We start from the raw sequence: 72,089 nt of genomic DNA on the forward strand, positions 1-72,089 counted from the left end.
GGGAAAGGAGATGTGAGGTGAGATGGATGGACAGCATTGCTAAAACCCCAAGTGTTGGAGCTCCTGAAACGGTCTGCAGAATGTTTGGTAGGTGGAGATGATGCAACTGGATTCTGACATCCTTGGGGCAAGTGTTAAATACACCGCCAAACGTCAGGGATGCAATTGGGTTTGGAGAGAATGGAGAGAAGAGAATCTGTGCTCCGTGGAACATTTAAGTGCAGAAAAGCTTCAGAAACGGGCAAGAAACTGGCAAGTTAAAAGGCTGGCATTTATGGGGCAGATGGTAATAGGGCCATTTTCTGAAACAAAGGTAATGAAAGGAAGTGTGAATTCAGAAGTAGCTCCAAATCTCACTGGTATAAGAAAGGACATTGGATAAGGAAGGAAACTAACCAGATAATTTTATATTTTAAGAGGTTTCCTCTAGCCTAAAAGAGACGAGGCTCACTGTGAATGATTTAGACAAAAGAAAGTTTAAGCAGAAGTAGTAGTTCATGTCATCAAAGATGGCAGTGGGAAGCATAGAGCCATTTTAGGATTGGAAATCTCTATGTTTAAAAAACCTTCCACATTAAACTGGGGATGAATGGAAAAGGGAAATGTCTGAGAAGTTTCAAGGGGAGAGAGGTTGGAAAAAGCCCAAAGGCAAAAATGATTGCCCCGTGTAGGGAGCTCTCATGTTCAGAGGATTTTCTGCAGAAGCAGGCATGGGTTTAAACTCGGTGCTCTTCCAGGTTGAATCCCTGCAGTTTCCTTAGATGGTGACAAGTTCCATAATTGTTCTAGCTTTATTGTTTTTCCTCCACAAACCTATTTGTGAAAGTACCATAAAATGCTCTTACCCAACACTCTCGGTTTCAGGAAATATGATATACAGCAGATCAGGAGAAAAATTTTTTTTTCCCTATTTCACAGCATCTTGGCCCATGTTCAGCACCAAAATGGTTAAAATATCAGCACATTTCACTAGTCTTAGGTTACTCATAAACATTCAGCAAAGCAATTTCACTCAATCGCACATATTAACTGCTTAAGTTCTTCTCTCTGAGGATGTGGACTGTTATTTTATGCCAAAAGTCCTGTAATTAAGTTTGACATAAGCGCATGGATTAAATATGTGGTTGGGGGTGGGAGGGGGTGGGACTCAGATGGAAGGGTTTCTCCCCTCGCCTTCCTGCCATATGGAGCCTGTAACCAAATAGTGTGCAAAAATTTTTAAGAGAATTTCCAATCTTATTACTCAGTGTTGTTTATCAGGTAAGTCACAAGGCCAGTACAGTTACAAAACCAGATTTTTTTCCTCCAATTTAGCAATAAGAACAACAAAACCTTCCCTTACAACAGCCCCGGACCCTCATAGTATAGTCTTTAGAAGGCAGAGAACAGACCTGCTAAAGAAATTCCCTCCAACCTGCAAGCAGCTGTGGCTACAGTTCAGAGCTAATTTATTAAACTGATCTAATTCAGGGACATATTTTAAATGCAGAAGCCATGGTGAGGGTGTGTGTGTTGTTGATTGTATTAAGATATGCTGCATTCTGATGCACTTGGTTCTAAGGGGATTTTTGTCAAGTCCAGATTTTCCCTGTCTGAAGGGTCCTCGGGTAACTGAAAAGACCTGAATCACTTAAACTGCCTAATAGCAAATTTACCCTCAATTTCTGGCCACATTCATGAAGGTTTCTTGTGGTTTGAGAGAGGAATGCTCTTGTTCCTCCCTTCCTAAAAAGAACTGAAAATAGCTTTTTCAAATGTTTGAAAGAGAAAATATCCTCCTTGAGTGTCCCCCAAATCAGAGGAAGCACACAGGAGATTAACCTAAAACTGGGAGTTGGCTGGTGGGTCACCTCGCTCCATCCCTCCTAGTGAACTCGGTCCAGTGCTCTTGCCCAATTCCAGACCTTTCTCTCCATCAGTTTAACTGAGTCGACAGCCATCTTGGCGGCTCTGTCACACTGTAACTTCTTTAAAGCACCAAGAAACGTTACCCAAATCGCCGCCATGCTTAACTTCTTTATACTTCACCATCACTCCGAAAAATCTCACAGCAGCCATTCCCAGCTATCTTCTGATTTGTCTCCATTTCTCTGAACTCAACGCTTAATTTTTCCCTATGGAGGGTCACACTCTAGGCTGCTCATAATGTTGGAAGCCTGATAAATCTCCATGTGTGCCGACTTCTGGGGTGGGCTTCTGACTGCTTTAGCTTGTCCATTTTGATTTTATGATAGGTGTCTCAGACTGAGCACAGGGTTGAGGTAAAGCCTTAATATTGGCTACCCAGGAGTGAGAATAATTTACTTAGGCTCAATACATCCCTCTGTATTCCCCATCATTTGGGATGTATCTGCCACATCATTCAAAAGCCCATTCCAAGCCCTTCAGGAATATTCTTGTTCCTGAATTTATCATCCTCATTTTATAACTTATATTTCTGCTCATTAAATTACATAAGCCTATTTCTAGGCCCACAACCTTAATGTATTCTAGGAATTCTGAAGTGTACTGTACCCTCCTGTATTATACCCCAATCTGGTGCAAAATATAACCACCTTCAACTCTACTATCCGTGTCATACTTGGGATTTGTCTGGTTCTCTTAAATGGCTTTCAGTTTTTCTTGGATATCCTAGGTAGTTAATTCTATGCCCAAACCTTACTCCAATCAGGAAAATTGGAACCACAAAATACTCTGCATAAGCTGCAGGGAAAAGGACTCTTTAACAAGGCTAACAGTCCGATGTAGAAAGCTGTGTGCACAGACCACACGAGTTCGTAACGGGTTCTTAGGGCCAGTCCATAAGATTTGACCCACAGAGGTAATGAGACAAATACCCTTGCCCCAGAGCTGGGCACTAACTTTGGTCATGAGGACTGGGGAGAAAAGCCTCTGGTGAGACTGCCAGTCCCTGAGTCTAGTCCAGGGACTTGAAATTAGTGGGACTGACCCAGGACACTCTGAGAGAGGTTGCACATTCTGCTTTCTGACTGTGTCTAGCTGCATTTTCCATGGCCTACGGTTGCCCTTTTATTCTGTCCATGTCCAATTCCTCTATAACAGCTCCAGAAAGAAATGAAGGCCAGGCCAGGACACACCCCACCAAGGATAGGCACCAGGTGGAGCATGGCTGGGGTGCGTGTAGCTGATTGAAGTGGGGCAGAGTGTGGTATGTTAAGAATCCTGGGGCCCCGGCATCGCTGGGCAGCCTTTCTTGGAGGTCTACTGAAACCTTTCTGCACTTGAGCCTTTATCACTTTGGTCCCCAAATAAGAAGTGATCTCCACTTTTCCTCTCAAGCTGGGGTAACTCCAGCAAGGATCATGCATTCTTCCCATGTTTGCCGTCTTCCCTCTGCCATACCTGCAGGCTTGAGAACCTGTTATGAACTCGTGTGGTCTGCGCACACAGCGTTCTAAATCTGACCGTTAGCCTTGTTGAAGAGTCCTTTTCCCTGCAGCTTATGCAGAGCATTTTGTGGTTCCAATCTTCCTGAGCATGATTCAAAATTACTCACTGCCGTGCTTGTCAAGGAGTGGTGGGTATGAAATAGTGCAGTAAGAATGCAAGTTCTGAGGCTGGACCACCTGGGTTCAAACCCCAGCTCTGACCTTTATTAGCTATCTGACCCCAAGCGTGTTGACTTAACCCTCATGACTCATTTGCCTCATCTGTATAATAGCGAATTATAGTACCTCCCTCTTGGGGTCATTGTGAGGTTTAAACACATAAAGGGTTAATGAGAGTGCTTGGCCCATGGCACATCTTCAGTAAGTGTTGACCGTATTCCAAATTTTCTAAGGAACATAAGCTACATTGTTTTTGGTTGGAGAGGAACTGGTCCTTCAAAGACCTAAGACGCTCAAGCCCTCGAGGGGATGAATGATGAGCGCATCCATGTCTTTAAGTTGCCCTTGACACCATTTAAACACACCTTACATCAAAACTAGCAGTCAGTTCATGACTCAACCTCTCACAGCCTAGTATTATTTAAGGACGTGGAGATTCAGGAAGTGGAAACGTTGGTGCAGAAATTAATAAAAGGATTTCATTTCACAATTCTTATTGTTTCCTCTGCTGCTCATATATACAAATGGCAGAGTTCTCATGTGGGCTCCCTGTAAAAGCCAGAACATTGCTAGTGTTTCGGGGTGAGCTAGCAGCTTTGCAACCTCCAGCAAGACTTTTAGCCAACCTCTTCACCCTCAGCTGCCAAACGGGCATGATTCACTGCCATGCCTACCTCATAAGACTGTTGCAAGCAAGAGAGGAAAAATGTTTGGAAACAGAATCATTGTCATTCTGAAATAGTTAGCTTCTATTAAATAATCTGTCTTGAAATCAATAATAACACCTTATAAACTTTATTTATTCACATTTATACAGAATATTGCTAAATACCTATGGAGTACTCCCATTCTTCCCTCGCACTGTCCAAGTTCTACCCTCTGTTAATGGCCATATGAAGCCTCACTTCCTCTTAAAAGCCACAGCTACACATATACAAACATAACATTGAACTTTCACTCTTTTGAACTATTAGCCTGACTACTACTGTCCTTTCTACTTGCTTTAGTATTTAATCATCTATTCCAGGAGTTTGCAGATATTTTCTCTAAAGATCCAAACAGTAAATATTTTAGGCTTTGCAGGCCATACTTTTCTCAGTCACAACTACTGAACCCTATTGTAACACAACCGCACTGTGGATAATGTGTAAATGAATGGGCATGACTGTGTCCCAGTAAAACTTTTATTTCCAAAACAGTGAGGCCCACAGACCATAGTTCGCAGCTCCTAATCAATAACCTGGCTTTGCTGTTGAGCACCTTTATTTGCGCCCTTTTGGTCTACCCAATTAGATCATCAGACTCTCAAGGACAAAAGTCTTTAGGGTTTGTCATGCCCTTTTCTCCACTTTTCCTGAGCCCAGCACCTGGTTCAGTACATACTTGCTGGATTAAACTACCTTATGGGAAGATTGTATATTTATTGTGAATAGATAAACTTAGGCAACCAAGCCATGCCAAATGAAGAGTGAAACCAAGAAAAAGAGATGTGTTAGCCTTACAGAATGAGAGACAGCCATCTGCCCGTCAAATACGTGAATGTAGGAGGAAGACTGCCCACTGATCACCGTCAAATCCTGAGGGGTAAAGCTGTGGAAAACACCTGAAGGCCACATGTTTCTGGAATTTGAGCTCTGTGCATGAATAATGCCACAGAAGACCAGGAACTTGGGTAGCCTGACTCTTTCCCAAGGACGTAGTTATAACCCTGAATTCACAGACAACCACTATTCTTGAGAGGGAACTCTTTTATCATTATCCTTGAACTTAGAATAATTGCACTATTGTTTCCCATTTAGATTCATCTGAAAATAAATATTTTTATTTGTGGAAATATGATACTCCAGGGGTAGGTGAAATAGTGGGTAAGAGCAGCAGGGCCTGGGTTGATCACACCTAACTCAAACCTGTGAGCCTTGGAGTAAGTCGCTTGACCTCTCTAAGCATGACAAACCCTAAAGACTTTTGTCCTTGAGAGTCTGATGATCTACTTGGGTAGACCAAAAGGGCGCAAATAAAGGTGCTCAACAGCAAAGCCAGGCTATTGATTAGGAGCTGCGAACTATGGTCTGTGGGCCTCACTGTTTTGGAATAAAGTTTTACTGGGACACAGCCATGCCCATTCATTTACACATTATCCACGGTGCGGTTGTGTTACAATAGGGTTCAGGAGTTGTGACTGAGAAAAGTATGGCCTGCAAAGCCTAAAATATTTACTGTTTGGATCTTTAGAGAAAATATCTGCAGACTCCTGGAATAGATGATTAAATACTAAAGCAAGTAGAAAGGACAGTAGTAGTCGGGTTAATAATTCAAAAGAGTGAAAGCTTGATGTTGTGTTTGTGTATGTGTAGCGCTGGCTTTTAAGAGGAAGTGAGGTTTCACGTGGCCATTAACAGAGGGTAAAACTTGGACAGTGTGAGGGAAGAATGGGAGTACTCCACAGGTATTTAGCAATATTCTGTATAAATGTGAATAAGTAAATTAAGTTTATAAGGTGTTATTATGGATTTCAAGACAGATTATTTAATAGAAGCTAAAACCTCTGTGAAATGGGTATTTTGTGAGGGTTAAATGAGATCATGTATACTTGGTATAGGGATCAGGGCTGAGTAAATATTCAGTAACTAACACCCAGTAAGAGCAGTGGAAGTAGCAATCAAGGTCACAGAAGTAAAAGATATTTCTTTAAGCATATCACTACCATGTAGCAAAGCAATTCCACTCCTAAGCACACACGCAAGAGAAATGCACCTATGTCCACACAGAAGCTTGCACACCATTGTTCACAGCAGCATTATTCACAATAGCCAGAGAGTGGAAACAACCCAGATGCCCATCAGCTGTTGAAAGGATAAACAAAATGGGGTCTATCCATACAAAGGCATATTATTCAGTCATAAAAATCAATGACTTTCTGACAAATGCTACAACAGGGATGAACCTTGAAAACGTTATGGTAAGTGAAAGAAGCTGGGCACAAAAACCACATACTGTATGAGTCCTTTTATACGGAGTGTCTGCAACAGGCAAATACAGAGACACAGAAAGACCGGTGGTTGACAGGGGCTGGTGGGGAGGGGCGCAGGGTAGGAGAGAATGCAGAGTGGCTGTTAGCAGGAATGGCGTTTCTTTGGGGGCTGATGAAAATGTTCTAAAAATCTATAATAGTTACCATTGCACAACTCTGTGAAACACCATTTCTTTAAAGGGTAAATTTTATGATATGTAAATTATATCTCAATAAAGCTATATTTTTTTAAAGTATTTCCTTTAAAAAAATTAATTAACTTAGTTATCCTCATCAAAAATTATTATGTAGTAGATACCTTTTTTCCCCTTGATATGAGCTAGAAATTTACAGTTTAGAATTCCACATGCCCAAAAAATGTTTTATGTACAGCTATATTTTAAAAGAAGATTAGTTATTAGTTAAGTTCATTCATCCATGGTATTTAAATGTACTTACCAAGGGTGTGTGTACATCACCTTCATTTGTAAGCTGTAAGAATTACTCAAGAGTTATGAGCTATGTGTTGAGGGCCTACTGTGTGCGGCGGGTATATTCCTTGGACACAGGGACATAGGAGAGAATAAAATCCTAGGGTCAGGAATCTTATGGTCCAGCAAAGTCTTTTCATATCACAACAAGATAATTTGGTCATGCTCCACTTTTCTGTACTTTATATTATAAGAACAACAGAGTTTTCCCCAAATATAAGTCATATTATAATCTTAAATCTGCCTTTAATACCCTTCTTCCCAGAGGCACATCACCCCCATTCCCAGCTGAAAATTACAGTTCTGAATTCTAGAAGTTTCAATAAGTTCAGGATCCCTGTTTTACATAATAAAGTATGGGGTCCACTGTAACCCTTTTTGGAATGAAATCAGGCATAAATAATGGAGCAATAGCATGATAAAGGTAGAATTCAGAATGGCTTGGAACAAGAAGAAGACTACAGATAAGAGAACCATGTGGAAGGCCTAGGATTAGTCCCCCACAACAGCCTTCCTCCCAAAAGAATAAGCATGCCATGAAAGAAGGCCTATTTTACTTAAAAGAGAAAAGCAGTACTAACATCCTTTCTTCCTTACACTCATGTTAAGAGAGATGCCAGCTTGAGAGGGGCAATTAGGGAGAGAGATTATGACAACAGTAATAAGTGACTTGAAGAGAGAGAGAAAAGGATTTAACTGACCTTAGAGACTAGAAAGAAATGACTGTGGGGTGAGGAAGAGATGGGGAAAGACCACCCCAATGGCCAAGCCTCGCTCGGCATTCTCATTCTCGGGGTCTTGCTCCTGACACCTAGATTAAGAAACATTGCTTCCCAGGAAATTGGTCCACCCATTACAAGCAGCCTTTACCAATGACTACTCAGGAAAACCTGATTAGACTCTTAACCAGAAAGGGGAGCTATCATTGTATAATACTTAATACTCATGCTTGTCCAAACGGTGCTTTATATTTTAGGAAAGATGTCCCACATAGTAGAACTTAAAGGAGAAAAATAACCAGTTGGGTTATTGCTTGTCACATGGTTTCTGCCATGTACCAAGCCACCCCAAAACTTCGTAACTGTAAACAATACATCATTTCTCATAATTCTGTGGGTAAGCTGGAAAATGCACCTAGTCTGAGTTGGCTGGATGGAAATGGCTAAGCTAGAATGGCTGCCAGTAGGCTCTGTGTCAGTTGATGTGGCTCTTTCATCCATCATGCGCTGGCCTGGGCTTCTTCACATGGTGGCCTCAGGATCTCAAAGAGCAGTGAGAGAACCAGCCTCAACGCATAAACACATTTCACGCCTCTGCTTGTGTCTCATGCGCTATCGTCCTGCTGGCCAAAGAAAGTCACAGGGCCAGACCAGTCCGTTATCTGCTTAATTCTGCTTAAAAGATCTGGATGGATAAAAGTCAATGTTGGGCTTAGCTGTTTTTGTCTGAATGTGAATATTTAAACCATCATGAAAGAAATTCATAAATACATTACTGATTTAAAAGTTTTAAAAAGGAGGAAAGTGAGAGAGAGAAGCAAAGAAGGAAAGAAGAAGGAAGGGATGAAGGAGAAAAGGGGAGAGAGAACGATGCCTGCTGTGGCCCATCCAGTTTCATTACCTTGCATGGGCAGGACACCAGTGACCCTGGAAGACCCTGACCTACGTGGTTGTCATTGCTCTTCATGTAAAGTGGCCTGGACTACTCCTGGACGCCGGTGTGGCTCCGACTTCCACCTCTACAGAGGTGCCTGGCACTGGATATCCAGGCCCTTTCAGAGGACGGGAGCCTGAGCGTCCATGCCACAAAGTGGTACCCACTGGGATTGCTGGGCCGGCCACGGGGAGGCTGCAGATTCAGACCAGCCACGCCCCAGTCTTAGGACATAATTAATGCGCTGTTAATTTTTTTTTTCATCAACAAAAGATTACCAAAATACCGCATGATTTCCTTCAAAAATGTGACCCTCCCTTTCCTGTCTCATTTTTTCTTTTCCTGGTTCAGAGTGTGGTTTCCATTGGCCTCATGAACAGTTATTTCTGTTGATTTTCCTCAACTTGTCTCAGTTCCTTGATCTCAAGAAGTCCAGAAACGCTAACACAAACTGTGAGCGGCAATTTAAAGGGCTGCTTCTCTCACTCAGAGCTCTTCCCTAAAACACTTCTCCTCCTTGTGAGGCCAGTGGCTTCCTCTGCATCCCACAGAAAACCTCATGGTGTTATAAAAAGCCAACTAACTAAATAATGCCATAGGAATCTTAATGACTAGGGCCATTGGGCCAACAACATTACCCAGTTTTTTCCTCTCAGAATTCAAGCATTTGAAATTACAAATACCCCATCCAATTCAAATTTAATTACCACTGTCCAAACTTGAAAAACTTTCTCGTTTTCAATTAGGTAAAATTGGAAATAATGAGCTACCTCTAAAAAGTGGTCAATTGACTCCATTTTTAGGAGGAGCAGGGAAGTGACATCATTGTTACCTCTTCCTGATTAAATTTCTATTTTTGATCAGCTATTTCTTTACCAAACTTCCTTAAATCACCCAGGTCAATTTCTCCACATTTATCATCAACCAAGAACAAAAGGAACCTGTGATGCGCCCCCGGGTGCCTGATTTGGCCTCAGAGACTGTAGTTTACAGGTCAGAGAGCCGAGCTGACACAGGCTTTGACAGTGGCCTAGTAAGACTGCCTAGAAAGCTCAGGACAGTCCCAAGCAACCCAAACAAACTGGGAGCCAGTCTACTCCATCTGTGGGCTGAGGAGAGGGGATGGGGAGGGCGGAGTCCACGGGGCAGCACCTTTGGGGCGGCTTCCAGATGATCCCACTCATGACTTGGCCTCCCTCCTGCGAAAGGCTAGACTTTGGAATCAGGCACACCTTCCAAATGTGGCTGCTGAGAAGGCCAGGCTAGGGGCAAAGAGTCCCCTCAAGAGAGCCACAGCTGTTGGAGAACTGTCCCCTTGAGATGGTGATGGATTCATGGTAGCGGTTCTCTGAAAATCCATTTCCATATGGGTTGCAGTCTAGTCCATTGTCTCTAATGATCATCTTTTACAAAGAAAAAAGAAATATTCTTTCAGTCCCCAAAATCACTTATTTAAGTGGGAACTACCGCCTACCTATCAGGTAGTTCTTATAATGAACCTAACTTTCACATTATCAGAAAAGAGAGCATGTGTGTGTATATACACACTTTATGTACTGACATGTATCTAAAATACATGTGCATCATTATATCGGTAACATCCATTTGAAAGGGGCCGCATTGTCACCCCCGGCAGTTTTGTTTACATGGAAGATTGAGGGATGGGGCAAAGGCTTTATTTCTACTCAGCTTCCTCTTTGGAAACAAGAGTCCTTGTGTCTGGGAGATGTTCCCAGTTTCATGTAGGAACAGCATTCTTTCTATTGACCACTAAAACCTAAAGTCCTCAGGACTGTTTACCCTTACATGTGTGCTGTTTTGGCTTTGGAGCAAGTGGAACTGGTTTTAAAGGTTTCTGTGCCAAATGAAAAAAAATAAATCTTTTATCTTTACACTGGGATTCTGTTCATGCTTCTTCATTCTACAAGCTGACCTTTCAGTTTGCATGTCTTTTTTTTAACAACTGACCTCTTCTATTCTTTACCCATCTTTAGTATTATGAGGTTTTCTGAAGCTTGATCATTCACTACCTGACATACACTTTTTCCTCCAGAACATATTTCTATTTACCAAAATCTCAAATGACCAGGATAACTATCAAGAATCCTTAATATGCTAAGTTGCTTTTCTATACTCAACCTATGGCAGAGTCACCACACATGGTCACAGAGATCATGTAAGAATTACACCCAGGGCTGAGGGAAGAGCTGCCCAGCCCCCCAACCCCCCTGTCATTAATTTCTCTCCATGTTCGCACTACATCCTGGGGGGAGGTTGAATGGCAAGCGTAGGGGGATAATGAAATCATCAGTACAGACTCTTCTTGTTATTTCACGGACAGAGTGACTGTCCAGGGGCTGCGGGTGCTCACTCGGTGGTGCTGGGGAGAGAAGAGGAAGTATTGAAAAACGGAACAGGAAACAGATGGGAGATGTGATCTCTCAAACTCCCCAAATTCTGAAAAACCTCAGACCAGCCTGGTTGCTTGAAGATTAGGACCAAAGTGAGATCTCGCGTTTACCCGAGAGAGGCCCGCCGAAGCCGCCTGGACGCTGGGTCTGGCTGGCCGCAGCCCGGCGGGGAAGGGAGGAAGGCGGGCCGCCGCTGGGTTCGTCTGGGCCCGGAGGCAGGGAGGCCTCGCAGTGACAGCCTCCACTCCAGTGTCACGTCGACCACCGCAATCTCTGCCATCACACGGTTTGGGGTTAAGAGTCCCGCTCTTCTTACTAAGAGTGAAGAGGTGTTTACTAAGAACTAAGGCCGTAGTGGTGGCCCGAGGATAAGGACTCAGTCTTCCACATCTGCAGCCTTTTGGCCCCTAGATGGGCGGGAGCGGAATCTGGGATCAACGAGTTGGGTCATTTGCAGTGACCCCCATGCAGAAACATCACAGAATCTAAATGGCTTGCTTAAACTTGGTCCCAACGTGCAAGTGTCGGTCTGAAAGTGATTCCGATGCCCGAGTTCAGAGTTCTGGGAGAACCTGCGGTGGTGACTTAGCCCTGGCTGAAACCAACACCCGGCCTGAATTTTCCTTTTCTTCCCTGGCAGGTGGGGTGTGGGGGAGGGGGAGTGATAGCCCCTGACCACCCGAAAGCTGAACCTGCTTCCTGAGGAGATGCTCCAATCCCCTCCTAACAAAGCCCGAGAGCCGAGCCACCCAGAGACCCAGCCGCCCCTCCCCCCTCCCCAGGCGACTGCATTTCACTTGGGACCTTGCACAGCCTGTGGCCAGGGAAGAGCCTTTGAACGCGTCTGCAGAGCTGGAGCGATTAGAAGGTCTTGATTACTCCGCTCGGCTGCTCCTCCCTTCCCTGTATTTCCCTTCTCCCCTCCTCCAGCCCCCTTCGCCTCACCCAGCAGCCCAGGCAGATTTTTTTTCCTCTCTCTCTTTTCATTTTCCTAGAGCATCCTAAACCTCAAGATGTGGGTAACGTTAATCCTGATTTATTTCGGGTTTATCTGCATTATTAATTCCAATCATGAAAAAAAAAGGGCTACGGGCCCTAGTTGTGTACAAAGTTTGGGTATTTGTGGAAATGGCCGGCAATCCCTGGGAAACATAATTTTCTTCGATATCTTTTACAAGCCACACAACTTTCTTTTCTAGTCTGAAAATATTCCTTGGGATGGGTCCCATCCTTAACAATTTCATTTAGTATTTTTATTCCCCCTGTCGATATCCTTTGAAGCTGCTTCCTGCCTTAATCTGGACTTAATATGGATTTAAACATTCACAATGGAACATAATTTGGGTTAAAAAATAATCCCCCTTGATAAAGCTAGAAAACTCCCACAACTGTCACCATCTCTGACGGCCAGGAATGGAATGAGATTCTTAAATATGCATGTGGAAGAAAAGGAAGAGCAAGACTATCAGGGTATATGTTATATTTTGTATTTGTTAGCTGTTACGACTGGGCTGGAGTTGAGTGATACCCAGGATCTTGACTTGTTGTTTGAATGAATTCATCATCACTCAGAACATAGGAACAGTTATTTGGTGCCCAGAATGTACTAAAAATACCTTCCACCAGAGTGAGAGAAGGCTGTCTCTCAGAGGTAGCAGCCCCCTGCATCCATCATGCATAGAAGGGCTGCCCACTCACTAACAGGTTCCAATACCCTCCCCACCCGTTCTTTCCATTTTTGCATTTTCCAGTCTATTTACTGGTGTAACACTAGAAATAGAAAGTCCACGTTTCTTTGGGTAGGCCCCCAGCAAGCCAGTGTTATCAAGGGAATTCTTCCTGGATGTGACTCAACGAGCTCATGGGAATTGAAATCTTTTCATGGGAATTTAAGGAAATTCAAATTAGACCCCCCAGTCCACTTTGTCAGACCTCAACACTTAAGGCAGACCTAAAAGTGTTTTGGTTTTTTGGAGACTTGCCGAATGAAACTAGGCTGAACCCAGGAAGCACCCCTTTTCCAGGGATGGAAAAGAATGTGGCATTAGGTGCCATTACTCCCCAATTCCTATGCCCGTGACAGACATCACTAATCAGAGAAATTAATTTTGGTTCAATTCAACAGATATGTATTGAGTGTTGAAATGTGCAAGATTCTTTGCTAGAAAATGCTGGGGCTACAAAGAAGAATGAACTCTGCCTCTGTCATTCAGGGTTTTATAATCTGTTTAAATCAAATCATGAGACAAATTGTGTCTCTGAGTCACTCAGATACCTTTAGCTCTTACCTAATATTTTAATTTACATTATTTGGATATAGATATGTCAGTGTTTTTCCATTTTATGTCATGTGCTTTTATATTTATACCATTGCTATTCTTAAGCACAAAGAGGAACTATGGGTTCTATTTATTTCCTATTGTAATAATATTGATAATAATTACAGCAACTACCTTTACATGTATTTATTTTATTTGATCTGTAAAATAATCCTTTGAGGTAGCTATTGTTACTGTCATTTGCTGATGGGGAAACCAAGGCTCAGAGTGATAAAGCAACTTACTCAACTTACCCACTGACCTGGGGAGGGTGGTCCCTGGACCACACTAGCCTCCGGCTGCAAGAGGACATCCTTAGCAGCCAGTAGTGATACTGTCCACCTGCCACTCTGGCAGGCAGCTCTGCATCTTGGCCTGGGTAGCCTGAACTAGTCTCTAGTCAAAGGATAAAGTCAAAGAGTCTCAAATCTTAATCCTGTGGCATTTTGGATTGTGTCCATTCCATTATCCTCTCAGCAATGACAGAAAACATGACTTCCCAAAGAGCTCCTTCTGCTTGGTACAAGAAACCATCGAATGCCATCTTTGGCATTTGCTAATTTGAAGTCAGACTTTCAAAGATGCACATATGGATAATACATTAAGAACATCTCAACACCCCCCCAAGGCGCCACTTGCTAGAGCAGCGGCCCAAAAAGCAGGACTGGAAGACTCAGGCCTCCCCTTGGGCGCTTCTAGAACCGTCAGACGGCCTTCCTCAGGTGTGCTTGACTGTGCTGAGCTGTCATCTTCAACATGAAGGCAGGTTACATCCAGGAATCTGCATATCACAGTGAAGACACTCAATAAATATTAAATAATAATTATTGTTTCCTTCACATTTTCTGACAGGATAAAATCCCAGTAAAGAGCCTTTAAGGTCTAATTACTTCATAGGCACTGAAACCAAACTGCTAGTTGAAAAATTAATTACGGAGCCGTGGGAGATGGAGGAGTAGGAAGTTGTTTTGAGCAGTGTGTCACTCTGAAACTCCACGTAAGGTGTGGAGCAGTAAACACCACCGTGAACTGCCGAAAATGAGTGAGCAAAGGGAAGCTAGCTTTGCAGGGAGCATGGCACGGACTTCAGGGCATTTACAGATTACTTAGGCACACAAAATGCGTGTGAGTGACCACCGGAATTCATTAATAAGCAGAAAATGTATTAGGGATATTTAGAACCATATGCAGATGATCTCCATCATACAAATGAAGGCCCCAGATATTAATAACAACAATTACAGTAGTAATTAGCATTTACTAAGCCTTAAGTGTGAGCCAGGCCCTATTTCAAGTGCTTTAAATATATTATCTCACTTAAATTGAGAAAGCGGAAGCCCAGAGAAGTTAAATAACTTGCCCAACATCACACAGTTAGTAGTTAAAAGAAATTTTAAAAGCCCAGGATTTGCCAGGCAAAGGCATATTCACTATGCCATTCTCTAATTTCCTAAGAGATTGCTGAGTTTCCAAGTCCTTAAAGACATATCCAGAGATTACCCCACCTGTAGTTTTCTAACTACTGCATGCAACCATGGAAGTTGCTTCAGAAGTCCTACCAACAATAAAGTATTGGTGCCAAACAGGAGTGAGTTCAGCTCCCTGGGGGGAGATGTGTGCTGCTTGAGGCTGCATATTGGATTTCCACATAACATTTTGGTTTTAAACAAAAAAGAGAAAGAGTGCTCCATGGTTATAGTTCAAGGGTCAGCAAACGTTGTCTGAAAAGGGCCAAATGGTAAAATTTTAGGTTTTTCAGGCCACAACAACTTAACTCTGCTGTTGTCATGCAAAAGCAGCTATATATAAATGAATGAATGGGGCTGAGTCCCAATAACACTTCCTTTATAAAAGTAGGTGATGGGCCATAGTTTGCTGACTTCTGGTCTAGGCCTTCCCACTATGATCAGTAGAGTTTGCCTAAACTTTCTAAATAGGGGTTGTCTTGCTTACCCACAAAGAGAAGGTATATTGTCCAAGACCCCCATATTTATTAATGCCCATCATCAGGAAGCCCATGGCATAGGTTAAAGCAAAGGAAACTAATGTATATTGAATGTGAACTTTGCGTCAATCACTCTACTAATGGTTCTATGTCTGAACTAATCCTCACTGTAACTGTGATCAGGGTCTACTTCAGGGGAGGGCTTCTAGCGAGCAAGAAGGCCCATCAGGACCAAGTAAGGCGAATGGCATGATCCCCTTTAACAAAGAAGGAAACTGAGGCTTAAAGAAGTGAAAAATAAATCGTAAGTGGAGTTGAGCCGAAGTCTCACTCTGTGCCATCACACCATATTGATGTGTCTAAAGCCACATGACTTGTTCTGTCCTATAATAGAAGGTCATTGGTAAGTCACCCTCAGTTGATTCTTCTCTGGGAAAATACATTCAAGTTCACTTCATAAGCTCACTTTGCTCCCCCCAGGTGCTTCACCATCTCTATTAAGTTAGAGACTTAAAGATTTGTGCTACCATTGCTATTTGAGTTTTTCCAAGACGTAACATGGGAGCAGAATAACCTTGCAATTTCAATAAACTGTTCTCCAATTTATTCTTTCTAGTCCTTCATTGTCTATCTTAGCAGGCTGCTCTGGGGGGTGGGGGGTTGTATTGTCTGGTGAGCCTCCTGATCCATATGTCTTTATAAAGACCTTTTTCTTTTGTTTGTTTATCTCTATCCGTTTTTCTCTACCTCCTGTACTTGTCTCTCTTGAATTCATACTACGCTGGAAAATTCTGGAATTCTAAGTCTTCAGTAACCTCCTTTTCTTCAAATATTTCTTGACACACTACTAGCTCAGTTATATGCTACCAGTAGAGAAAGAAATCTAGTTTCTTCTTCCTGCATGGGAAAGGTTGAAAATGTGAGGCTGAGATACTGATGAGTAGAATACTAAATCTCTTCCAGAGCATATATTCATTGCCTTCTCTCATGTTCACCCAAATACCTTGGAATTGAAGGACCTCATCATCTATTTTCAATTAATTCTGAATTGCTTTCCTTTCAAGAACAAATCAGCCCCATCCATCTGACAGTAGGAGGTTGGTGCCATCCCAGGAGTCCGTGACATCATCGCCTCTAGTGTTTCTCAGTTCCAGAAAAATCCATGTCCACGAGCCACTGCAGCCCACCTCCATAACTGAACAGTGACCCAGCTGCATGTGAAATGAAAGAGAAATCCACCACATGTGGAAAACTTGGCCATCAGCGAGCAGCTCTGCAGGCTTTCATTCGGGGACAGACCACAGAATTGACTCTCCATCAACAATCAAACGGTCCTTAGCTATTATCAGCCACTTCCATCACCTCTGAGACTGACAGGTTTCCAATAAAGCCAATGGCCCCCTCCCCCAGGGTAAGGTCATCAGCAGGAGGCAGACGTTGTCAATTTAGCCCAGCAATTTGACAACAGTGTTAGCTTACACTCTATTAGCCAGCAGCTACACCCTGACCCCTAACCCTGACATTGACCTCAGATGGCCCTCTCCTGAAGTAGACCCTGATCATTTGCAGGGACCCGCCCTGCTGGTTAGCGAGCAAGAAGGCCCATCAGGACCAAGCAGGCCTCCCTGGTCACCCCTGCTCCCAACAGGAGGCATAAGGCTGGAAGTACAGAAACAAGCTAGAGTTGAACCCAGGATGGCAAAGGTGAAAGTTCAGAAGCATATCCATCAGCAGCCTGTCACCAAAGGACAATGTTAGAGCTATGGAAGCTTTCAGCACAGGATAGCCGTTGTCTCCAGACAGTTCTGCTCCTTAATGGAAAAGACATATCAAAATATGGCTTACAAAATACAAAATAATGGACTGAGATGTACATTATATGAGGGTGTTAGATTGCAGTGTACTTTACAGTGGGGGAATTAGATTGAAGTGTTATGCCAGGGTAGTTAGGTTGAAATATGGATTACCCTAGGAATGTTAGCTTGAGATGTGCTTTATAACACAGTTGTTAAATTAAGATGTGCTCTTCAGTGCAGGCATTAGCCTGAGATGTGCATTATAGCAAAATTGTTAGGGGGAGATGTGGATTCCACTTTGGGAGGGGGATAAGAGCAAGGAAAACACCTTGTGTTGAATATTATTCAAGGTTACAGAATGTCTTCTGCATTACATGCGTTTCGGGGGTTTGAATGCAGGGGGAATAAGAGCACAAAGCATATAATGTTCCTTCGCCTCTCCTTTCTCCCAGCCAAACAGTCTGCCACTTTCCCCACTTTTCCTGTTAGGGACTTAAAGGCCTCCCCCATCAATAAAAACATTAGCTCACTAAACAGCCTGATGGCTTTTCCTTCCCTGGCTTAACCCTTCGGGAGCTGGGGTTTCCTTTGGATTTGTAAAGATATTGATCCCAGATAATGTTTGCCTTTCTAACTCTCTCTTCCCTAGACTTGATGGATAGGTTCAGGGCTCCATCTCGGCAGCCAGCTCACCACAGCTACCCAGGGAAAGGGGATGGAAAGCAGGACAAGTGTTCAGTAGTTAACACCACCGGCATGCTTTCCTGGGATAGACAGGCAGACACGCAGCGGCTGGGGAGACCTGCAGGGGCTGCAGTCACTTTCGATCAACACACGATTTCACTTTCGATTCTCCTCATTCTTGTCCTGCTCCTTCTACCAGTATATTTCTTCAGTTGAACTGAAGAGTGTTGCATAATTTCTAATTAATATCAGATGCCATCTTGAGGTTGGCTGCCCCGAGTTGCATTTTTAAAGACCGCTTTCCCCATTAAAGGGAGCGCTTTTCTACACCATTATCAACATAGATGGATACAGGTAGCTGTGTCATTTGCTTGTGATGTTGGCCTAGATGGGAATGACTAATAAATCCTAACCCTAGAATGCAAATCTTACCCAAGAAAAGTAAGTGAAGAGGAATGGGAACAGCATTTCGCTCATCAGCTGCTTGGCCCACCAAAGTTCACCAATTGTCTTCCTAACAGTGTTCTTATTCTTTCTTCTCTTGCTTAGCTCGGAAGATATAGTTTACGGCCTCTAGAAGCCTAGCCGTGCACAAGTGGAGAGCATCCAGCTTTGCCGGAATCAGAGAGGTGAGTCCCAGCCTTCTCGTTTCTCAATGAAAGAAATGTGACGCCAGGTGAGTTACCGCTGTCAAAAAGACTAACCTGCCAGACAAGGGCACCAAACAAAACCCAGTAGTTCAAGGGAAATTGCAGTGTTACTGGACACCTCTGCATTGTGCCTTGAGGTTCCAGGAAAGAGGCAGGCGGGCACTTATGGGTAGGTTTTGTCAGGCCCTGTTTCTTTAGATAGAAAAGAAGGTTTGCTATAGGACAACAGCACTTACCCTTCCCTGGCTGAGCTCGTTATGGGCAAGACAAGGAATGTGACAGAAACATGCTTGGCAGGTGACAAAGCAGTCCACCCACCCCGTGATGTCTTTGCCAAACTCAGTCTCTTCGGTAGTATCCCAGCTCCGTCGCTGCGCATTTCCTGGGTAAGCACTTTAGAAATGTGCCTGATCCTCCAGACTGGGGTATTCTTTTCTCTTCCTGGTGTCCATGCCAGCCTCATTTTCTGACATCACGTTTTCCTTAAAAATAGGCTATGAGAGCTATTTCTATCCCCTGTCAAGGAATCTATCCAGCCAGACTCCCACGGGATATACGAATGAGTTTAAAACCTATCCTGAAGACTAAAGAAAAAGAAGGGTTGGCTTAGTCCCAGCCTCTGTTTTTAAACAAATCTTCTGTTGGGTCAAGTGAAATATTTAGGGCCCCTCCCTGGAAGAGGAATTATAATATAGTTCTTTTGGAATACCACCTGAAATTCCACCCCAGAGAAGAGACCAAATCGTATCACGACAGGATCATGGCAGCCTGGTGGCTAGAGGCAGCTTTGGAATCAGTCCCACTGAATTGCTTTGTGAATTTGGGCAAATCAGTGGACTTTTCTGAACCTCAATTTTTCCATCCATAAAATGGGTTTGATGGTAGTATCAACCTCACAGGGGTATTAAGAGGATCAAACAGGCTAACGCACATAAAATGTTGAGTCTTATGCCTGCTGCACACTAATCACTCAGCTAATGGTGTCAACTTTGTCATTTTATTACCATGCCAAGACCTAGTGGGAGCAGTGTGCCAATTTGCCACAGATCCTTCGGCCATTGCCTTAACACATACCACACTGACCCTCATGCGCTCATCAACACATCTGGTTTTAGAAAAATGCGGTATCTCTTAGCCTCACTCCTTTACTGTTTATGGGGTTTTTCTCTGCCCAGGGAGAAGGGCAGCCCTGCCACTGAAGGGAGAGACAGATTAGAAGGGCCTCACGGATGGAATATAATCCCCCCTCTGTACTCGCTGGTAACTAGCCATGATTGTATTTCAAAGGTAACAGTTCGTCTCCACCACGGGGATTGGCGCGCGCTCCACAAATAGGGCCTAATGCGATCTGACAAGCCTGATTTCTCTAGATATATATTAAAACAACATGCCCAGTGCTGATGGCTCCAAGGTCCCGACCTTTAACAAGGACGTATGACGTAAAGCAACCTGCCCAGGAGAGCAAGCAGGGCAGAAGGCCAGAGGGACAAGGTCATCGGCTAATGAAGTGGTCAGCATCGAGTTTCTGTCACTCAGCTGGTTAAGAGGAAACTGAGAGGGAAGGAAAAGAAAATGGGAACATTGAAGAAGCAAAGAGAAGGACCACGTTTGAGCCAACGAACGCTCCGATGTTGTCAGAAGGCAGGGTGGGGAAACACACTCCGTCTGGGCCTTCGTAGTGGCCTGGCTCAACTTCTCCTGCTGAACACAGGCTAGTTGAAAGAGCGTTCGGAAGCAGCTAATCCCAGGTTAGAGCGAAAATGAGCAAGTATTCAACCAGCCTGGAATTTGGTTCAGATCAGCTCCGGACACACAGTAAGGAAAAGCTGTCAGGAGCATGGGCGGGGAAATGGGCTCCAGACCTTTTCTCTCTGCATTCTGGGCACACTACCCACTGAGCTTCAGCGTCATCTGGGAAACTGAAAAGGTACCTACCTCAAAGGGAGGTTGGGTAGAATTAGATGAGAAAATTCAAGTAAAGGGCATAGTGTCGTGCTTGGCCCAAAATAATGGCTCAAATGCCAGGAGTGATTAATTATTGTTATTCCATGGGCTCTAACAACCTTAGAAAGGGGTGGAGGAGGACATGTAAAAATGGGTGATAAGTTGTGTGCTGTGTAGCAAGGGGACAGCTCCACCAGTTTCACAGCAATCATTTCCAACACTTCCCATTGGGAGAGCACATCAAGCTTTTGAACCACTCACCCAGTCAGTGAACATTTCCTGAAAAGTACTCAATGCTGAGCCCTCTGCTAGGTCCTGGGATGGTGCTGTATTGCATCAGTCATTCTTGACATCATTCTTCACAGCCTTGCTGGGGAGGCAGAAACCTCGACACTGACAGCATAGGTGATAGTATACTTCCAGATAAGGCATGGGGTGGGGACAACCAGCTCTTTTCATGAGAAGGTCAGAGAGAGGTCAAATCTGTTATATCACGGGATCCTTCAAATGCTGCCTCAGGGCAGGTAAGGTTGCCATCACTCTCCCCATGCATTTTATGTCTAAAAGGTTGAGACCCTGTCAAGTTACCCTCCTTACCTTTGTTTGCAGCAGTCCCTAGTAGGACTGCGACCATTATCCCAGTCGCCAGCTGCCAGGAGGGAGCCTCCTCGGCAGCATCAGCATGAATCGTGCCCACTGATGGCCGTCGAGGTCCAAAAACATTTCTCGTAATTGGCGCTATGATCTTAGCCAGGTTATAATCCAACTCCTGAAATATCCCAACACACAAAGATGCAGAAGGTTTCAGTTCCATTGCCTGAGTTATTAAACAGGTCTTTTCAAGCCTTTTCCCTTTCATTTCTAAAAGTGAGGCACTTGGGGCTGGCAGAAGAAGCCCTGAATGGAGAGATGAGGAGCAGCACACCGGTCTAGGCAGCGCACCCTTACCCTCGTGTCCCAAAGAAACAAGCATCCCTCAGGTCCCCAGACTGGGAAACCTCATGTTCCCTGCTCACCTCCGCCTTATGAAAATGATAGGAGGATGAACTGAAGGCATTGACCTGGGAAAGCATTTTGAGGTTATATGGGAGCATAAAGTTCCACTGGAAATAATTATCAAATTAGGTTGTAGCAGCCTGGGAAGGGAGCCTTGAAGCATCCCCAGGGCAACCACCCCAGTTCCCATCAGGACCCAGACAGAACTTCTTTCTCAGGATTCAGTTCCTTGGGAATTTTCTGGGCTTGGAGACCCCAGTGAAGCAGCACAAATACTCATATACCGTTAACCAAGACTGCTCTCTTTTTTTCTTTCAAAATGCGGACCTAGCTTTAAGCCTTTTTTTTTTTCTCTGATTATAGAGATAATATATAATCTCTTTTTAAAAACGCAAGCTGTTTGTCAAAGCATTACGAATATTTTAAGTACCGAAAGTCCACCACAGAGCAGCAAATACTGTTAACCTGCACTACATCCTACCACATGTGTCTCCTGCGTGGATATGTACATGTCTTGTGTCAGTGGTATTGTATTATACAGGCCGTCCAAAACAATACAACGTGTCAGTGAATCATAGGTTCACATGGTCCTTTTCAATGACTGCGCTGCCTTCCGGCGTTGGATGTGCCATCACTCATTCCACCAACCCCCTGGGGATGGGCAGCAGCGTTAGAAACGATACCCATATGAACACCCTTGTGCTTGGTGAACCTATCCGATTGTCTCCTTAGGAAAACTTACCACAAAGTGTAGTTGCTGGGGAAGCTGTCCTGTAGAAATGGGGGCTATAGTGAAATAAGGGTGACGGAAGGTGAATGTTCATACGCCCGAGATGAAGCATCATTCCAGGTGGTTCTAGAACCACATGCTTGGGAGTTTTTGCTGGGGTCCTTGGCGTGTTGGTTTACTTCCTTACCTCCTGTGCTCCTTGCCGTCGCCTCTGGGTCTGTCCCACGTCACACAGCACTCCACCTCCCCTGACCACTCTGACCCTCAGCCAGCGAATTCCATCTTCCCTTCCCTGGGCTTTCTTCCTGGTTGCCTTTCTCCCTACGGGGCCCAAAGGTTGATTAAGCCCTTTGGGTAACAGTCGGCACTGAGGCCAGTCAAGCAGGGAGTTGAGTTGGGTGATTACACTGCCATGTTTTAATTTGCCTTTGGACAAATTCTCATAAGCTTTTCCGAGAAAATCTCCCATTAGACGTAGTCATTTCATTTAAGAAGGTTCAGGAGAGGAAGATGACAGACGGAAGAATACAGATGTGTATCTGCTGAAAGGGACTTGAAAGCACTCCGAGGATTTGGTATTCAGTGAAGCTCAGTGTCTGCTTCTACTGCTTGTATCCGTGGACTTGAGAAGTTTCCAAGAAATCATTCAAATACAGGGGTTTTTCTCAGATGATGAGCAGGTTTCATTATTTTCTTTTGCCTGTAAAATCATAACATGATCAACTAGAGAACTGGCTACCTCACGTACACACCAAGTCCAGCAAAGATAAAAAAAATAATAATTTGAGTAGCCTTGTAGGAAAGCAAAACAAAGAAAAATAATAATAAGACTGCTGTCAGAGAGGTGTTTCCTTTCATCACATTGCAGCAAAATATCTTTTTAAATTCCATACTTAACTCTGGTTCCCTTCAGATTTTGTGGACATCCTAATTTGGTGTTTGTAAAATTCAACATTTATTATTGTTTCAGGACCACAGTTTTAAATTTAATTATAATTTAAAGCTGCCTAATATATCCAGAGGTCACTAGTTATCTAAAAGAAATAAATAAAAACAACTTGCCATTTTAAAAGCAGCATGTTTATTTGGAAGTCCCACAAACCACTCAACTGAGACATCATAAAGCCTTCAAAATAAACTAAAATGGAAACAAAATAAAACGTCTGGCCTTAATCTCCTTAGAAGGCAAGCAGGACATGGTTGCAGCTAGCTGAAGGCTGCCATGAGAACTCTCAGAATAACTGTTACTGAGTCTGGGAACCCTAATGTATGTTTTGACACCCACACTCCATATTGCAGTCCACGTAGTCCTCCTCCCAGGTTTATAATCCTTGACCCTTGGTGTGAAGTTTTAGTCAGTGAGAGGTCAGGCTAACAATGAATTTGGTACAGAAAAAGAAAACAGCACGCTAGAGGCTTGGAAATACCTGCCCACTACTTCATCCAGTTGGCTTTGGATGGCTTTCTCCAGTGTAGGTGTCAATAAGGCAAATTCAGCTCTCATTAACTTCGCTATTTTAAACATAGAATTGCTGAAATATCAAGATCTAGTGATTTTACATTTGGAAGGCTAAAGAAATTTCAAAACAGTTCCATAATATTCCTACATGTGAGTTTCCATAATAGAAAACAGTAAAATCTTTTTCAAACCATTTACTGCTAGCATTTTCCATGTAATCAGATATGTTATGGTTTGTTAAGCAGCAGAATTATCTAGTGGACAGGAGGTTTATGCTGCTCCAAGACCTTCTAGCTACACAAGTATGCAAATCGGTGAACATTACAGGATCCATTGAACAAGCATAGTGACAACTTTCAGAGGGAAGCATCTATTGCCTCCACCCACCAAATGGTCTTAGATAGTTTAGAATAACTCTTTTTGGGAGGCAAAGAGCTGGACTGTCAAATTTGGGCCACTCAGTTCTGAGAACAAATCAGAGAGTGGTATCCTCAGAGTGGCAAATAACAGGCTTCCAGAAATCTCCTTCCTTATTGTGAAAGAAACAAGAATGAGAAGAGGAAAAAAAAAAGAAGAGGAGAGGAAAGGAGAAGAAGTAAAGGGAGGAAGTTGATCACCTGGATGGCACACTCAAATGGCTACAATGACTGAGGAAAAAAATATGAGTAAGTCAAGTAGGCCTAGTATAAGGCAATAAGGAGAGGTGAGGACTGTGGAATACATACCCAGCCTAAAGGTCATCTGCTGTTCAAATCCAGCTGATGGTTTCCAGGCCCATTGTAACCAGAGCTTCTAATTTTTTAAGAGAAGCTGGAAACAGAGATTTTTTTTAAAATTATAGTTAACATACAATATTGTGTTAGTCTCAGGTGTACAACAAAGTGATCTGACAACTATATACATTACTAAATGCTCAGCACAGTAAGTATAGTTACCATCTGTCACCATACAAAGTTATTACAATATTATTGACTATATTCCCTCCCTATGCTGTACTGTTCATCCCCATGACTTACTTTAAAATTGGAAGTTTATCCCCTTCACCTGTTTTGCTCATTCCCTTGCACACACTTCCCTATGGCAACCACCAGTTTGTTTTCTGTATTTATGAGTCCATTTCTGGTTGGTTGGTTGGTTTGTTCATTTTACTTTTTTTTTAGATTTCACATGTAAGTGAGTTTTCTTTCTGTCTCACTTATTTCACTTAGCATAATATCCTGTAGGTCCATCCATATTGTCATGAATGGTGAGATTTTATTCTTTTTTACAGCTGCATAATGTTCTGTTGTGTGTGTATATATACACACAGAACATCGTCTTTATCCATTCATCTGTTGATAGGCACTTGGGTTGCTTCCATATCTTGGCGACTGTAAATAATGCTGCAATAAACATAGGGGTACATATACCTTCTCAAATTAGTAGGTTTTTTTTAATTTGGGTTCATATCCAGATGGAAATAGAGATTTTTTTTACTAGAAATGCCTCAAATTTTGAATACTGGCAATAAATTTTATTCAAACACCCCCATACATTTTGAACCAAATAAAATACTCCTACATACCACATTCACCTCATGGGCCATAAGTTTGTAAATTGTATGAGACAGAAGTAAGCAGATGGAGAAGATGGAGACCAAAAATAGCAACAGGTTTTGAGGCATGGAAGAGATAATTTATATTAAAGAGTTCTTTCATTCTCTGTCTCAGATAAGGGAGAGTCTTATCAAGTCTTGTTACTAATTCCCATCAAGAAAAGAAAATATATACTTTTTCTTCTCCCATGCCATTCAATGCTCTCAAACCTAAAATAACCTTTAATCTGCTACATCCTTTCTTTCTAATTCTCTCTGTAAGTATTGGGCTAGTAAATGATCCTTGGATATACTGCATTAGGCAAATGCTTATGATCACTTGGCTTTTTTCAATGGAGGTAGATTGATACATAGAAAATATTTGTAGAAGGTAGAAAGCTGTTCTGAACCTATCTGTAAGATTTCTTAGATAAATTATAATATAGTTTGTTGGTTATTTAAGGATATTATCCTTACAGAATTCCTGGCATTTCACCTTTATTCAGGGTCAGTTTTTGTGTGACGCTGCAGTATTAGCAGCTTACGATCAAGATGTATTTTCGCACATAGATAGGCTGTATCTCTTCCCCATTTTAACTTTATTCTGAGCCCGGGGCTGAAGGAGCACCTCCTCCCTGGCTTGAAAACAATTCTGTGCTAGAAAGGAGAAGAGAAACTGCATGATGGCTTTTAAAACCTTGGCTCAGAGGAATACACATCCCTTCCCCTCATATTTTTTCGGTGGCCAAAGCAAATCACATGGCCAAGCCTGACGTTGAAGTGGCAGGACAATTATTACCCTCTGACGGGGAAGGACAATATTTAGGAACAATAAAACAATATCCCACAGAGGGCACTGCCTTGGGGGCTTTGAAAGGGAAAAAGCATGGGGAAGCCCCCCAACAGCTCCTTTTGGAGAATCAAAGCTAGCCCTCAGGTTCCTTTCTGACCTTGCTGGGACCGCTGAGGTCATTTGATGGGTGAGTGGTTAAAACATGGTATCTGGAGTCAGACTTCCTGGGTTCAAATCCTGGTGTTCACGTTTCCTGGCTGTAAGACCTTGGATACGTTACTGACCCCTTTGTGTCTCCATTTCCTCATGTAAACATACCTACCTCCTAAGGCTGTTGAGAGGATTCAAGGAATGAAATATATGCAGAGATTGGGTGAGAGGGAGACAGGAAAGAGAGAGAAAGAATACTTAGAACAATAAGTACTGACTCTTACTACAGTGATGATGACTGGAAGGCGATCGGCTCAAATGCCTGGCAGGCACCTTCTCAGTAAGGGCTGACACCTCTGTTACAGGTAGATCACTCCAGGTCATTTTGACTTCAAGAATCCCATATTAAAATGCAAGTATTTCTAGAAGGGCTAACCCCTTAAGTCTCCATCACCTAATACCTTGTTGGGGAAAACTTTGAGAGCAGGTGCCAGCAGGGTGGGATATAGGAGAGGGTCCAGGAGACAGTGAAACAGAGAAAGCAAAAGTTGGGGAACAAGGACCCCCAAAATAAATGTTCTACACCTGATGGTTTTACCAAGAGCTATTCGGACCAGACCAGTAACTCTCATCCTTGGCCACACATTAGACTCCCAGGAGGTGCCCAGACCACACCCTAGACTAGCGGCCTCAGAAGCTCTGTGGGTGGGCTGCAGAACTCTGAGCATCTTAAAGCCCCCCAAGTTCTTCCTATGTAAAACCAAGATTGGTCAACACTGGAACGGTCTACTCTCCGCTCAGAGCACCTGATTGGTCCAAATCTTGCTCCGCCATGGACCTGCAGTAACCCCACTTTTCCAGCACGGTCAAGATGAACTGAGCAGGAGAGGAGCCCGTGCTGACAAACAAGAGGAAGAGATACAGCCAACATCGAGCATTTGTCTTTCCTCTCTTCCTGATTGATCACTTTATACAATAATAAAACTTTTAAAAGGTTGAACCTGAACTGAGGCTGTGACTGTGACACAATTAATCAAACTCTTGAAGAATCATGTTACATTATGTGCTTTAAGCATTGATCCACTTCACTAAAACTTGGCCTGAAATACAACCTAGACACAAGATACTGGTTCTGTAAGAAATGGCCAGGATGCTGTCCATTGCTTTGCATCTCGATGTGATATGTAGACCTGCAGCTGACCAGGCTGTTAAGCAAAACAAATCTAGCACATTAGAGGGGATGTCACCAGTCCCCACCTTGCCCCAACTTGCTGAGAGTGGAAGTTCAGAGAAGAGAGGGCTGATTCTGCTGTGTACGTCAAACCTGCTATCATTGTTCCTAGGTCACGATAATGGTGCTCAGCCACAAGGCTCCCAGTCTCCCCACCTCTTCTTGAATTGATCACAGCCAATACCAGCATCCCTGGCACTATAAACTCTCCCCCATGGAGGCACATTTTTGGGGTCCTCTCTAAATCTAAGCATTATAGGACCAAATCTATGCTCCTTTTTAACTCCCAGGTAGGCGTCAAGTCTATAACCGCATCTAGCATCTCTGTGCAGTGTTTTCCAGACAGCCAAACACTTGGAAGTCCCCAGCCTCATGAGAGCCTCACACCAGCCCACTGAAGAAGGGAAGTGAGCCAGGATTCATGATCCCCATTCGATGGAAGAGAAAACCTGCAGAGGAAGCGATGTCAGTTTGCCAAGGCCATGGAACTCATGGTAGAACTTCGGGCAACTTCCAGGCAGCACAGGTCACCACAAAGGAAATCAGATCTCGAGCTGGCCCCAGGCAAAACCACATTATAGGCCAAGCTCCTGGGATGCCTCTCTCCATCCCTCCCCCAGCCTTCCCCTTCCCCTGGCCCTTGTCCCCCTGTGCGCCAGCCTACACCTCCACTAGCTTCTTCAGGTCCAGAAGTCTCTAGCTGTGCTCCCCCCTTGAAACCACCCTGGTCTCAGCTGGCCCAGTGGGAAGACAGATGTGTCCTCAAAGCCCACTTTGCCCTTGAGACCTCGCTGGGTAAACTTGGGCATGTACATTATGCTTTTGAGTTTCCTCCTCTATAGATTGAATTATGAGTAGTACCTACTTCTTACGGCTTTTGGAAGATTGTGTGAGTCATCCACATAAAGTACTCTGGATCATGTCTGGCATGTATTAGGCACTCAGAAAGAATAGCTGTTTCAAGAGTCATTTACATTTACTTATTAATTATATGCAATAGGTTAGCACTTTCCAAGGCCTACTATGTAGCCCCATGTATTGCACTGTTCTCAGTACTTTTCATGTATTTATTCTTTGACTTCTCAAGACAGCCTGGAAGCAGATATTATTATTACCCCACCTTACAGAGGAAGAAACTGAGACACAGAGAGTTTAAACAGAGCCATCAGGGATAGAAACTGGACTTTACTAACCACTGCAGAGCCACCGCTCCTCTTCAGCACGAGTCTGGGGAGCAGGGGAGGAGTAACGGATACTTAACATTGCTTCTTGCCATTTGCATTTTTAAATATGAGTATCTGAATAAAATAAATAGCTTAAGCATATGGTATTTACATAGAAAGGGATCAATCTATGATAGTGACAGCCAATATAGCAAGGAGGACAGATGGTAAGTAGGCAAGAGAGCTTTCTAGGTGCTGCTAAAATTATAGCATGAGTATATTTTGTACATTGAAGGATGGATCAGGAGAAAATGTTAACAGTGGTCGTTTTGGCAGAACAGCACCAACCTCAGGTGAGGACAGCAGGGTTTTCATTTTCAAGTGTAACCCTTCTTTGTATTTTGAATTTTCAAACCCGGCTCCACAAATTGGTGGTGTCTTATACCAGCAGGATTTATCAGAACAACACAACTATTGCTTCATTTTGTTATGCATTGTGTTATCTTCTTCCCTATACATGTCACATTAAAATATTAACAAATGCAGTGTTTAAAAAGTATCCCATAAAACCAACCACTTGCCGCACTCCATGTCACAGCCTGGAGGTGCTTAGCCCCTGGGCCCAGAGAAGAGCCGGAGGAGACGGAAGGGTCCAGAGCCCAGCAAGACGGGGTATAATTAAGTGCCCGGGAACGCAGAGCCATCTCTTGAGACCTTAAGAGTACAGCTCTCTTCCCAAACATGGCATTTTCCCTGATGTTTTTTTTTCTCTACCAGAAATTTTCCACTTTAATTATGTGGGTTAGGTTAGAGGAGTTCACCTTCGGAACTTTAAATGCGCAAACAGCTAATCCCTTCCATAAGACCCATTTCTGGGGAAGCCGAAAGATAAATGTTTACAGCCTGTGCTGGAAGCACAGAACCCAGTGAAATTCGGAATGATTTAAGTGTTATGTGCCCATGCCCGAAGAAACTATTTAGAGAGGGCAGAAGCCTCTGTGGCCTGGAACCCTGGCCTCTGTTCTCACAGAATCGCTGGCAATGGTCATAGGTTAGATTTTTCCCCCCTTTTCCTGGTTTTGCCATCAACAGGAGGAGGATGGTAATTAAAACCATACTTAAAACATTCAGTCTCCTACCTAAAGGGATGAAGTTTATTAAAGTTGCTAAGTGTCCAGTACAAAACCCAAAATAGCATGAGCGTGCTTCCCTCAGTGTATACCCAAAATATTGGTTGAGAGGAGACCACGTGGAAATGCACACACACACACACACACACTCATCAATACATTGATACATCAATAAATGGAATGCATTTGTCAAGTAGCTAGATGCCAACAAGCAGAGACAAGGATGACCCCTAGTTAAGGGACTTAGAGGGACCGCTACTCAGCAAATTATGAAACGGTTTCATAAGGGCACAGAGAAAACCAGGACCAGCCCCAGACACCATTTCACCACCTCTCTGATGCCCAGTTTCCTCATCAGCCAAATGGGAACAGTCATACCCGCTTCGGAAGGCTGTGGGGAAGGCATAAGGAGATACCTGGCATGATACCCCGAACACAGGTAAGATCCCCGATGAGGAATGAGCTCTCCCTCTGCCCCAGGGGCTGGGTGGAACCTACAGGTCAGCCCAGGTGAATTCTAGCCACGGTCAAAGATGGGTCAGTCACCATCCTCTCCCTCACACCCAAGGGCAGGAGGAAAGGGCAGCGTGGGGTAGTGGCTGAAAGCTCTGTGCTGGGTTCCAGTACCAGCTTTGGACATGGGACAACACATGTCAGCATCCTGCAGGCTGTTATGAAGAATGAATGGGAACCTGAATGACCGGTGCTCGGTGCACAGCACGTTCTCAACTGCTCTGGGCTGCTCCAGCCTCCAGGGGCTCCTCTCACACCTGCACAGTTGCCCAGATGCCCCACTGGCTGGACCTGAGGTTGAAGGCGCTTTTCAGGAGGACATAGGTCCACCGAGAAAGCCCAGCACCACGATAGTGCTGCTGCAGCTCCACCCATCCTGCCCACTGGTTGGCCTGGCATCTCCTCTGTCCAGTGCTCCCTAAGGACTCGCTCGGCCCTGTAGGCAGCCCAGGAATATCCTGAAAAGCAGCATGGACAATCTGTGATTTCTTTATGTGTTTGTTTTCAAAGTGCCAGGAGGAATTCCTTCCTGAATTCTTGGAGCAGAGCACACTCTCTGGTGCATAATAGCTGTTCAGTAAATTCTCATGAATGAGTCATAGTTAGTGTAACAAATTTCTGAGCTGCTGTTCTGTGCAAGCCATGGTACTCCAAGAAAATCTTTACTGCATTATTTCATGTTAACTCCACATGAAGGAGGGAGGCACTAGAGCTTAATAGAAAAGAGAGCAGGCTTTGGACTTATAATTTCAACAAGACTCACATCCTTCATTCTAGCTGAGTGACCTCTGCAAAAGTATCTAAATTCTCTGAGCCTCAAATTCCTCCTCTACAAATGGATGTAATATATTTATCTACCTCCCAGGATTGCTGTGAAAATTAAACAAGAGACGATAGAGAGATCTTTTATATGTGTATACACACACACACACACACACACACACACATAAATCACATAGTATGGGGTCAAGAACCTAGAACCTAGCATATGATATTTTTAAAAAGTGAAAAATTGTATATTGTAGAACCCAGTGCGATGTGTGTTATTATCCCCATTTTACAGATGAGAAACTCCTCAGAACAGTATTCTCTCAGAAATCCATTTGGCCTCTTCCCTTGGTAAGGAGTTCCCTTGATTGTACCACAAGTAGGTAGGATATTGATCTGAAGCCTTAGAAATACCCAAGATTGGGTGAACAAGAGGAGAAGGATATTCCAGACAGGCTCAAACTCTACAGAAGCTTGCAGGGGGTGCTGGGGAGCAGTGAGTAGTAAATGATCAAAAGAAATACTAGCCTCATTTTCCTCTCCCCCCATGTAGAATGCTGGGGTACAGGTCAACTGGCGACTTTGCTCCCAAGCCTGTACTAAGAGACCTGTTATTTATTAAGCACCTAAGCTGAGAACCAGGATAGGAAAATGGTAAAGAAAGAACGCTCTGCAGTGATCCGCCTGGGTTTGAATTCCTGCCTGTCGTTTATAAGCTGTGTGAGCATAGGAAAGTCTTGTAACCTCTCTGAGCTTTGAACACCACATTTGTAAAATAAGGATAATAGATCCTTTGCAGGGCTGCTTTGAAAACTATACAAGTTAATATATGCAGAGCCTGTGCCATGCCTATACCTTGTAAGCATTCGATACATCATACTTTTTGTTTTTGTTTTTGTTGCTGTTTGTATATGTTTTACATATGGAATCCAAGATTTGGGTGGATTTGGGCCAAATCACCCAACTGCTAACAACTGATAGACAGTTGCTAAATTGTAAAACCCAATCCCCCTATATCAGTCAGGAAAGATTCACTTATGCTTGGTGACAAACGAGCTCAAAAGTCCAGGGGTATGACACAATTGAAATCTGTTCCCCACTCACACAAAATTCAGTGCAGTTCTGGATAACCATCCACGTGTTAGCTTAACATTCCAGATGGTGTTGCTCTTATCCAGGTCAACATGAGCCCCTGTGAGCACTGTGGCAGGCAAAAAGTCAGAAAAGTTGTACACTAGCAAAAAAATGCTTCTACCCAAAAGGGACTTGTGTCTCTTCTACTCCCATTTCATTGACCCAAACAAGTTACATAGTCACACCTAAATCAAGAAAGAGAAGTGCAGGGAAAACCATTTCTCAGTGAACACTGTGTAGCCCAAAGCCAGTCCCTTAACTACTCTGTATGGCACTCTTCTGCCCCTCTCAGGGACAGGACCAGCCATTGTCAGCTTCCCTTACTGCAGCTGTTAGTTTCAACACCCTTTGCTTAAGTTAAGCAAAAAGCATAAGGGTTTTAAATGAACTTTCTAATCAGCGGCTGTTTCACAAATTCCAACCTGACTCTTGTCCCATTGCTGCCGGTCAGCGGCACCCGTGGTCAGTGGCTGTCCCCCAGTGCACCCAGTCAGCTCAGCCAAGAGCAGGGCCACCCACCCCTCCATCTGGAGGCCTTTACTCTCCCCCCATCCATCACCAGGGCCCTGCAGACTTGCCTGTCAATGCCCAGCTCTCACTTGATGTCTCAGTTCCGGAACAGAGATGCTTCAGCTGCTACCTGGGAAAGCTCTGGCCCCAAAAATATTTAGTTAGCAGCCATTCAGTTAAGTGGAATTGACTTTTTATCGGCTTTCCTCTGTACAGCTGCCACCAGCGAAGTCTGTTTCCTGCTTCCCTCTTCTGTGCCTGTCAGTTCACTCCACATTCCTATCGGCAGCCGTTAGCTCTGATCAATATTAACCGCTGTGTAACAGCCCACGCACGGCTGCTCCGGTTCGCATCGATCAGACCCTTCTTCCAACAGGTAGTCAGCTATTTGAGGCAATGACTTGAGATAAACACCTACTTTTACTTCAGGCTAATTCATTTCAGGTGGATTTCAAGGAGGCTCTGCACCCTGTCTCTGTTAGACAAGCTGAAATCATAGAGTCAAGATCAACTCCTCACGTGCTCAAGATCCTAGGAGGCCTTTCTTCCTCTCCCCTTTTTTCCCCTTCCCTTGTATGTTGTAAGTGCCACTTATAAGCAAGATACCAAAACTTGGGACATTGAAAATGCCACTTCAGAAATGTGTCACCCGGCTGTCCCTCTTTCCTTTTAATGAGATGCACCCGGGACTGCAGGCAAGCACTGCCGTGGAGGCAGCATTGTCACTGGACAGCCGAGCATCCTTCCAGTTTCCCCAGAACTAATCTCACAAAATCCTGCAACCCTGGTTTGCCTACAACCTCAGGGGACCGTCCTTGAATCCACCCCCATCCTCTCCAGGCTCACAAGTGACTTTGTCAGGAGCTGATATTACAAAACCAGTTGTTACTTTGCAATTGATTTGGGGGTTGGTACAACTTCATGGCATTTGTGTGATAACCAGAAAACACTCAAGACTAGATGATATATACTTTTTTCCCAATATGTACATTAAGTGCAGCTGAACGGGACATCCAATACCATCAATGCTCTGTCATCTGGGTCCCAAACCTCCTGCCTTGTTTCTCTTTCTCTAGCCTCCCCTGACACACCCAGCTCATCAGACCTCAGGTCCTGTTGAGCCTTCCTTTGCAGTGTGATTCTGATGTCCCCATCCTCCATCCCGGTTGCTATCATCCTAGTCAAGCCCTCATCTGCTGGTGCTTGGACCATTGCAGTATCTTCTACCTGGTTGTCTGGTTTCCTATTGCTCCCTGCTTTGTTAATTTCCCCTTGCACACAGATCAATCTTCCTGGCACTCTGCTGTGATTGCCTCTCTCTTCTTGGAAATCCTCAGTGGCTCCCAGAATGGAAACCAAATTCCTCAGCCTATCACCCTGGCCTTCAGAGATCTGATCCTTACCTCTCTCTCCAGACTGTCTCTTCTGCCTTCCAGCAGAAACCCCACACTCTGCTCCATCTGGAGGGCTCCCTAGTTCTTCTGCAAGAGTTTTCTAGGTCTGTGCCTAAAGAGTGAATGTCAAGCCCCCCAACACCTTTGAAACTGGTTCAAATCCTGGCTCCACCACTTACAAGTTGTGTGACCTCAGTTGAGTTATCTCACTTACCCCCCCTCAATTTCTCATCTGTAAAATAGGGATGATAAATAGTTCCTACCCCATAAGATGGTTATGAGGACTAAATAAATTAGTGTACATAAGGTCTTCAGAAAGTTACGTGCACATATTAAATTCCAAGTAAACATTTCCTTTTATCACTATTGTTATTATTTTCCCCACTTCTCCAAACAACAACCCAAGACATACCTTCTCCATGTTACTCTAGCAAAAAATACTCATTTCCTTTCCTGACACCCACATCCCTTGGTTTATACTAATAATTTTACAGTGATTACTGGCTGTTAAGTACATACTTAGTGCTTTTATATGCACTATTGCTTTTAAATTCTTGGGCCAGATATCTTCCATTTGCCCCACATCCACTCTCCCTCCTTGCTTACCCTGCTTCTGCCACAGGAGGCAGGTTGATCTGTATGTCCAGGGGCTTCTAGCTGGATTTGGCCAAAAAGAGCATGAAATGAGCTGGAGGAAGAAGTGGAGGCTGGAGCTGGGAGCTCCTTCCCAGCTGTGTCACCGCAGAAAGCTTCATCCCTCAACCCAGGGTCATGAGTCCTGCCAGGTGGCCCTCTGTCCCCAGCTCCCAGTCACCATGCCCCCTCCTTGCCCTTCACACCCAGAGTGGTAGCGTGGCCTCAGGGCACTGCATTCTCCCTTGGGGATCCCTGAACCCTGACCACACCATTGTAAAGACATTTGTCCCTACATGAATGTCCCCCAAATTATCCTAATTCCCATATGCCGCTCTGACTGACACCGATCTCATGACAACTGTACAATGTAGACACTGTCATTGTTATGAGGGATGCCCGAGATCACACCAAGCAAGTGATGGAAACACATCTGCCTGGCTCCAGAGCCCACTGAGTCACTCTGAATCATGCTCTGAATCAGTCAGTTACAGTATGGGTTAAGGTGGCTATTTCTCTATGGATTGCCACACCTCTTAGTCAGAATATATTAATTTTCTTTTGCCACAAAAAAAAAACCACCCCCAAAAGTTAGAGGCTTCAAATCACAGTCCCTCACTAGCCTCGCCATACTGGGGGTCGGCCATTTGGACTGGGCTCAGCTGGGCAGCTCTTCTGCTGGATTCACCAAGATTTGCTCAAATGGCTGCACTCCACTGGAGGATTTTCTGAGGGCTGGTGGTCCCTGATGGTGTCTCGCTCATGTCTGGCAGCTAGTCAGGAGCTACAGAGGGTGACCAGGCCCCATGTCTCCAGTATCTAGCTAGCTTGCCTAGACTTCACACAGTGGCTGGGTTCCAGAAAGAGCAAAAGAAAGCAAGCCCCAGTGTTCAAGCACTTTTCAAGCCTCTGCTTGCATCAGGTCGTCTAACGTCCCATGAACATAACCCAGATTCAAGAGCTGCAAAAATGCACTTCACCTCTTTGGTGGGAAGAGCTGTGAAATACTTTGGCAATTTTTTTTCCAGTCTACCACACAGGACACTCCTTTCTGGAAAGATCTGTGCCTTGACAATTTCATATCCTGTATCCTCATAACCAAAGTCAGAAAAACAAAATGGGTAGGTCCTGTGTTTTAGGGGGTGGAGAGTATCCGCTTTATAGCTCGGTGAACATCTGACACTCTTCCTGCCTGTTACCACCAGACTGAAAATAATGCTGAAAGGGAAGTCTCTTAAAACTTAGCATGAGGGAGTGGAATTTTTTTTAATTAGGCTCCAGCAGAATTTTTAAAAGAATCTTTCTTTTCTTCAGTTGCCTCTCCCTTGTTATAAATTTTTACTCCGCCCAGTGGCATACCACAGCCAGCCCAGCTTCTCCTCCCCAGTCTTCACACCACACTTTGCTTTGCAGCAACGCGCAGCTCACATCGCCACAAAAAGCAGAGGGAGATGTCTTGTTTCCTGCTCTCCACACTTCCTCTTTCCTTTCCTCCAGTCCTCCCAGAGCTCATCCTGGTCTGCTTACTCCTCCTCTACACCCATCTGGTGCCCTCCCAAGAGCAGCGTTCTAGGAAGAGCCGGAAGGTTTGCCTATAGGGCTGCCCAGGACAGCCCCCCAGGTTGGGCACTGCACACAGTGGCCAAGAGACTTAGGCTGGAAGACTGAGCCTCTGGGAAACCCTAATACAGAATATTAATCTAAAAAGTACTTTTACATGAAATTACACTTAAAAATATCTGTGAGATTATGAACCTGGTGGTTAGCCATTCATTAATTTATTTCACAAGTGTTCATTGAGTACCTACTCTGTGCCAGGCACTGTGCAGGCCCTGGAAATATAAAACATGGTCCCTGCCCTTGACAAACTTGTGGTCTTGGGGCAGGTGGGAGGGAGACAGATACAGAAAGAGAGCATATCAGTTAATGAGATAAGTGCTATGCCAGAGGGTGTCATGAGAAGACAAGAGGTGACTGAACCTAGCCTGGGTGACTGGGAAGGCTTCCTCCAGATGGTATCTGATACGGTCCAGTCCAGCACTGTCCAGTGGAAATACACTGCAAGCTATGTATGTAATTGTAATTGTCCCAGTCGCCATGTAAAAAAAAAAACAGGGGAAAATAATCCTAATAGCATATTTCAATCAGCCCAGTATATCCAAGATACTGCCATTTCACTACCCAATCAGTACACAAATTATTAATGAGATGGTTCACATTCTTCTTATTGTACTAAGTCTTTGAATCCTGTGTGTATTTTATATGCACAGCACATCTCGATTTGAGCACCAACTTCTCAATACTTAAAAAATAAAAAATGCACTTCCACTAGCCACATTTTAAGAGCTCCATAACTGTGTGTGACTAGTGGCTGCCATATTGGAGAACACAGGTCTGAAAGGATAAATAGATGGGAAGCAGAGAAAGTAGAGAAGAGAGGGCATTCTTGGCAGGAAAAACGGAAAAACAGTGCAAGCAAAGGCACATAAAATAGTATGGGATTTGGAACTCTGCAGTTAAATATTACTGTGACATGATGGACAAGCCTAGTGATGGGCAGTGAGCCACAGGTGGAGGGCTGGGCAAGAGACAGTCAGGATGAGCCTTGCGCACTCCCGAAGAATTGAGAGTTGTATATTTCATAAGTACATACTTACCATGGGGAAAATTGAGCTCAGAGAGGTGTCTCAGGTGTAGGCCTTGGCTGGGGCCACCAAACAGTAATGTGAGGGCATCCACCCTCCTGGTAGCCTAGGACAGAGCCCACATGTGAGATGACTCAGCTTGGCAAACAAAGTATAAAACGGAAGAAGTATGTATTTTCTATAACTAACAGAAATCGACTCAAACAGTTTTCAATAAAGGGGCTCACTGGCTCACAGGGGACAGTTCAGAGGTAAAGCAGGCCATGTGGCTGGTTGGTTCAAGTGCTCAAGAGCATAATAAAGGTCCCAGAGGCCTTCTTCCTTGCCACTCTGTCGTCTGCAACGTTGACCTCATCCTAAGGCCTGCTCATCTTGCAATCATAGGATGACAGTCAGCTGAGTTCAGAGCCCCATGTTTCCTCACTCATGCTCAGTGGTACCATCATTCCAAGTAAGATTCCTTGGGATGTACTGATGGGACCATTCCAGGAAACAGTGCCAACTCTTGGGTGATAACTGTAATCAGGGAAATAAACAGTACTGACTGGTTCAAATCATTCAGAGCTCACAGCTGGAATAGCTCACAGCTAGGCTGCACAGGGGTGTAGTTACCTGAAAGGAAATCTGGATGCTGTTAAGGTGAGAAAGTAGAATATGGGTGCTGGGTAGCAGCCCATGAATGTGACTATAGTCCAGCCCTTTGGCCACTTAATGTCCATTCATGCCCATCTTCCACCGAAGCACTTTCCCAAGTGTCCACAGAAGTTCATGCAACTCAAATGGGAAGATCTCAAAGGCTCATATAACTACATCATGTGAAATCCCTCTCCTTGAAATCCGGAGGTAACCCCATGTGGTTTAGCAACCTGTGGCTAAATGACAGGTTTTCTACCCCCATTACACCCAATACAGTGGATAAAGAACAGGATGTGTACAATAAAACTCTGGGAAAATTGGGAGAAGAACATATCATATTCTGTGGAACAGAAATAATTAAGACTTCTAGCAGTAGAAAGGATCCGTGGTATCCAGTATAGACCAAGGAAGATGACCTTTGCCCGCTGGTCCTCCATGAGCCGTTTGAAAGAGGCCCTGGGAGGATGCGCCTCCTGAGGCCCAGGCTGCCTCGGCAGGTAGTTCACGGCCGTTTGGCGCAAGTTCAGGAGCCAGGGGCTGTCATGACGTTTGCCCTAAGATCTGAGCGCTCACAGACCATGATCACCCTTTCACGGAGCTTCTGTGGCAAAACACATCCCGCGGGAAGTTGGTAGGCTTTTCGTCTTCTGCTTTTTGTCCGCTCCACGGAGTAACAACCAATAGCCAGGCATTTTGTGTGGTCATGCATTTCAAACCTGGACATTTCTATTTTCTAGCCAAAAACCTCTATGCTTTATCTGCCCAGACTACTAGCTTTCAAACATGTTGGCCATGACTCATGATAATAAATGAATTTTATTCACCAGCCAGTATACAATTATGCATGTGTGTGTGTTAATATGTATTTATGTATTACTGAATGACAAGTTCCGTGCAACAGTATTTTTCCTCACTGCATGGGGTGTAGGCTGGTATTTTATATTCTTTTCCACTTATGGAAGAAAGAAAGAAAGAGAGAGAGAGAGAGAGAGAGAGGGAAGGGGAGGGAGGGGAGAGGAGGGGAGAGGAGGGGAGGGGAAAGAAGGAAAGTAAAGCTGGTCACAATCCACCAAAATGATTTTACAACCCACTAATGGGTCACACCCAGAGTTTGAAGGCTTAGTTGAATGGTCTGCTTCTCCATTTTAGCCTCTGCTTTGAAGGAAATAAAAACAATAGCCTCACAGAGAGAGATTCTTATAATTTCTTCTAGCCTTTAGACTGTTCCCAGATACATCACCAAGCCTGGGAGTCTCTCCTTTCTTAGAGGATATTTAACAAGATGTGCTGGGAAAGTCTGGGATGGGGTGAGTCAAGATTTTTGCAGGTCCCAGTCTCATCTTCTGGGCACCCTCTGGCCTCCCTGCGTCTGTGTGAGCTAACCTTGGTTTAAGATAGAAAACATGGCTTTGCCAGCCCTGCAGGCCCCAGGTGAGGACTTTGAGCCATCTTGAATTATAGGCCAGAGGCAGAAAGGACTTCTCAGAGCAGAGCCATATCCCTTCACTTTGTGCTGGAACACAGACCACCTTCAGCATGTCTCTTACAATATTTTATTGAATGCTGCGGGAAGCAGCCAACCCATTGTAACATCCTGGATTTTTTCTACTAAATTAAGCTCTGATAGGTACTCGTTATGCATCACTAGGTACAAAAAGTGACAATTTCACCCACTGTGTAATGAAGACCTCCTACTTCCCATCCCAGGGCTCAGAACCCTCATGGGCCACTCCTGGACTCCTCCACTTGAGTTCCATCATTTAGGGGGTATTTCTTGCAATACTTTCTGATCCAAACGCCCATTATGCCTTTTGAAAATTAGCCTCACTTCTCCAAGCCCTCCTTGTCCTGAAGTAAAGGCCTTAGCGACTTTCAGCACACCCATTATTGTGTTAGAATTTTCAAAGGAGCCTTCCACCGTGTGAAATCCAGTGCCTGGATTTCAGTGGAGAGGCTCTTGAAGGTAGAAACAGTCTTCAACATCCCAAGAGTTACACCTGCCAGTGGAATTTCAGGCATAGGAGTGAAGGCAGGGTGATGGAGTGGAGAGGACCAGCCTTTTGAAGCCAGGAGGCCCTGGATTTGACCACTGGCTTTATCACAAACTGTGTAGATTTGAACCAGTTACCTCTCTAAGCCTCAGTTTCTTCATCTTTGAAATTGTGAATAACAGTACCTCCTATAATTGAAGGCTAAATGGAAGATATAAAACACCTAGCGCTGTATCGGCCATAGAGTAGGTGCCAAAAAAATATGTTGGCATCACACTCCAGAAGCAGATACAGTGGGAGATGCTGAAGGGCCCTAAGATCATACTCAATGGTCCCCCGAAAGGTACCAACTCAACAGTGTCCACTGAGACTTGGGGATGATCAGAGCTTGCTTTGGCAGTTGGTCCTGACTGTCTGGGTGTTAATGCCAACAAGGTTAAACCTGCTCAGAGTTGATGGCTTACAAAGAGGCCAGGAGAGAGAAGCTGAAGACAGCTATTTTTGTGACCAGACTCTTCTGGAATAGAGAAGGGCCTGGTATCCCAGGACAGGAACAGAGGCCGCCCTTTGCCTGTGAGCTGCCCCTGTGATCAAGGACTAGCTAACCATCCACCTCATGAGGGGGCAAAGCTTAGATTCTTGCAGAAAGTTGCCAATGAGTCTGCTCACTTTTTGATAACTTCAAAGAGGATTACTGAAGAATATTAAAAACGCAACTTCAGTTAGTAAAATTCCAGCAGGTCACTGAAAGCGTCAGAAAACGAGTAGCATATGCAAAATCTACCCCCCTTAAAGTTTCTAAAAAGAGTCCTGGTCATGGGGACAACCCCTTGATTTAAAACTTCTTCCCTGGAAATACAGAAAATGACACCATTCTACCCCATCTGTAGGAATCAAGAACTCACATCCCTGTCTGATTCCACTACTGTCTCTTCTAGAACATTCCTTCCTGCGCATTTGCGGCTTGCCTCCTTGCCTCGCCCTAGTAGTTCACGCAGTGGGTGTATGTGGAAGCCTGTGGGGGTTCTTGCCTAATTATAATTACTGACATTAAAGCAGCGCCTTGGATGATGCCTCATTCTCCAGGCTGTGACGCAGACATGGGCGTGGATAGACGTGGGCCGAGTGCCTCATGGCCTGGGATTTTTAATTTCTGGGAGGCAGCGTTATGGAAGCTGGCGGAAGCTTTCGTACTTCCTCAGGGCTTTTGCTCACCCTCAGCGGGAACCTGCACTGCTTTTCCCAGCCAGGCTTATTGACCTGCAGGTCTTACATTCCTCTTCCCTTTTGAATGTGTCCTACCAAGTATTTGCACAATGCCTTCCTTCCTCCCTTCCCTTTCCAACCCTTCTCTCCTTCCTCTCCTTGTTTCTCACCATCTCTTTCCTGGCATCCCTCCTCTTCCCTCCGGTTGGCCCTTCTCTTTGCCTCGCTCTCCTCTCTCCCTTTTGTATTTCTCTCTCCTCATCTCTCTCTCCTTGCCCTTCCCTTTCTCCCGGGACTATTTTAGCAGGTTTTGCTGCTGCACTGGTGTCTGTTCTCTCATTTTGAATGTGTGCCCAGAGGCACTGACCATCCCTAAGCCCGTGCTGTCCAAGCTCAGGGCTGCTGTGGTGCCTGGGCCTGCAGCATAAGGAGTATTTCCAGGGGCATGGAGGAGAGAGGACATGCCCAAAGCCAGTGGGGCTTCAGACCTGCCTGCCTGATCAGCTGGGCCCCTGGGCAGTGGTGGGGACCCTCCACCAGCTCCCCCCAATGCAGAAGGCAAATGGGTGGTGTTTGGGGTGTTTCCTTCGTCTCCACCCTTCACTAACCTCCCCCTTCCCACTCTACTAGGACAGGCACATTTTTTTAATCCTTCCTGTGTGGTTTTGTTGTCATATTTTCAATTTCTGAGACACAGACTCCCACAGTTCCTTGCATCCCAGGTCCCTCCCTCCCTCCCTGTGGCCCATTTCCTCTGTCCTCCCATTTCCTCGGGCCCTCTGTGGTCTCCCCTCTCCTTCTCTCACCATCTGAACTTCTCTTCTCCACTGAGGCTCTTCCTTATTTCTCCCTTTCTCTCCTGAGATGGGGAGCAGAAAACAATGGGGCCCTCTGGAGAGAAGTTTGTCAAACATTCCCCGAAGAAGTTTGTCAGGCCCTTACCCAAAGTTTTCTCTAGAGCATCCTTAAAAATGGAGGAAAAGGACAATGAGACTCCCAGATCCTCGAGCCTAAGATTCCACAATGGCTCTTAGGAGTAAATACACATGATTTCTCCAACTGACTCTTAAATGGCTCAAAATATATGCACTTGTATCACTCAGAACTTTCCATGATGATGGAAATGTTCTCTCTTTGCTCTGATAATATGGGGGCCAAGGTCTGCACATGACCCCCAAGCACTCAAAATGTGGCTAATGCGACTGAGGAACTGAATTACTAATTTTATTCCTTTTAAATAGCCACATGCAGCTAACTAGTGGCTACCATACTGGGCAGCACACAGATATAAACATAGAGGGGAAAAATAATAGAACAAATGGGACAAAATGTGAAAAATTGGTGAATTTGCATAAAGGGTAAGTGAAATTCTTTGGATTATTCTTGTAATTTTCTTTAGGTTTGAATTGCATATTTTTCAATTACATAATAAACGTAATGTCATGTCACGGAAATTCAAATTAGAATATCTCTGAGATATTATTTATAACAATTAAATGGTCACAAATAAATAGAACTATACTGTCCAGGGGACACGGAAAGGATGTTCTCAGACATTACTGTTGTGTGGGCAAATAGGCAAACTTTTTTGAATGTGTCCTACCAAGTATTTGCACAAGTACATGAGAAAATGTATACTGATGTTCACTGCAGCTTTATTTGTAATACCAAGAAATTGGACACAGTTGAAATGTTCAACAAGAGAATGGTTAAATGTATTTGGCTTTGTACTTCTTCCGAATTACTATAAAGCCCTTCACCAGATGGAGGTAAATCTTTATGCACTGACATGGAAAGGTGTCCAAGATAGATGGCTGGGTCAAAAAAAAAAAAAAAGAAAGAAAAAGCAATTTGCCAAACAAAATGCTTAGTATGATTGCATTTTTGTAATAAAAACACTAAAACTATACACACACACATGCATTCACACGCACATACACACACACACATGCATGCATTCACATGCGCACACACACGTGCACGCACAGTCTCGCTCACATTTATATACATAGGAAAAAGTTTGGAGAAATACACATGAAACAATTACCAGATCGTTCTCCAGAAATTCCTCAGGTCCTGTGGCAAGACCACCCAACTGCATCGCTCAGCCTCAGGCTGGCTGTGGAGGGTCCTCTCTGGGGCGCCTGCGCCGTAACAACAGAGGTGCCTCCAGCCAGCCCAAAATCTCAAGCTGGTGCCCACCAGCTTGTTAGCTGCCCCTCTGAGCCTGTGCCACCAGATCCCTGGCCTGCCATTTCCAGGCCCATGCAGCACGCCTCCCCACAGCCCCCAGGCCTGGGGCGCAGTCATTACTGAGTTCCAGCACAGGAGTGTTTATTATTGTTGTCGGTTTGATGCCGATCCCAAAAGGACCTCATCAACAGGTAATAAGACCTCACGGGAGCGATTAGAAACCTCAACTTTAACCCTGTTGTAACCGCTGCAGAGAGAATCAGAGTCCCGCTGCTCTGTGCCCCTCACTCCTCAACAGGGAGGCGGAGACGGAGGGGTCCCAGAGAGGGACTGGCAGGGGTAAGCTGAGAAGGAAGGCTGAGAGGAAGGCACGTCCAAAATAGGGTCTTCCCAGTAAGGTACATGAGCATCATCATCTTCATGCTCTTTGAAGAGCTGGGTACATAAGGCACAAAAATGAACAAGCCGTGGCCCTGCCCCCAAGATGATCCCGGGCGTGGTAATGGACTTGTAGTACAGCAGGAATAACATACAGGTTAGGCTTGTTCAGGACGCAGGGGTGGCGCGGAGGAGAGACTTCTCAGTCTTTGGGGGAGTCAGAGCAGGAGGGTGACTTGCAGCGGGTAGACGTGACAGCATCTGCTGTTTGGACATAAAGGGCTTGACGTTTAGACGTCCCCTTCCAACATGGAGCTCCTTTTGTCTCTGAAGCTGCCTTCAATCCTTCCCCTTTCTTAACAACATTGAAGATACCTAAATAAAACTAAACAGTTATTCATTTTAAAAATACATGAACACTTGCTTTTTGGTGTTATAAGTGACTCACCAGCCAATCAGCTGGGTGGAGAAAGTTAGTCCCATCCATTAGCAAAACTTAATAATGCCTGATAAGATAACAGTGCGGTGACCCATTGCTCCTTCCCCACAGAGCGATCAAGTGTGTTGTTACATAATTATCACATGGGCACACGGCTGGAACAGGACCAGCTAACCGCACACAGGCACATCGTCGCTGTGGTCGATGGATAGTTGATAAATGTTGTGATTACTTAAAGTTTCCAAAGCAAGGCCTCTGTGATGAAGGGTGGAAACAAGGAGACAGAGTCATATCTGCAAAAGTCGAAAGGACCCCCAGTCTTTTTCCAAGTTGCACAGAATTGTGACAGCTCCTCTTGTCGTTGGTACTCAAGGTTTTGCATTTTGCATAAAACTAGCTGCATGTGTCATGTCAGCTTGATGGATGATTTGACCAGGCCCGGGACTACAATAAAGACAGCGGGATCGGACAGCAAGACAGCAGCCCTAGCACCACTCAATCCTGGCCCTTGAGGAGCACCCCCCTTACAGGAGGAGGGTTTATACATTCGCAGCTTACTTAATCCTGGCTTCTCATTCTGCCAGATGAAAAGTCCTGGAGACCAAAACTTGACACCGTATGAAAACCAATATATGTTTAAAGTCTTCTCGAGCTGTAAAAACACACTTCAACTTCATCAAATAAAAAAGGAATGTAACGTTGCACAGATTCTCATTTCATAAACATGCATCCAACCACCTGGTCCCTGGCACTGGGTGTGGAGAGAGATGACAAGATGGGATCCTTGCCCTTAGAGAGCTTACACTCTAATTGAAGGAAACAGAATTAATCAGAACATGATAAGAAAGGTCAGGCAGTCACAGAAACTCAAGGAACTAAGCGGAGAAACCCCTTGGGCTTCAGCTTGCAGGGAGGGGCCTGGGGAGGCTTCAAAGGGACATTTGAACCAGATTTTAGATGACGGAAAGGGCTCCCCTGGTTCTGGGGCTCATGTTCCAGGTAGAGGGGACTGTGTATGCAGAAGCACAGAGGTGGGAGACAGTAGGTCAGCATGCGGACAGGCGAGTGGGAGGGATGAGGGAGAAGGAAGTCCCAATCATAAAAGGCTTTAAGGCTGTGAGAAAAGTACTGGACCTAGAAGACCAGGCAAGTGTTCATTGTTTTTTTTAACCTGTAGAAATTGACTGTTAGGAAGAAAGTGACCAAGGATATATTTATGTAAGAGTTCTTGTCGTCGGGCATGGTGAGTAGAGGCTGGGTATAATGACCTGATAGCCTGTGGTCCTGCTTCCTCTGCAGAACACTGGCATCATCTCTTGTGCTCCCAGAATGGCCCACTGACAGATGTATCCAACAGCCGCCTGCCTGCAGGGAGCTCATGGTCAAATGAGGGACAGACCTGTATTTAACCACTCGACAGTGTGAAGATTGAAGCAGACATAAAACGCTGTGGGGGACAGAGGGCAGGGCTGAAGGGTGACCAAGGAAGGCTTCCTGAAGCAAGTGACACTTGAGCTCCAAAAGCTGATGAGGGGTTAGTCGGGTGAAAAGGATTCACGGTCAGGTCTACATCTGAAGTCAACTGTGGTCCAGAAGGGGTTGTTCTCTAGAGACCCTGTTTGTTCTCATTATATCTATATAACTTAGCCCATGACCTATGAGCCAGCCTTTCTTCAGTGATGAGCAGTATTCCAGGGTCTTGTCAAAAAGAAAACATCCTCACCCCTTCGCTGAGAGATTTCCCCAAATGGTCATATTGGAATCCATAGGATTGTGGCAGTGTTTGCAAAGGGTCATCTGCAGACCTCCTAAAGCTCCAGGTGGAGACAGGTGCATGACCTAACCTATCAATTTATTCTGTCCCCAGGGATTTGGCCAGTTCTTTCTCCAAGCCATTGTCACCAAATGTTATGAGTAGCCATTAGCCATGAAATAAGGAGTTTGACAAGAAGCACCAGGATACACCCGGTTGCCTAGGGACTTTGGCCAAATTGCTAAACTCTCTGTCCTGGTTTCTACAGTTTCCGCACAGTATCTGCCAGGGCCACCCTCATTTGTTCTGAAGATCCAGGAAGATGATCTATGTAAAGTATCCCTGTAAAAAGGTCTACCAAAAAAATCAGTGTTGCTATTTTATTAAAGCCAGAAAACATTGATTGAACTCTTAGGATTTCTGAGCACTGTGATTGGATGGGATGATGCGTGAGACATAATCCCCACTCTGAGGAGTCCATGAATTCACAGAGAAATTCAGATAGAAAAAGAAATTAACCATGATTCAATATGAAAAGTGCTATCATGAAGGGAGGTTCGAAGTGCTGGGGAAACATGGGTGAAGATGGAAGTGTTTCTCAGCAAGTGTCTTCTAATAGGAGGGGCAGACACTACCGGTAAAGGGAGCTGCTCTAGGACAGGCTTGGAGAAGGGGAGCAGAGGCCTCGAGGAAGAGGGCACTTTGGTGCGGGCTGATCGAGTGGGAGGGACGTGGGGCAGTGCCTGGAGATGGAGCTGGGGCCCTGAGATGCTCCAAGCCAAGAGAACTGGAACCCAGTGAGGCCTGGACAGAGCTGTAAATGGAGGGACACCAGGACCCCGTGGCTACCAGGTACTGAGCATCTGCCACGTGCCAGGAACCATGTTTAAGCACTTATATGTGTTTTCTCTTTCAACCTTCACAACAACTTACGAGATAAGTGCTATTATTTCTCCCCTTTCACAGAAGGTGAAGCTGAGGCTGAGAGAGGTTAGGCACTTGCCCAAGAACCCCAGTGGGCCACAGAGCTCAGGTCCTAACCTCAAGCCCAGGTTGTTATTTTTTAAATTTCCATCTTAGCAAATGCAGATAAATCAAAAGATTCAAATACCAAGGAGAGGAAGGCTAGCTAGGCCTATGACTGTGAAAGTGCTTTGAAAGGTCAAGAAAACTCTACACATATCACTACATGTCAGCGGTGGACCTGTGATTAAGAAATTCACCTGTTCAACTCAATTCAACAAATATTTTTCAAAGCACCAACATCGTGCAAGGTCCTCTGCTATAGAAAAGCAAAGATAACTGAGAACAAAGCAACTCACCTCTGGGAGCTTCAAGGCCAGTGAAGGAAAGAGCTAAGTATGCATAAATATATTCCCCCAAAATGGACAGAAAATAAGTGCTGGAAAAGAGGGGGAACATGTACCCTAGATTCAGAGGCTGGAAGGGACAGCATTTGAAGTGTATCCTGTGGCTAGCCCACATGACTGGTTCCCAGATCTTAATCAAGGGGTGCAGAAGTGCAGATGGAAGAAACAGTAGGAAGTAACTCCCCGTTAGCGAGGGGCACGTCAGAGGCACGGCGAACAGGAGAGGATGACTGGAGGACTCAGGTTTGAAGCTTGTGGCCTTCGAAGCACTATGTCATTCACAAACATAAGAGGGATGTCAGGAAGGGGCCAGAGGCAAGGTGAAATTGAATTCAGAAGAAAGGCTAAACTTCTTTGTGGCACTGGGTTGGAGTTCGCCAAGAGCAATAGTTCTCAACCAGGGGCTGTTTTCTCCCCAGGGGACACGTGGGGCTGTCTGGGGACCTTTTTGGTTGTTACAACTCAGAGCGGGGCATCACGACTGGCTTCTGGGGGGCAGGGGCCTGGGAGGCCGCTACAAGGTGCACATTGAGCCCCCACAGCAAAGAAGAACCTGGCCCAAGATGCCAACAAGGCCGAGGTTGAGAAACCTGCCTCAGAGCATCCCCCCAAAGAGCATCCCCAAAGGCAGCGGGGAAAGAGGGTAATTCACAAGCCATACACAAAAGGGTTGCTTTTCAAAGACCACATTTACATTTCTCATTGTAAAAATCACAGGAATGGAAGTGCAGAGAGCTTTGTAAAGAGGACCAGCCCATCTGTGATGACTACAGTCTGAGCTCCTGAAGAGCTAATACCATTTTACCTGGATTCCTTCTTCCTCCCGTCCACACAGGACAGGTGTCAACTTGACAGCACGTCCCAGTCCTCTGCCCTCCCACCGTAGACACGCAGGAGAGGAGTAGCCTTGCAGACTTCCACTCACGTCAGCTAAGCAATAGAACAGTATCTTATTAATATGGTAATCATACTACTCATGGCAAAAGACAGTGTTTCTTAACTTTATAAGTGACTTTCAAACCCACCGTAGGAATTCTGATTTGGTAGATCTTTGGTAGATCTAACGCACATATTTAACTAGTACCCCCAGAAATTCCGGTAAGCTGGGCCATGGTCACAACTGAGAAACCCTTGTTGTAAGGGTACAAATGGGGTGGGGGAAGGAGGGGAAGCAAGACAGGAGTGTTCCGACTGGGCAGGGAAAAGGCAGGCAGGGCTCTGAGCAGGTGGGATACAGACTGGATGGGTTTCGATGGGTCCCAAGCAGAAGAGGTCAGACATGGTAGACGCGAAGAATGGATAAAGAGGAGAACAAGGAGCTGTTCTGTGATGTTGTACCCTCAGAATCCTTTCTTTAGCGAATCCCGGGAATTCTAACCTGCAAACCAAAAGAACCAGGGGATGCTCTGATTTACATGGGTGAAAGGGCTCTCTTGATCTCTGCCACTTCCTGATATTTCTGAGCCAAATTCTACCCAAGTTTTGCAAAGTTAACTTTGGGTCAGACCAAAAAAGAGAAAAGGCACACAGGTTGGTCAGATCACGTCAATGCCTGAGGATCTAGTGGCTGATGTTTATTTGTTCATTTGATAAATATTTTCCTGAGAACCTACCACAGACCAGGGACTGTTCGAGAATATGAGCAGTATGGTCATCCATCTACTGTGTACTTTGTCATTCTTTCTCTGCCCCACAGCCCAACTCCCAGAAATTAGGGAAAGGAGAGGAAAAGAAACTAAATGAAACTCAGTCCATTGATCTACTGAACTGATGGATTTATGAGCAGTTTGATGGTGGAGTCCTGGAAATTGTCAACAATAAAACCTAAGGCTTCTCTCCAAGTGCTCTTCATATGAATTCTCCTTGCCTGCCATCTTCATGCGTAATGTTCATGAAAGTAGCAACCCAGACCCTCAAGACAGTGTTCCCACAAAAGGATATTCCACTGGGGGAGCTCCAGATAGCCAGAAGCAGCAGTTCCACTGGAATAAAACCGAGGCATGGCAGGTGCTAATGGCCAACTGAGGGACATCCCCCCTACCTGCCACACCGCCCTCATCAAGAGAATGTGACCTGTTTCATAAGCCCTCCCTTCTGTTTCCCCTCAGAACAGAGCCCACAAAGCTCACCTCTTAATATTCCCAAAGAATGCTGTTTTAAGAACCCGGCTGTCTGGTGCATGACAAAAATAAAAAATCCCGACAACAAAAATTACTATTCAAAGTAAAGTATTATTTTAGGGTGACATTATTTTTTAAATTCACATTTTTTCATTTGTTATAACATGCAGCCGTTCTGTGAACACATAGATAAGAGGATACAATAGATATTTGACAGTGTAGTTCTCAGAATATTTGCATATCCAAGAGATTATTTCAGCAAGTATACTTAGACTGACCCTATTAACCATTCACAATATTTTGTCTTGAATCCAATTCACACTCTATAGACATGTCCAATTCACATTTCAGCTCTTATGCTGTTTTCTCTTTTAGACTTTATATTAGGAAATAAATCCATGACATCAAATTTCATGACAACATCTGCTCTGGCTGACATGATTGAAAGGGAATTTCACTCATGCCAGGTTATTTTGTTTCTTAATTTGTTCTCTATCATACCTGAGAAGCAAGCCTGTTTTATCAAGTCCATTGTAGAGAATGGAAGCTCCTGCTGCAGAATTCACCACCTGTACCAGCCTCAGTGATGTTGGAAGGTGATGACAAGAAGTGCTCTGAGGCAGCGGCGTTGACAGGGTAGCCAGAGAGTAATTCCCAGGCATGAATGGCTGTGCTACTTGTGGCCAGGCCAGGTCTGCCAAGCTAGCAAGCAGAGCATTCAAGATAAAGGTACATCAGTGTGTATAATGTGCAACCACCTTTTATGGAAAAAAAAAAATGTAATGGTCAAAAAATATCAGTTCCTATGTATATTAGGGACTCAGATTCTTGTACACCAATGTTCCCAAGAGCCAAAAGGGGTAAAGAATTCAACTGTCCATCAAGAGATGGATGAATAAACACAATGTGGTATAGCCATACAGTAGAATATTATTCAGCCCTGAAAAAGAATTAAATTCTGTACATGACCCAACACTGTAAAACATTACGCTAAATGAAATGAGTCATACACAAAAGGACATGATTGTATGATTCATTTTAAATGAAACATTCAGAATAGTGACAGAAAGTAGCATGGAGGTTTCCAGGGGTTTGGAAACTCCTGGGAATAATGGGGAGTTAATGCTTAATAGGTGCAGTTTCTGTTTGGGGCAGTGAAAAATTTTGGAAATAGTGATGAGAGTTATGAATGTTATAAATGTGATTAATGTCACTGAATTGTACAATGAAATATTAAATAATTATATTAAAATAATTTTATATAGACATGTATGTGTGTATATATATAATGAATATATATATATACACACACACACATTGAGACAGATATATATATATATATATATGTGTATGTATGTAAACCCTAAAACCAGACAATCAAAATGAAAAAAGAACTTGAAAGCTGTAAATGGGAGATTAAATAAACTGAAGGTAGAAAAGAGAGCAAGCAGCCACCCCAAAGTCACTCAATTCAAAGTGTCCTGGAGAGAAAGACACCTAGTGTCCTCCTGTTGCTTGCTGGGGCTTCCCCTGTGGAGGTGGGTGTCTGTTTGCAGCACATACGTGTGGCGGCGTTTCCAGGCCTCGTCTCCTTCCTGTGGGGCCATGCAGCCTGTCTTCTCTGGCTGAGTTCCCCTCTGTGCCTGCACGCCTGGCGTGGAATGAGGCTCCGGGAGCAGGTTTGCTCCTGAACACACCTCCGCCTGAGGAGGACGGAGCGGGACTTCCCATCCCCTGCCTTCCCCCCAGCCCTGCTTCCCTCCCACCTTCAGAACAGCTGCTTCTCCTACTGCAAACTAGGAATTCTGTGTTGCACTGCTGTGAGGAACGTGAAGGGATGCCGTAAGAGAGCCTGTGGGGTGTAGAGAGGTCGCCTCCGAAGCTCACAGGCCATGCAGGCCCTGCCCACCTCTCAGCCTCCAGCTCTTAGCTGCCGCCATAAGGAGGACAAGCGACTTAGGGAACCGTTACGGGAGCCCATACCCAGCGTAGGCAGCAGGCGCAGGCAGGCGGGCAGTAAAGTTTCCAGACCCCCGGGGGATGTAATCACATTCTCCAACCAGGTGCTGGGAGTGAGGCTTGTGGCTTCCAACCTTCTTGGCCCGAGGCCAGGATTTCCAGGCCTGCCCTCCACCCTTCAGCTCCTTCCCATCATCTTTCCAACCAGAAGCTTGTTAACTGTTTTCCTGTGCTTTTATTCAGATTTCAAGGAACCCTCTGTGTGTTAAACTTCAAAGAAAGTTTGCTGCAGTAAGTGCAATGCTGTAACAAGTGGAAGCCCCAAACAGCTCTGTTGAAATTTTTTCTTTTCTTAAGTGAATCAGGTGGAGACTCCTTCCACCCCACCCTTTCTTTCAGATGAAATTGCATTTGTGTCTGGATTAAGTTGCCCGGTATCAATCCTGAAATTTTTAAAGATGAAAAGCAGAACAGTCACACAATATTTAAAATGTGAAATGATTACAAAATGGCACCAGGCCAATGTTTATGAATCATCATCGAATATGATCATAAAATCATAAAAAATAATCAGCAAAAGGTAAATAAATTACCCAGCTTACTGCTTATTTTCACATAGGGTCTGACACAAAAGCTGCAGCCATGAATGATTTATACCTGTTTTAACAATAATACTCATTTTACTGAAAGATGGTCAGCACTTGGGCTACTGTGGGCAACGTGCCAGTTGTCGAAAGGTTAATGTTTCAGCAGCAATACATTAAATTATGAATAATACCAGTCCCAAAATGGAAGGTTATTAGCTCAGTATGCTTAATTAGCTCAGCTAGAACTTTGCCATCAAATAGCAGTGCCCATTACTGCAGCCCTAGCGATGATGGGGGATGGCAGTGCTGGGATTCTAATGCCAGCAGCGGGGGCAGGTGAGGCCAGGAGGGGTGTGGGGCATGTGCTTTCATTTCTTTTCACTCAGAAGATGGTTTGCAGGATTTTGAACTGTCCAATGTTTTACCTATGGAGACTTCCCAGAAAGGAAGAGCAGAAATTATTTGGGAGGAACAAGGACATGGTCCTTAGCATTGTGGACCCACCAGGACCAGGCATTTATTGAGCAGCTATTGTGTACCAGGCACAAAGTAGTTAATGAGGCAAACATGTTTGTAGATCTAAGGCGGGGTGGGGGGGTGGGGGATGGCCCTTAAACAATCATCTGTGCAATTAGTGCATTAATTGCAGCCACATGACTGGCATGAAGGGAAGGTTCAGAACATCAGCAACCTGGACTGGGGTAAGAATTCTCAGAGGCTTCCTGAAGGAAGCACCATTTGCTCTGATCCCTAAAGGGTGAGTAGGAATTGGCCAGGAGAATCTCCTGGAAAAACTCTTCCAGGCAGGAGTACCCAAACCGTGCCTGAGTCTCCAGAAAGAATGATTCTAGAGAAAGAGGCAGGCATTGCTTAAAAAGAGTATTGGGAGAGCATTTGCCTGCCAAGTCCACAAGAATATCTTTGAGCACCTTGCCTGCATGGCTATGTGGGCATGTGTGTGTGCCCACACCTGGCCTGCAATCACCCCCACTTCCTCGCCCCATCCTGGCTTTGCCCTGCCAGGTGCTCTTGTTTAAAACTCGAAGTTGGAGCCAGGAGGAGGGCTGGGATTCGCCCAAGCCTCTCCGGCTACATCCCAGCTGTCTGCACCACCAGCCCGCTCTACTTAGTACTATTAGTAGCTTGTTTTTCTAAGTCCTAAAATTCATTTTCTTTTCCCGCCTTGCTTCCAGAAAAATAAATAAAAGTGAACACATCACTCATTTAAGATGAGGAATGGAATTTAGGTTGCGTTTTTCTTTCTATTTTTATGATTAGTTAGAATTTTCCTGGGAACGCCGCCAGGAGGGCATTATGGTGAGATAATGTCCTGTATTTAATCAGTCCTGCAATGGCGAACTGTGTTCCGTGGGGAGAGGCCGAGTTAACGCATCCCCTACTGTCTTGTCTGTTTTCAGGATCCCACGGTGAGCCCAGGATGAAGACAAGACCGAGAGGTGGCAGGGCTCCAGGCTTGGGTGATGGCCCTCGGGTGAGCAGGATGCAGCCGTGACTCATTCTCTTCATGCAGGACCCGTCGGCTCTGAAAGCCTGCAAACCCCAAAGGAGCTGAGGGAGAAAGGCCCCAAAGCTGGCCAGAGTGAGCAACCTGCAGGAGCACCTGGCGGCCACCGCCGGCGTCTTCGTTTGCAGCTTGCCAACTGCGTCTGCTGGCCTGGACACGCTTCTTGCTTTCAAATGCGCATCTCTCCCCCTTGCAACCCAAACACAATGTGTGCAGGGGAAGCACAAGGCTGCTAAGGGAACCTGGGAGTCAGCAACAGGTAGGACCGGCTCAGCGCCTTATCTCTGTGGGTGTCCGGCTGTCCAGCCGTCCCCACAAGCTCTGCTGGAGGAAACAGCTGGTGGCTTGCAGTATTTGGAGTTGTTCTTGTGTTCCAAGGTGGTTGATCCATCACTGAAGACTGAAAGAATCCCTGGCAGTGGTAAAATAGAAAAGGATGTCTTAGAGAGATGTCTGAAAGGAAGGAAGAAAATGAGTTCCCCGGGGGTAAAAGAACAGATTTAGCCTCGAGGATAGGAGCCCAGAGAATAGGTGAATGAAGGCAGATCCACCTTTCTCTGCAATTAGCACTGGTGGCCAGGAAAACAGGGGTGTGTGGGGCACACAGAGCCTTTCACATTCACTGTTGTCCCCATTAAATGTGGGGTCTGCAGGAGCCGTCTGTTCAGGTAAGGGCAGTGGAGAGAACAGGATGCCCCAAGCAACCCATAAATAGCAGGGTGAAGACAGAGTGTTTATTACTTAGCCTCATGAAGCCCATGTAAGGGCTCTCCCAGGGTGTGAGACAGCAGGAGCATGTGTGCACTGGCCCGCATGCGGCCCGGGAGTGAGAGTCCCAGACCCGGGGTTCGCGCTTGGCTTGATTCTATGAAGGCGTCTATTTGATGGAACGTACTGGAACAGTTCATAGCCAGCCCAGCAAACCTTATGTGGAGACAGAGCTTTCTTTTTCTCTTTTCTTTTCCTGTTTGCAGTGAGAATGAGGCCTTTCTCTTCTCGGCCCTTTGCTCTCCCCAAAGTTGTCTCACGAGGTTATTGCCAGCTGACAGGCTTCCTTTCAGTGCAAGGTTTGGATGGAAACAAAGCTCTGTTTTCTGGGGGAGGGGGAGAGGGCAGGGGAGGCTCTATGCCTATTCCTGGCTAGGCTGTCCTAAATTTAAATGGGTTATTGTTTGTAGTAGGGCTGTCAGTTTCTGCAGACGTTTTGGTCTATGTGATGCAAGACTTTACCTGTTATGTGCGTGTGTGTATATATGTATTTATATGTGTATTTATTATTATATATGTGTGTATGCCATCAATTTTGAGCAGCAGAAAGGTGGTTTAAGATCATCGTATTTGGTTTCAAGCCAGGTTCAGCCACTCACTAGCTGTGTGTCCTTGAGCAAATGACTTACCCTCCCCGGCGAGGCATTCGAGTCCTCAGTTCAGACTAGCCTTCTAATTTAAACACTTTGACTCTGTGATTGCAAGGTGCTACACTATCATGTCCAACAATGAGCCCTTTCTTTGAATAGTTTGTACATCAACAGAACCAACTGCTAAGAGCTGTCAAGGATATGCGCTGAAAGTTCCGTTGAATCTCCTGAATACTGAATTTACTGGTTTGCGAAGGTTAATGGGAAGTAATGGAAAGTAGAAGAGATCTGTGTTGTCAAGTTCTGGGGTCTTGAAAAATCCTTACAGATGTACTTAGGGTTGTCAACTACAAAAATCTTTGTCACCCACAGATAATATTTTGAAAATTAAGAAGATCCTTCAAAGACTATATACTGGGGATTTCTGAGTGAGGCCTCAGCCCTGCCTGTTCACCCTTTCAGCTGATGAGGAATAGCAAATAGATCAAAACAATTCATGGAAACTAACGTTAACTATTCTTGACCATTGTTAATAATGATCACATATCAAAATACCAAATTTCAGAGGCCTCAGAGGAGACCGGTAGGACAGTGACAGGACTTAGCAAGGCCCAGCCTCTGGGATGTGAGAAACCCTCTGGCATACAAAGCCGGGCTGGTACTGGCTGGCTTTGCCAAAGTGTCCCCGGCATAGAAGTGTTCACTGGCCTTCCAGGAAGGTAAGTCAGGAGCTGGGCCAAGAAAGAGGTGTTCCCTGGAGCTCTGCCAATCAGTGGGCATCACAGCCCCACAGTCACTTACAGCCCCTGCCAGCCCCTTTGCAAATCACCATGAGGTGGTCTCTCCTAGGCTGAGTAGCCAATCCCCTTTCTGGAAAAGCCCAACCCTGCTCTTCACTGGCTAGAGGTCTTTCCTTCTCCGTTCGCCTACCCGCCTTCTTTCCTGCCTCCCTTCTGCAGACATTCATTGAACATCTACGGTGTGGCAGGCACTGTGCCAAGTGCCCAGGCCTTGTGCAGTCCCTGGCTCAGAGTGCTTTCTGCCTCATGGAAGATAATCAGGCAGACAGATAATCACAACATACTTTACATAGAGTGATGCACACTGAACTTGGAGAGCACAGACCAGGAAACACTAACTCGGCCTAGAGAGGGTCGCAGAGGAGGCGTTTCTGGTAGATGTCTGTGGTGACAGGGCAAGGCATTCCAAGCAAAGGATGCACAGTCTAGATGGGGCTGATGGATCCACAATCATTTTATGGCTCATGACTAAGTTCTGGGGAGGAATCAAGCCTGAAGATGAGTTTGAGGACATGCCTCACCCCCTCAAACCTCAAAACAACCACAGTTTGGGCTCAGAGATATTTCTTCATCCTGTACCCTGAAGATAATTCCCCAGACCTGGACATTAGTGGCGGGAACCTCCCAATCTTGTCAGTCATTCATAAAAGACTTGATGATCATTACTAAAACCTGCAGGTCCGTCCCTCGGGGTGACTTCCTGCCCCAGGTTCTGTGTCTGCAAGGATAAGAGGCCTGCCTGGTGCATTCATCCTTTCTCAGAATGCATCTGGAGTCACCGAGCTTCTGCTGTCCAACACCTGTACCTTGATTGATGACAGTCAGTGCAGGGTAGTGGGAAGAGCAGGCAGCACTACATCCATGATTTAATCACAGTGGAGTGCTTGATGTTTCTTGCATTAGATTCTTTTTGAATGATATAAGTTGGTTTCATGTCAGCCTAACTCTCTCCTGTGTGAGTTCTCCTTGGTAAAAGATGTGCATGGACTAAAGAGATGCAAGCACATCATGTGAACATGTAATACCACCTTTGTCTTTGGCAGTAGGTGTATGGCTGTGCAGGCTACTGAGATCTGGGCCCAGAGCTGTATTATGTCCCTATGCAGAGGCCCACCAGAGCCGGAGCTGTGCCTTTCAGCTTCTGGCTCTCTCTGGCTGCCCCACCCCAGCCTCCTACCGTGGAGATTGAGTAGTGTGACCTCCCTTTCCAGATCTAAGTAGAGCCAAGACTCCCCAATGACTAGTCAGCATGTCCAGCGCTATAGGAATTGGAAGACCAGCCTTCTTGCGATAAGACAAGTTCCTATGAGTGGTCCTGTCTTCTGGAGCGGACGTCCCAGGATCCCTGATCACCTCCGCCTATGTACACTTGACTGCCCTGACGGGCAAGACCTGCTGGGTAATGTCTTAGGCCTCATTGGATTACCTGGATTTGTGGCCCCACAACGTGCTCCGACTTACCACACCCACCTGGTCCCTAAAGCCATGTCGGGGTAGGGTACCCTAATCCCCACTTGCCCCCCTCATTCCTCCCTTGCTCTTCTGTGTGCATAGGTTTGACACTAAGGCAGCCTTCATTTGGGTGATTCCTCTCATATTCCAGGCTCTCTGTAATCACGGAGATGGTGAGCACAGGAATATGAAACAAAGCAGAAGTCTGGTTTGGGTTACATACGTTTTTGTCCCTTGCAATTTAAAATGTTCCCTGATCTTGGAACCACATTAAATCTCATAATATATTAGAATCTGGTGACTCCATCCTTTTCGGCTGGCAAGAGCCCACACTGATGGGAACAAAGCAGTCTTGTCCATGAAAGAAGATGTACGAATGCCACTTGCTTAGAGTCTCATGGGATCCGCGCCTGTCATCCTCCATTTTTAATTAGAGCTGTAATCATCTCTCAAGGGGCATCTGGAGGTTTCATTAAACCTCCCAGCTTCCCTCTGATATCTAAAACTGGCAATGTTTAAATCTTTGCCAAATCAAAAATAATAGGAAGTTGGGGAAAATATATCTGTCATCTAGGGGCTCCAGATAAAGTGAGTTCCCCTTTCATTCCTGTAGGAATAAGACTTCCCTGCAGTCAGCGCAGGAATGACACCCTTTCCAGTTGGTACGTTTGCTTCATGTCTACCTCACATTCCTGGGGCTTTACAGTCACCAGGTACATCTTTAGAAGCGGTGTTCAAGGTCCTCTTAAGACCAGGAAGGTGGCTCATTGATGCTTCTTGCATGAATCTACTGAGCCTGGGCTCCTCTGCCTGTGGGGAAAGCAGCTGCCCTCTGAATGGTGTTCACCAAGAGCCTTTTCAGTAAACCATTCTGAGATCAAACCTAGAACTGTCAGGAATGTTCCAGAACCTCTCCACTTCCATTCAGGCTGCCATCCAAACCAGTCCACCAGGTAGGGCTTCCAACCTTGGTACCCTCTCCTCACCATAGAACAGCAAAGTATCTTACAGGAGCTATCACCTATGAGTTGCTTGACAGGCCCACAAGTAATTACATGACCCTTTGAGATGGAGCTGTCTCTCTCTCCATTTTCTTAATTGAAAATTTTATTGAGATAATTGCTACTGGCATTTTGCGCCATGTAATTCTATGTTGGTGGAGAGAGGCTGCCCTGTGAGTTGTAAGGCATTTAGCACCCCGGGCTCTACCCACTAGATGCCAGTGGTGCCTGCCCCTCACTTGTGAAAAGTAAAAATGTCTCTAGACATTGCTAAATGTCCCTGGGGTGGGGAGGCAAAGTCCCCAGTTGTGAAACACTGCCATATACTTCAGGCAGGAAAAGTTTGCAGACCTGGGGCTGTGTGGCTCTTCCGGTGGGGGAATGTTATGGAATATTTGTGGAATCTTCTCTGGCTTATAAGAAACAGGAAAGATAAGCCGTGACTACGAAGACAGTCACTTAACCCATGAAAACCACAGGACTTTCCACCATTCATTTCCATCCTACATTTACTCTACTATCACACATATCAGAGAATTACTCAGTTATATTAGCAGTTGTGTAGAAGGAAGCTAGATTCCCTTGTCCAGACATCTCATCTCCTATTGACCAACTTTGTCTACATCATCACAAGGGGTTTCTCGTTAGAATTAAGTCTATAACAAATTTTGTTTGCATGTCATGCTGACTTAGCTCCATGAAGCCCAGGTTTTTCCGGAAATGCCTTTTTCAGTGTCTCCTTTGGCCATTACCACAGATTCTAGTAAAGCTGTGATATTTCAGAAACTGTGTCACCATTTCTCAGTGTTTACATCACACTTTACTCAAAGTATGTCTTTACTCTAACAATCACATTTGAGTGAGCACAGTCTAAGAGAAACACCTGGGCCTGTGGCGTACTCTCTAGGCCCACCACTTTTTTCCTGCCTAGAAGCACATTTACTGGGAAGTCTCCCAATATTCACCTCAGAATGTGCCTTCGTCTTGTACAAAGAATGAAAGTACATTTGTGGGAATAAAATGTAAGATTCATTCCTTCATTCAAAGTAAAGTACTGAGTAGGACATTGTGTTAGGTACCATGAGATAGCTAGAGACACATAAGACACAACTTCAGAGTTCAAGTGCTCTTTGCCTAGTGGTAGAGGCAAGATGTGGACCAGAGCATTTATAATACAAGTTGGGCATCCTATAAGCTAAGTGCCATAGGCTTTCAGAACAAGGTCACAGGAAAAGGTGGATTCTGCACACTACAGTCTTTGCCTGGCCACAGATTCTAGAATGCATGTATAAATGGCTCATGAGAACATTTCATTTCCTTCTTTGACAGGATTGATATAAACCAGTGAATCAGGGAAATATGGAATACAGTGAACAGCCAGGCTTTACTGAGGCACTTGGCAACACGGCAAATGACAGTGTGTCTGTCTGTCTGATGGGAAAGAAGATGAAGTACGAGTCTGTTAGTACTTGGTTGACTGTCATTGGTGGTGTCAGTGTGGAGGGAGATTCCGGCTGCTGTGACATTAAGGTTTTTCATTTTCATCCATGTGGTTGTCATGAAGTCATATGTTGCAGAATTAAAGAGCTCCACAGATTTTGATAGGCTGAGGCAATGCACCAAATCTAACAAGATGAACTGTAATGCAAGAAAATTTAAGATCTTGTCTTGGATCCAAAAACCCATCTGTACAAACACAGGCAGTTGTGGGGCGGAGGAAAGCAGGCATGGCAACAGATGTTGAGAGAGTATTTCTTTCCCAGATTTTGTGTGCATCCAAAACCATCTGGCACACTAGTTGAAAATGTGGATTCCCAGGTGCAATGCCCAGATTGTCAGATTTAACAGGTTTGAGGTGGAACCCAAGAATCTGTACTTACTAAGACTTTCGGAGTCATTCTGAAGTAGAAGCTCCATGGGCCACATTTTGTGAACTACTATCTTAAAGGTTTAAGTTGATAGGAGGCTTCAACATTTGTACCGAGCAAAGTGTAATGAGAACAAAGGAGGTAAGACCCATGCTCTATTGTGCTAGGTGGGAGCAATTGTGGATGATTTACATTTAATCTCGTGTCTGAGCCCTGTAAGAAGGCAGCCCAGCTAGGAGGAGGCAGAAGGACTCAAAAACAGGTCTTGTAAAGAACAGTTGAAAGAAATGGCAGTGCCTAGCTCAGAAAGATGAGACAGGAGGACACGCCAGGAGAAAGGTTATCTGCATCAGGGAATTAAACTTGCTCTGTGTGGGGCTTCATGTGGGGACACTGGGACCAGTGGGCGAGAGCTACAGGGGAATTGACTTAGGTTCAAAATAACGACTGCCTTTCCCCAATAGTCGGAGCTGTCCACAGGGCTGGAGGTGTCCAGTCATGGAGAACATGTTTCCGTGATTATCTTAGGAAGCTGGGTAGTGAATGGAAGGGTGGCAGGTTGTCTAGGGGGTGGGATCAAGAGAAGTTTTGTGTTTTATTTTTAATAGGAGAAAATAGAGCATGTATACCTTTCCCAATGGAAATGGACTGATAAAAAATAGATGGAGATATGGGGGCAGATACACTGTGGGGACAGGAGTAGGGAGAGAGATTGGTGAAGAAGAAGGGGAGGAGAGGAATCTGCAAGGGTTGGGCTCAAGAGCCCAGGGAAGATTTGAAGTAGAAGCAAGGAAGAACAAGAGGAAGGAGTTAATGGTTAAGGAAGCAAAGGCATTTTATGGTGAAAAAGAGGGTGCCGTGTAAGGTACCTTAAGCTAATGCAACAGGCAAGTTGATGGGCTTCATTCCAGTCATGGTTTCAAGAAACAAGCGGTTGAAATCCTTTGCCCAGAGTTAAGGTGAGGTGAGGCTGATGGGGGCTTGAGGAGCGTGGAAAGGGCGTGGAGTCACAGGTGTGGGGGATTTGTTGTGGAGTTCACAGCCAGCCGTGATTGACTTTTACCTTGTAGAACTTTGTATAGGTTGCAGTCAATTCAAGTTCTTTACATTCCCAGCAGCGCTGAGCAATCTGGAGGCTAAGGTGAAGAAAGCAGATAGCTGGGAGTAGCATGGGCTGGGAATTGGCATGACTGACCCAAAAAAGGACAAAGGAACTTATATTGCATGCTCACAAAGAGTGTTAAATACCAAGCTTTGACCTGTCAAGGGCAATAAGGTTTTCTTCAAATGAGCATCTATCTCCATTCAACAAATAAACCCCAATCCCTAGAGATACCTGAAAGTATCCAAGATACCTAGATTTCACTAAAGGGGTGTCGCCTCCCTGCTTCCATCGTGGTCTCTTCAGAGTTGGGGCTGCTCTGGTTTTCTTTAAGGTTGCATCCATGCAGTGTGCCTATTCTAGAAATGGGATTTTAACTAAGCCCCGAGATATTAGGAAGTGTGCGAATCCTATGGTTACTCTAATTTATGTTAAGAGGTATAAGCTATGAGGTTTTTCATACAGTTTCTCCCATTTTCCTAATTTATTTACTTGTGGGTTTTTAATACATTTATGGAAAGTAATGGCTCCGACTTGTGCAAGACTTACAAGATTAACACAGCCTGAAAATCCACCATGCCTGTCTTTGGCCTTGAACCCAGTCAATTCAGAAATGGCTTCAGATAATCCATGGGAGAGAATCCGGAAACAGGCCTGTCGAAGTACAGGTCTAAAGTCTTGACCATTTGCTTCCTCATTGTTTTTGCATGATCAGCTTTGAAATAGCCCTTAAATGCTGATAGAAACACCTTCTTTTATTTTTAAGTAGATCTTTTGCAGGGCACAGTTTTTTTTTTAAATAAGGGTATCTGTTATTATTGGCTAAAATCATGGGAGATGATAAATTCATTGTTAAGAACTTGGAAAGACTGGAAAGGAAGGGGATTAATGCCTCTATTTTTAAAAAGCAAAAAGGAAATTCATAATGTCCTCATCTGGAACTCTACCTGGAAAAAAATGATCACCAAATCATTTCTGGAATAATCTGTAGTGAATACAGTATTGGGAGCTTATATCACTTGACAGAACAGGTCCTGTCAAGCTGATTCATTTCCTCCCATGAAAGAGTAAGAAGATTTTAGTAGATTGAGGGGAAATGATAAATGTAATCTATATTTTATTTAGCAAGATGCTTGAACCCTCTCCATCCAACGTCTTGGTCGATAAATTCAGAAAATTTGGGGATTGGCATCAGATGTCTCTGGAGGGCAATTGAGCTCCTTCCTATCCTGGGGTCTAGATTTAATAGCACATCCTTTTTGAGAGGCCCTGAAACAGGGTAAAAGCCACCTGATCTGCTTTAAGAGAAAGAAATGATGGAAACTTACTCCAAAAGAATCCTTTGAGTTCTGAAAAATGTTTCTGACATGTTTGCCATTCATGGTTTTGATTATTTAGATATGCTAGGAAGATCAGTTATTAATATTTATTTTTAATAAAATAAAATAGATGCTGGCTGCTCGCAGTCATTCACATACCCTGCTTGTACATTCTTCTGAAAATTCCCCAAGAACTTCCCGACAGGATCAGTTCTCAGGCTTCTCTGTCACCAAAGGGTGGGGGGAGAATAAAAGGAAATAATAACTCTGAAAGCAAGTGAGATGTGTGGAAATAAATCTGTCATACCCTGTAATTCCAAAAGAGGAAGATACTTCTGGAAATTCTATTCCAGCCTAGGAAAGAGTCTGTTGCTGGAGATGGTGATGATATTATGTCAATGATGATGCCAGGATTTACATACCCCCTGTACTGCAAGGAGCCTGAGCACCTTAATAACTTGTTGTGTCATTTTTAACTATTAATATTCATAAGACCTCCCCCACCCCCAGAGAAAGTATGATGGGTGCTTGCATTCTTCATATTTCAGTAACTTTATGACTGGAATTAGGTATACCTGATATCTGTATATGGAAAAAGTTTATCCTTGATAATATATCTTCATGTCTACCCCATTTCCCCATACAGGCTTCCCCTGCTATCCAAGAGTAGATCTAAAAGGTTTTCTATGAAACCTTTCATAAACCAAAATGGTATAAAGTGAGGAAGCAATTACCAATTTATATGGAAAATTTTTTTAGCATTCTCACACCCCAAAAATAACCTCTCAGGCTTTTCTGATACCCTAGGACACCTTGCTGACGAATGCACAAAATAAAATGAGATAAAGCACAGATGCTCACAGACGCTGTTCAAAGCTCTGGCGGCTTGAGGCTGAGATGCCGAGTGTGGTTCCCAGGGAAGGAGCTTGGTGGGGCCCCTCTCGCTGTCTGGTGTGTGTGCACGGCCTCTGTAGCTACTCTCTCGCTGCTAAACAAATGCTGAATCCTATTGTTTTCTTTTAGCCTTTTTTCGTAAAAGCAAAAATCCCCTTTGGATTTCTTTTGCTTGGTGAAAACAGGTACTAATGTAGGTCTTTTGTAAAAGTAAACTGGTGTAATGAAAACTTTCGAAACATGGGGGATACCTGTACTAACAGATTTAACCCAGAGCCCAATAATACGGAAAAAGAGTATCAGACTTGTTTAGGGCCCTCTGGCTTATGAGCACTATCACGATTATTTGATCCTCACGCTCCGACCCAGCAGTGCTGTTAGGTAAATAGTATCAGGATAATATTAATTATTTCTACTATGTACTGAACACCTGCCAGGTGCCAGGCACTGTGCTAAACACTGCATATTTACCATCCCATTGAATCCTCCAGCAACACCCAGTGAGGTGCGTACTGTTACCTCCATTTTACAAGGAAAAAACACAGTCCGATGATTCGGTGACTTATGGGAATCAACAAGCAGATTTCAAAACATATAATGCCCTAATGCATGTCACTGCAAGGTACATCACCTCTGGCTCGTAGTCCTTCATCCCTTGACCACAAGGTAGATCTGTCCTGAGCTACCAGCATCTTCTCTCTGATGTCCTGCCCTGAGCAGATCAGGAGAGAGGTTTTATGCTCTGGATACTGGCAAAGGACTTTGTGTTCTGTGCTCATTTGCTTGAGAGAGAGAAGTATTAGATAACTAAATCATATTTTTAAAAAGATTCTGATGATGAGAAGTGATTGTCGATCCACTTTCATATTATTTAGCTCAGCCCACTGGCTCAGCAGTTGAGATGATTTCTTTTAAGAAGAAATAATAGGGTAAATGTTTTTAAAAAAAGAACCAGATCTCAGAAAACACTCAGCGGAAGTCCTAAACTTTATTCATTCATCCTGCCTTCGTTAAGCATATTGCTATCCCCAGAACTGTTTTCAGCCTGAAATCATTAGCAGCCATTCAGTGTCATCAGAATTGTCTTCACGATTATCGCCATCATCATGTTTCATTATCTTCCTTTTCACCAGGGGTACATTGCTTGGTACCGATTAGCACTCTGGACATTTATGAAGATGTGTACAATGTATTTCCATATGGTGTCTATCCTGGGGGAAGCAGGTGGGGTAACCCATAACATGAATACAAATCTATTCATAAATGCATATGCATTTCTACTTCATCACAGGTATTGAGTTGTGAAACAAAGGGATCTTATTGATATTATTTTGATGCTTGAATCGTAAACGAATCCAGGAAACCTACCCAGAAAGCTGAATATGAGGCTCTGGGTGAGGTCGACTCTGACACTGGGCTTTGGCCAGGGTGCACATGAGGAAGTGAGACTGAACTAAACTCAAAGATGGAAAAAGAACTTCCCAAAATCTTTCCCCAGAGCCCTCCTAAGTTGCAGAGCACATATTAAAAGACCCTTTTATGTTTTTTGCATAATTCCCACCATCCTCCATCACCTCTCTCTGCCATTTTGGGCCTTGGATCTGTATACCGGCATCGTGAACCCCCAGCCCCAAGTTTAGAACCTGGGCCCCACCTTATTCTTTTGTGCTTTAATCCAGCCAGGGCCCTATAAATATTCACAGAGATGGCAAGAATGACATCGAGACTCTCAACACCACTTTATTTGGGTTCTAAAACCACACAAATCATTTAACTGACCAACTCAAAACAGCGAGTCCTTGGCCTGTAGCATTTAGAAATTTAAAACTAGAACTTGTACAAAATAAAGCTTATAGGAAGTTCTGAGTTCCCAACATGTCTGAAGAGAACTTAGATTCTGAAGTGCCTGGAGAGACCTATCTCCCCCCAACACCCCACTGCCAGCTTTGTACACTGATCTGTGAAAAGGTCTCCAGAAGGTAACCTCGTAGTGTCTGAATTCTCTCCTTACAGGCTGCCAAGGCCATTTTAACAGACACAGGGCTGGAAATGTTTCTCAAGAAATAGAAATACATCTGAAGATTGAAGACCAGTACTATTTTAACGTTGAAAGTCCCATACCTAGATTTTACTATGGTCTTCCAACAGGATGCTGTATTTCTGGTTTTCTATATAACTCAGTGGTAAACGTGCCCCTTAAAGCACTCATGTCCTCCTGGTAGAATCCCACCTTCTCAGGGATTGAGGATAAGTTCACACCTAAGTAATAATTACTTAATGGTTTCACTCTTGCATGGCCTTCCCATGTCCCCTTCCATCTCACCCCAAACTGAAAGGTATAAAAAAAACCCAGGAGATGACAGCCTGGGGTGGAAGGTGGGAGCAAGAGGGCAGATGACAGCCTGCAGCCTGTCCTTTGGCCCAGGTGAGCCATTCGCTTTAATTGCCCTGGTTGTTCTGCCCTCTGGCCTTACTACACGGTGGTCTGCTTTTGAGGCAGTTTCCTGGGACATCTGTCTCCACCTTTCTGTAGGACACATAAACAGGTTGAGATTCCCATGGCTTAACCGAACGTTCCCTCTCGACTGTGTGCGCTCTGCACCCACGCGCACTGATCAGGCTTCCGGGAGCAGCGGGCCCCAGAGCCCTGCACCAAGGGCCCTCACGCAGACGCCCTGCGAACCCGCGGGAGCCACCTGCGCCGCCCCGCTGCCCCTGCTCTCTGCCTCCGGGGCTTCTGGGAAGGGTGCTGAGCGGCCTCTTCAGCCCCTGACAGAACCAGGAGCAGCAGGAGCAGGAGAGGAATGACCAGGAGCCCCCCTTCTCACAAGTCCGAGAGCAGGGGGGTCTGTGGCCTGGCTCTGGGGGACAGAGGGCACCCCACCTGCTGCGGCGATGGAAGTGAGACGTGGGAGGGAAACTAAAAGGGGAAAGGCTGAAAATAAATAAATAAGCAAGGCCTATTTGGCCAAACCCCCAGCACCTAAATCTCCAAGCCCACTGGAGCAGTAAATTGAGTGGCTGGACCCCGCAGCCCTGCTCTGGCCTCCCCCCACCCTTGGCCTGGAAGGTTCTCTAGGCCTTCCAGATTTTTTGTTTTCCTTTTTTAATTTAGAACTCTCCAATCTCAAGAGAAAGAGTTAGTGTATCTTTAAAACCGAGCAAAGACTCAGTGGCCATAGATCTGACAGAGGAAGAAAGGCTTGATGGAGAAAGAAAAGAAAAAGCGCCCCGAGTGTGCGCGTGTGTGTGCCTGAGGGTGTGTGTGTGTGTGCGCGCGCGCGCGCCCAGGACGTCTGTGAGCCTGCCTGCAAGGCGAAGGAAAACAAAGGAAAGTGTGACACGAGAAAGACAGAGAAATAAGTGGGAGAAGGCGCGCTGGGGGGGCGGCGGCCGGCGCGGAGGTGCGGGGAGGAGGACGCAGGAACGGGGACGCGGGCAGAGCCGGCGGCCGGGCGGGGAGGGCGCCGCGCACGTGCGAGGGAGACAGTGATGTCAGCATTTCCTTCTGGATCGGTCACGTGGGCCGTGCCAGGTAAACATACTGGAAATAGACTCCATAAAGGCAGGGCCTGCTGGGGGAGGGCAGAGGCGCTGCCACTTCACCCTTTCCTCGCTGCAACGTCCTAAACCAGCAGGTTTGCCTGTTTGCGACAAGGTGGTCTGCGAGTGGAACTGCATTTTTTTGGAGCCAAGGGAGATGACTCAGAGAGGAAAAGCGATGTGCTTTTATAATTAGCTCAAGGAGTTCAGAGACATTTTAATTTAAATAAAAAATTAGAAGGGGGGGGGCTGAATGTAAATCTGAGCTCAGATGCTGCCAGGGTCTTGGGCCAGGGGCTGTTTATCCTCATTTGTCTCCCTCCAAAGGGGTCAGGTGGGTCTAGATTAAGGATGGACTGGGAGGCCACAGTTGAGAATGAAAGGATCAGATGCTGTGATTATCAACATTAGAAAGAAGAAACTACTAACAGACTCAAGGTGGATACATTAAAGGAGCTTGATACAGCTCAGGATGGGCCTCGGTGCTGCAGGGAGGAGCTGAGGCCCACCAAAGAGATTAGGTGAAGAAAGACAAGCTAGTATGACTTTCAAGCAGAATTGTTTTGAAAAGGATATAAAACATTCCCCAACTAAAACATGGCAGGAGTTCAGGGCGTTTTAGAATGGCAAAGGCACGTCTGGATATTACCTGAAAAGCAAACAGGTCATTTTTCCACCTGGAAAACTCTAGAGTCCAAAATAGGGGGCGAGGGGTATATGGCTTTTTCTCCAAATTCCTGAAAATTGGGCCTCTGAGTCTGTGATGGAATAGCTTATTTAGGTCATCTGAATAATTTTGACATGAAAGGAACTACCTTATTTTGGTCATAATTGTCTAAGTCCTTGTGGAAATTTGGCCAAAGACTGGGAGGGAGAGCGACCAACTGTCCCAGAATTCCAGGGCTGCGGGGCTTCCTGGGATGCAGTTTTAAATCTAGGATAGTCTTGGGCGAAGTGGAACCAGTTGGTCACTGTGGTGGGAGGCCTAGTCTAGTCTAGATAGAAACAATAAAATAATTGGTCTCCATCCTGCTCTACCAACCAACAAATGAGAAAACTCTTTCACTCTTTTTCTTGTTTTTTTCCTCCCTCCCGCCTCATTTCTTTCCCTCAGCCTTCCCTGATATGTTTATAGCAGGGACCTCTGCAATCCTAATTGCAGTATTTGTGACTCTGTACGCGAACTTATTAGGAGCTGCCAGGATACATAAAGTTGAACAGTTGACTTTAGATGTACCTGGGGAGAAAAAGCGGGTGTGTGTGTGCATCCTTGTGCTTCTTTCTCCAACTTCCTTAATTTTCTTCACTGTGGGGGTAGAGGGAGTCCATCAGTACCACAAGTGTACTTTTAGCTCTGGGGTTGACAGATATTTGATACCCCTCTCTGTTAACAAAATACGTCACTCTGACAAGACTCCCAGTCCAGAGTTATTTTTGCAGCATTATGTAATTGGATTGCCTGGTCAGGAGTACTTCCTTAACAAGGCTTTCAGCAACCCTTCCATGTGTGCCTGGCCTGGCCTGCCCAGTTACACACGCTCAGTTCAGCCCTAGTCAACCCAGCTAATAAACGCAGAAGAGGCATCAGCCCACACCACTGACCTGAGCAGCCCATCCCCTTACTTCAGTGCCTGGTGGCACATGTGGAAACCTGAGCTGGTAGAAGAGTCTCCCCTGGCCAAACCGCAATATCTACCATGCAGGCATTTTTGTTCAGTGGGAGTTGCAGGCCTGCTGTGGCACATGCCCCTTCCCCACACCCTAAGGGCCTGCAAAACTGAGCTTCTGAGGAAAGCTCTAGAAGGACCGGGAGACCCTGCGCAGGCCTGCCATTTGGATGTGGCTCTCCTGTCTTCTCCCCAGTTTCTGGATTTCCTCATATTTTTTCATGACTAATTGGTCAAGTGATCATCCCTTCCTGTTAGCCTGCTGACTCACAGAAGTTAGGAACTTGTCTGAGCTTCAGGCACAGTAAGAAAATTTACAAAGAAAAACAAAAAAGGCCTAGTGTGAGTGTCACCTGGCATGGCCAGCACAGCCCCATAAGTCCCAGGGTGCACTGGGCAGTTGTTCGGGGGGTGATGTCATGTTGCTGTCATCCTAGTTTGGGGACTTGTGCATTTGGTACTTCATTGTCATTTCTGTCTCTTGGCCTTTAGAAAACATCCTCCACAGCTTTCAGTGACCTGTCTCCTAGCCCGCATCCATATCAAAACAGAGACCCCCCCTCCTAGAATAGTTTTCTTTCCCTCCCCTCAGCCCATATGCACTGCGTATCTGTTTTCCCCAGGGTCCCTAGTTCTGCTGACCTTGACAAGAGGCAGACAGTGTAATAGGGCTTTAAAGCCAGATGGAGCTGAGTTCAAATTCATACTGAGCCATTTAATAGGTGTGTGGTCTTGATAGTCTTCAACTATAAAATGGGACTAAAAATACTAGTTTCCCAAGGCTGCTGGAGAATTTCATGCCATTACACGTAAAGCACCTACCAGGGGACTAACACACCGTAGGTGCTCAACAAATGTAGGGCCTTTGGGGAGGGAGGGATGAAGAGAAAGGAGCCAGTTTGCCAGGTTCCTAAGAGCTAACCTTCATCCCCTTTACTACATTATGATCTCCTCTGGAATGTCCTTTTTAAGGGTGCAGAATTCGATCTCACCATCATTTGGGAGGGGCTTGGGAAGCAATCAGGAGGGAAAGGGAAGAGGTGTTCTTGGTCTCAGGATCCCTGCAAAGGGTCCCTGGGATAGACACTCTAATAGGTGTTCCTTTTGGGGGAATTTTCCCAGCCTGATAATCTGTCCCCAGCCTGCCCCCTTACAGTCAGGGTCTCCCCACAGACCTCCCCAGTGCCAGGCTCTAAGTTCAATGTATTAGCTCTGGTTTTACCTGCACCAAATTGCAGAGGCCACCCAGTACCCAGAGCAAAGAGAGAAGGAACAAATGTAGTTCCTCCCAGTGTCCACCTGTGTGACCTTGAGTCTTTGTGGCAGAGGGTTCACTCCAGCTCTGAAGCAGGACCTAGTTGGAATTCATTGGTCAGGGATCCCCAGGGCAAATTGGTATACAAACAGTCATAGGCAAAATAAAGTGGGAGATACAAGGAAGGAGAGGTTTTCTGGAGGTGGCGATGGGAAGAACCAGCACCCAGGGACACCTCTTGCTGAAGCGCACAAATGCCAGAAGCCAAGAGCCAGTAATGTCTGCTGTACCTGGATGGGGCAGATCGGGGTGGAGAAGAGCATGTGGCTGTGCACCACTGTTCCAATTGGCAGGAAGCCCTTCCCTGAGGACTGTAAGTTTAACCTTTAGCATTCAAGTGTCGGGGCTTAAGTGTCGTTATGAGCAATTCTTCCTGCTGCAGCATTCCCAGACTGGGGAAGAGGGTTCGGCTCAAGTCTGCCCGCCCACTTTCCTTTTTCTTCCCAGACAAAACGAGAGGGAGGGAGATGAGCAGAACCAAACTGGCAGATGGGCACTCCCCCAGTCGGCCTCTCATGAACCCTAACATCCAGTCCTACCTCCTTGGCCAGCCAGTTTCCTGGTCTGCCTCAGGGGCCTGCATGGCCCCAGAGGGTGCTCCACAACCAGATCTCCAGGGCTGCAGGGTGCAGAATCACACTCCAGCCTCAGGCCTGGCTAGGAGCCCTGTCTGTGTCTTCCCACAGTTGGATTCAGGGCCCCCAACAGTCCCCTCTGGTAGATGATGTGCCCCTACCTTGGTACCCATAGGACTGGATTCGGGCACTGTGTCCCAAAAGAAGCCAGGAAGTAGAGAGGGTCTTGGACCACGACCTGAGCAGGGTGGGGAGTGGGATGGAAATGGGAGGGAGGCACAGGGCCTGGGCAGTTCAAGCCACCGACGCCAGGTGACCCCACCACCTTGCCTACTCCTTCTCAGGTGGCTGCTGGGGTCGGGCCCTGGGCCTGGCAGTTTTATTAGGGTGTGCAATGGGGTGCTTGAATTGCTCCTCAGGGCCCATTTCCCTGCCTAACCCAGGGGCCATTGGGCCCTGCCATGCATGCACCTGTGAGGGGCACCCAGGCCCCAGGGCAGCAGTTCTGCACCGGCTTGAGCTCCCCAGCCAGCCTCTCCAGAGGTCTGAGCTCCAGGGCTTCCTCTCTGGAGCCCCAAGCTGACTGGAGCGTAAAGGTTTCCCCGAAATGGGGCTGAGTGTGCCAGACATTAGGAACGCATGCCCTGCCTCAGTGTCTCAGGAAACTTGTCAGGATCAGTGAAGTTATGGTTCTTGGGGAGGAGGGAAGAGCGCCTGGTCTCAACGATGCTGAGCCTGGGGAGGGTTGGGGGGCAGGAGAGCAGACACAGAGGGTTTGCCCTGTGCCCTGGGCTGGGGCCAGAGAGAACTGGCCTCAGATGTCCTGCTGCCCCGCTAAGCCCTGGAATTAAACAGGGAGGCGGCTGCGCCCATGGGGGACCACTTCTCTCCCACTGCCCTGGCACAGGCAGGGCCTGCGGGACATCTGGGGGGAGCCCACCAAGCTGGAGTTCCATGCGCTCCAGGCCTGAGTAGCACCAGACTCCTCCGAGCACACGGTGCCCCGCCCTGCCCTCCGCCACTGCCCTTAACCACACTCTGGCCCCAAATTTCGTGCATCCTTGTGCAGGAAGGTAGGGTTTGTCTTTTTCTCTAAGAGTAGGAAACAAACGAATTGGAAAATTTTTGCTTTGGAAAAATGTCTGTTCGATGTCGTTTGGTGCTTAAATTGTCCTTGGAATTTTTTTCAGCTTCATTTGGAAAAGAAAAAGAAAGTTGATGTGTGCCCCAAACCCTGTCTCTCCCCTTACACCGTCCCCTTAGACGTGCAGTCGGTTACTGCAGATGTTTTCTGGAGCAAAGAGAGCAAAATGGAATGGGAGGGAGGATGAGGACTGGGAATCTCTCATTTGAAATCCCATTATGGCTTTCAAGAGAGGCACAAAAATCAGGAAAAGATCGTTCCTCCCCCACTGATTTCCTCCACTTCAAAGATTTCCCTCACCCCTTAAATCAGAAATATTATGGCACTAGGTATTTCTCAAGGAAACAAAAACGCTCATGTTTCTTCAGAATCATACACGGTATAGGTCCCTTTTTACATTTCTCAGCAAAAAAAAAAAAAAAGGTGAGGGGTGGGGGTGGGACAAGACACTCAATTCCCTGGCTATTAAGCTATGTCTGCAAGAAATGCAGGCATCGGAGGATGGCTCAGCCGCGCATCCTTCCATTAGCGCACGCCTGCGTGTCTGCGTATCAACAATGCACGTGCTGCCATGGGCACGATTCCCCATGTCTGCCCGGCC

General features: G+C 45.3%; 1 long non-coding RNA gene across 1 annotated transcript; it reads left to right on the plus strand.

Annotated features, from left to right (window-relative positions):
* The first annotated feature begins 18,079 nt into the window (after positions 1-18,079).
* Positions 18,080-54,518, plus strand: LOC118918774 (uncharacterized). The gene is made up of 3 exons (XR_005027253.2): positions 18,080-18,318; positions 18,427-18,506; positions 53,344-54,518. It is a non-coding gene; the product is annotated as an uncharacterized LOC118918774 (long non-coding RNA).
* Positions 54,519-72,089: the final 17,571 nt, after the last annotated feature.

The sequence above is a fragment of the Manis pentadactyla genome, chromosome 15 (genome assembly GCF_030020395.1).
Source record: "Manis pentadactyla isolate mManPen7 chromosome 15, mManPen7.hap1, whole genome shotgun sequence".
NCBI lineage: Eukaryota > Metazoa > Chordata > Mammalia > Pholidota > Manidae > Manis > Manis pentadactyla.